Here is a 69,928-nt window from a genome sequence, read left to right as displayed (position 1 = left end):
GAAATTGTTTTTAGTTATTCACTGTATCATTGTAACTCCTGATCACCATTTCATTACACTTATCATTTTGCCTACATTGTAACTTCTGTGCAAAACCCATTTTAAAATGCTTACTCCATTTTGTCGAAGGCTTGTGCTGCAGCCTCCATTTTTGCAAGCCATATAGTAATTTTATTAGTCTAGTTGAGATGTGTGAATGAGGTATGTATGGGTGACAGAATCAACCTCCAGCACCAGCCTGTCCTGATGAGATAAAGTTCAAATACCAACGGCTGAAGAACTAGACAACAGCCCTAACTCAAGCAAGAAGCATCCACCCTAAAAGAAAAAAACAACAGAAGGAAGATCAAAGCCAGGTCCCAGGCTGACAGTCACGCCTGCAATTGACGGGTGATCAAGCATCAAACCCAGAGGCCGCGTGACACAGCGAGACCTAGAGACTTTGAATCTGAACTAAAAGCCTATAAAAAAGGAAGGGTGAGATGAGAGACTTTGGGTAACGTTCTGCTATCAACATCAAGGAGCATCGGTGTGCGCCCGACAGAGACCCGGCTCCTCCTCGTGCTCAGCTTTCCTGGCCAGTTAGCTGCCACGAGCTACGATCCCAAGCTGCAAACTCAAGCTACAATCAGGACCGGTAACTATCCAGCAGCTGCAGAACATTTTGGGGTGTGTGTGAGTGTATGTGTATAAGCATTGAGGTATTTTCTAATAAGTTACAGATCAATAATAAATGTGGCATCTTTGTCTTGACCCCTAAAACGATCCTGTATGAGTTTGTCCGTACAACACTTGCTGAGACAGAGGACTCAGGTTTTTCCATCAGGCTGCTTAGTTGCAAATGCAGCCACCCAAAGAAGTGAAGAATAGAAGTGAAAGAGCAAAGCTGGACCATCCGCTGAGCTGCTGCAATCGAGTGAGCAGAGCCTGGGAGAGAAGAGGGAAAGCTTGAAGGTGGCTGGTGGCTGTAGGGAGCCCGGGGAAGAGAAATAAATAGTTAATGAGGAATCCTAGGGGCTTTGTCTTGTGTGGTGAAGGGTTTAAAATGGGTCTATTTACTATCACATTAAACTTTAAAATAGCTGGTGTGACAGAGCCAGGCCAGTGGGGTACAGGAGTCTGGTCCTATTTGGCAGCCAGGAAGTGGGCGGGCGAAGCCCGCCCACTGCTAAAGGACCTCCCCCCAGCCTAAGGGGAGGATCCACAGGTCCGGGACACTAACTAATTACGTGGGACAACCAATGAAAAAAACAGGAGCGGGAGTGAGGTCATAGGTCTAAACGAAGGGAACCAGATGGGGACACCGAGCAGAGAACCCCGGACAACGCCCACTGTTCCTCGAAGGCGTCAAGGGAGCCAGGCGACGCCGCCCAGAGGAACTCCGCCCGGATGCATGAACGGACGGAGGAGCGGAAATAGGCCCCACAGTCGCAGGAAATCCCGTCGGCCAACCTCCTCTCCCTGGTTTTATAGATGGCCAGTTTGGCCAGGGCCAAGAGGAGGTTGACAAGGAGATCTCGCGACTTCGCGGGGCCACGGATGGGGAGTGCATAGATAAACAGGTGAGGGGAAAAGTGCAACCAAAAACGCAATAGGAGATCCAAGAGGAGCCGGAACAGGGGCTGCAACCTGGCACACTCTAAATAAACATGTGCCAGGGTCTCCTTCACGCCGCAAAAGGGGCAGGTGTTGGGGACAGGGGTAAACCGCGCCAAGTACACGCCCGTGCTCACGGCCCCGTGAAGGAGCCGCCAACTGACATCCCCGGCGGGCCTCGGGACTAGGGCAGAATACAGGCTGGCCCACCGGGGCTCCTCACCCTTGAGAGGTGGCAGGAGGTCCCGCCATTTCGTATCGGTGCGGGATGCGAGGGTGAGGTAGTGAAGTGTGTGGAGCACGAGCGCGTACAGATGTTTTCTTGGCGCGGTCTGGAACAGAACCGACTGCAGATCGGGCAGCTGGCTCGCAGTGAAAGGGCAAGGGGGGTGATTGGGTCCATGGGGCAGGGGCCCGATAAAAAGGTCCACAGGGCCCGGGGTGGAAGGTGGGCGGGGCGTGCCCTCTCGCAGGACCCGGTCGAGGTAAACTCGAGCAGCGGGCAGTAAAGCGGCCTTCACCTCCTGAAGTACGCGCCGGGGGGTACGAGGGCTGGAGAGCCCCATGCGCTGAGCGAGCGTCAGGGGATCCAGCCAGTCTCCCCGGTCGTAGTCCAGGAGGTCTCCGACCCTGGTGACTCCTGCCAAGACCAGCCTCTGGCGCACCGCGGGGGACTCCGCCACCTGCACACGGAGCTGGGGGTTGTGTAGCAGGGGCTCCGCGAGGAGATCGACCCCCACGGTGGCCGCCACGGACCTGGTCATTGAAAAGAGCTTCCAGGTCCGGAGGAGGTCTTGGTAGAAGACCGGCAGCCCGGAGAGGTCTCGCGGAAGGCCCCTCGGATCGAGATAAAGGAGCTGCCGGTCGTATCGGAGCCCTCGGAAGCGGCGGAGGAAGGCGTGCGCCAATACGCTCCACGCCGGACTACCCGCACCATAGAGGAGTCTCTGCAGGGCCTGGAGGCGGAAGACGCGGACCTGAGTGCGCAGGCACTTCAGGCCCTGCCCCCCCTCCTCCAGGGGCAGGTGAAGGACCCCTGCAGAGACCCAGTGCGTTCCTGGCCAGAAGAACTCCAGAACCGCCGTCCGGAGGTTGGCCAGGAAATCTGGGGCCGGGACCAGGGTGTTGAGCCGGTACCAGAGCATGGACAGGACTAATTGATTCAGCACCAGCGCCCTCCCCCGGAGAGAGAGGCACCGGAGTAGTCCTGTCCATTTCCGGAGCCGCGCCCTCACCCCGCCCTCTAAACCATGCCAGTTCTCCGGCGGAGACGGATGCGTGGCAGAAAGGTAAACGCCAAGATAGAGCAGCGGACCCGCGCTCCACCAGATGGCCTGAAGCGCGGGTGGGAGGGAGCTCGCCTGCCACCCGTCCCTGACCACCAGGCCAGAGCTCTTGACCCAGTTGACCCGGGCGGAGGAGGACGCCGAATAAATGGCCTGGCAAGCCTCCACCCGCACCAAGTCGCCCGGGTCCTGGACCACGAGGAGCACATCGTCGGCGTACGCCGACAGGACCAGCCGCAGCTCCGGCTCCCGGAGCACCAACCCCGTCAGCCTCCGACGGAGGAGACAGAGGAAGGGCTCGATCGCCAGAGCGTACAGCTGACCCGAGAGGGGACACCCCTGCCGTACTCCTCGCCCGAAGCTGACCGGCTCGGTCAGGGTCCAGTTGAGCCTGACCAGACACTCCGCGGAAGCGTACAGCACCTGGAGAAAACCCACAAACTGGGGTCCGAAGCCGAACGCTTGCAGAGTGCCCAGGAGATACCCGTGGTCCACCCTGTCGAACGCCTTCTCCTGATCCAGGGACAAGAGGGCGAACGACAGACCATCCCTACACCCTAATTCCAGAAGGTCCCGGACCAGATACAAGTTATCAAAGATTGTGCGGCCCGGGACGGTGTAGGTCTGGTCTGGGTGGACCACGTCCGCCAGCACGGACCCTAGCCGCATCGAGATGGCCTTCACAACGATTTTGTAGTCCGTGCTGAGGAGCGAGATGGGACGCCAGTTCCGTAAATCGCGGAGGTCCCCCCTCTTCGGCAATAAGGCGAGCACGGCTCGCCTGCACGAGAGAGGGAGGACCCCGCCCCGCAAAGACTCGGCCCAGACGGTGACTAGGTCTGGGCCGAGGACGTCCCAGAACACACGGTAGAACATAACGGTCAGCCCGTCCATGCCCGGAGATTTATTGGTGGGCATGCGACGGAGGGCTTCCGAGAACTCGGCCAGAGTGAGAGGCAGCTCTAGCTGGTCCCGGTCGCCCGCGCTGACCGTCGGGAGTCCGTCCCAGAGCACTTTGCAAGTGGCAGGATCGGTCGGATCTGGGGAGAAAAGAGCCGCGTAGAAGGCCCTGGCCCTCCCGCATATCTCCGCCGGATCCGTGAGGGGGGTGCCGTCCTCCGCCAGGAGGCAGGTGACGTGCTTTTTGGCCCCCCTCCTTTTCTCCAGGGCGTAGAAGAAGCGGGAGCCGCGATCCATCTCCCGAAGGAGGCGGATGCGGGATCGAACAAAGGCACCCCGGGCTCGATGATCCTCGAGGGCCCGGAGCTCCTCCCGCTTCTCCCGGCACGCCCCGCAGAGGGATGGATCCTCGGGGCTGGCGGCCAGACGCCTCTCCAGCTCCAAGACCTCCCGTTCCAACTGCTCTATCGCCGCATCCCTCCGTCGGCTGGTGCCCCGGGTGTAGTCGCGGCAGAAGAGCCGGGCGCGCACCTTCCCCAGGTCCCACCATCGCCGCGCCGAGGGAAAGGCGTGCCTCTGCCCTCGCCAGGCCAGCCAGAACTCCCGGAAGGATGCTACGAAGCCCACGTCCTCCAGCAAACTATTATTAAAGTGCCAATAGGCCGGCCCCGGGCTCTCCGCGCAGAGAGAGGCCGTCACGGTGGCAAGGTGGTGATCCGAAAAGGGGGCCGGCCGAACGCTGGAGGAGAGGGCTCGGGAAAGGTGGAAACGTGACAGGTAAATGCGGTCCAGCCGGGAGTGGCGTGACCGATGGGCCTCCACCCGGACGAAGGTGAACGTCGAGACGTCGTCCGGGTGGTGGTCGCGCCAGACGTCCACCAGGAAGTGCCGTTCGACGATCTCCTGGAGGACGTCCGCCGCGGCCGGGCACTGCTCGGTCCCCGAGCGGTCCCGTTCCTCGAGGGTGGTGTTAAAGTCCCCGCCCAGGACCAGGCATTCATGAGGATCCAGGGAGCCGAGGAAGGCGGATGCCTGCTGGTAAAAACGCAACCACTCCGGGCCCAATGTCGGGGCGTAGACGTTGATGAGATTAACCACAAGCCCCTCCATACGGACCCGGAGGTGCAGCAGGCGGCCCGGCACAGCCTCGGCGACCCCTAGTACCTCGGGCCGTAGGTCGGGAGAGAACAGGGTCGCCACTCCTGCTGAGCGAACTGAGAGGTGGCTAAAGTAGATCCCGTCCCCCCACTCCAGCCGCCAGCTAGCTTCAGCGGCCGGATCCGTATGGGTCTCCTGCAGGAAAACCACAGAGTACCCCCCGTCCCGAAGGAAGGAGAGCACCTGGCTCCTGCGGAGACCCATCCTACAGCCCCGGGCATTCAAAGTGGCAAAGACGATCGGCGCCATGAGGAGTGTTGGGGGGGATCCTCGCCAGCAGACACGCCCACGGCCACCGTCGGGCCGCGCAGCAATCCGTGACCAAACCCGTAGGTGAGCAGAGAGTCACGGAAGAAGCAGACCCGCCGGTAGGCCGCGGCGGCCTGCTTCCCGGTCCCCTTACCCTCCCCCATGAGGGCCTTCGCGGCCCGGAGGATCAGGTGGAAATCCCCCCACCGCTGGAGCGCAAGATGGACTTTGTTACGGGAGCCACGGACGTCCTCAAGGAACTCCCGCAGCTCCTCCCTCAGCACATGGGGGGGCGGGGTAACGGATCGATGACCGTCCCCCAGCGGGGCCCCCGTCACAGCCCCGTGGGCCACCGAGGCGGGCAGGCAGGGGGCAGACCCTCGACGTGGCGTCTGATGGGCCAACGTCACGCGGCCCGCCCCGCTCCCCAGTTCAACAGGGTGCGGCGGAAGGAGAACAGCAGCCCCTGATGGGTCAGGGCAGGGAAAAACAACTAAGGCCGCGCCCTGGGGAGTATCCCCAGGGGCAGCAATGGCATCACGGGAGGGGACAAGGGTGGGGCCAGGGGTCGGTTGGCCCACACCCAAGAGGGACACCCCCTGGGAATCGGGTCCGGGTAGCGGGGCACCAGCCGTCGCCTCAATGGGCTCGGCGGCCGTCAGTGAGGTGCCACCTGCAGACGGGCTGATGGAAGACCCCAGGGGACCCTCGGAGGCGGGAGCAGAAGCATCAGTCAGGGGTAGGGAACCCGGGGACAGGGGGACCGAGGTGAGGTTGCTCAGATCGAGTCCCGCTAGCAAAGGGTCGTCCTCCCCCTGCGTAACTGGGGTCAGACCCAGGGCCTCGATCTCCTCATAGATGGAGGGGAGATCGCCGTCCGCCACCCCGGGGCCCTCTCCGCGAACACCCGAAGCGACGCCCACCTCAGCGCTCGCGGGGGCTTCGGATGGCAAGGGGGCAAGAGGGGCTTCCTTGGGGGCTCCCTCGGGAAGGGACCCCGGAGGAGGGGCAGCGTCACCGTCCGGTGCTGCCACGTCGTCCCCAGCCAGCACCACAAAACGGGCGTCGTCAGGGGGCAAGGCGGAAGGCTCGTCATCGGTGTCCCCCTTCCTGCTCTTCCGGGGGGTCTCCGAATCCGAAGAACGTAATGGGGCCTGAGCCTTCCGCTTGCCCCGCTTCCCCTGTACTAAGGACCAGCCCTCCATGGCATCATCCGGGGGCTGGCCAACAGGGGTCAGGTCTGGGGGCAAGGGCGATGGCTCAGAGACTCGGGGAAGCAATGGAGGGGCAACAGGAACAAGGGAGGTGTCTCCCTGGGGCGGGCCCTCTCCCACGCCCGGCGTTATCTCCGCCGCACCCTCTTCCACAGCGGTGGACTGAGAAGCAGGAGGGGCAGCTCCAGGTGCCGGGCAGCCAGGGGCACTGGCGGTGACAGGGCCGGCGCTTTGCCGGGGCTCCAGGGTCCCGGACGCTCCTCCGTGCCGGGCCAAGGGGCAGTCCCTCCGGACGTGCCCCATCGCCCGGCAGAGGTAGCACCGGGCCTCCCCCGTTGAATAACGCACCCGGTAGCGGGCTCCCTGGTAGGGGACCACAAAGGACCCCTCGAGCGCCTCTCCGTCACGCGCCGCCGGCGGCAGTTGAAGCTGTACTTGCCGGCGGAACGAGAGGACGTGACGGAGGGCGGGGTCCTTGCAGCCCAACGGGAGAGGGCTGATGACGGAGATAGGGCACCCCAGGGCAGAAAGGGCAGGCAGCAGGGCGGCATTGGGCAGGAAGGGAGGGACGGAGGTCAGGATCAAGCGGACCCCCAGGTCTTCCAAGGGCTCAAGGGGCACAAACATGCCCCCCACCGCCAGACCCGTCTCTACCGCCTGCTGGCCGGCGGCCTCCGATGCCAGGAAGAAGACTACCTTCCCGTACATCTTGGAGGCCGCCACGATGGCCGTGGGCCCCACCACCCTCGCCAACGCCCGCACGTAGGCCTCCACGTGGGGCGAGGAGGGCACCAGGAGGCAACGGACGCCGTGCTTCCTGGTCAAGGTGGGGAAGGGGCCCTGGCCGCTATAGACGGTAGAGGAAGCGGCAGTCGGAGAAGCAGCGGCAGGCGGGGGGGCCGTCGCCACCTGGGCATACGCCCTGGGGGCCGGGGGAGGGACACCCGCGGAGCTGGTAGAGGGAACAGTGGGGAGGGATGCCGCGGCTGGTAGCGGGGCCGCAGCAGTTGGGGTAGTCCCCGCCATGGAGGGCTTGGTCTTTTTAGCGGGGCCCTTACCCTTTGTCCCACCCCGACCTTTCCCACCGGCTGGGGGGGCTCCCCCCGAATCGGAAGGGACGAGGGACGTGGCAGCAGCGGACGTCTCCCTGGTACTTGCCGCTGCAGGTGCCCCAGTGGGGGCGGTGACAGATAGACCGGCAGCGGCGGTCGAGGTAGTGGCTCGGGGCTTCTAGAGGAGTGGCAGAGGGAACATCACGAGGGGTCTCCCCCGCCGCGTCCCCCGCCATAACGAGAGCGGGGAGGGGGACAAACAGCGAGGGGAGGGGAAGGAGAGGAGGCAATCACCCCTCCCCGCTAGGCTGCAGGCAGGGGAGGAGGGTGCCAGAAAGGGAAGGCTAAAGGGGTGAGGGGAGCAATCAAGGACCCAGGGGCGGGAGGGTGGCAGGTCACCGACTCAGAGGGGAATTCCGGCTCCTCTAGTTGCACTAGGGGATCAGGGGGGCTAACAGCATAGGGGGTGCAGTGAACAAGGGCAAACTCAAAAGGGGGAAGGGCACAAGCGCGTGGGAGGGGGCATGGGCGCACGAGGGGAGGGACCAATCAGGGCTGGGGGATCACAGGGCTGTGGGGGGGAAGGTCGAGCTAGGAATGGGCAGAGGGACCACGGGGCTAGCTGCAGGGCTGGGGCAAGACAAGCAGGGCCGCAGAGGGAAATGGGTGGGGCAAACAAATGTGGCAAAGGAGAGGGGGCCAGGCCAAAGGGGTGGGGGTGGGGGGTGCGCCCACGGGCACTTGTGCAAAAAGTCAATGGTGGCTGCTGCTGTTGCAGGCCCAAACGGTGGAAGTGGGCGTGGCAAGCCAGGTGAGCAGCTCAGTCCCAGAGGCAGGAGGCCGAAGCAGAAGGAAAACAGCCAGCGGGTGTGGTGGAGGGGGCAACGATGGTGGTGGGGGCGAAGGGGGACACGGATGGACCAGGGGCGGGCTCCACACCACACCCCCGGTGTCCCAACAGACACAGTCCAAACCCCCACCACAAGAGCACAGTCCAAAAAATACTCAGTCCTTTAGTGCCCCCTCCACGGTGGTCTTCAGAGTCTCCACGTGGTCCTCCAGCAGCAGGCGGTCCTCTCCTTCTCTTCCTGCTCCTCCTCGGGGCTCCAGCAGTTCCCCAGTAGCAGACACAGTAGCTCCAGCAGCTCCAGGTGGTGGTCTGGTGGCCAGGCAGGAGGGACCCCACTCAGAAGATGGTGGTGGTGGAGTCCTCAGCAACAAGGGCTGGAGCTGGGGTCCCTCACTCCCCTCCTCCGGGGAGCAGGCCAGCAGCCCCCCCCAGGGGCTGTAGGTGGAGTAACAGCAGCAATTGAGGTGGTGGGGGGGAATCTACTAGCCAGCCAGCAAGCAGATAGCAGAGAAAGGGGGTGGGTGGTGGTGTCCAGCCCAGCCAGGGAAGCAGCCGGAGCAGTAGCAGCAGCAGCAGCAGCAGCAGCGAGGGCCCAGCAGGAACAGCAACAGCAGCCGCAGCCCTCTCCCTCCTACCCTCTACAGCAGAATAGCCCTATTAGTATCCAGGAAGTGGGCGGGCTTTGCCCGCCCACTGCTAAAGGACCTCCCCCCAGCCTAAGGGGAGGATCCACAGGTCCGGGACACTAAGTAATTACGTGGGACAACAAATGAAAAAAACAGGATCGGGAGTGAGGTCATAGGGCTAAACGAAGGGAACCAGATGGGGACACCGAGCAGAGAACCCCGGACAACGCCCACTGCTCCTCGAAGGCGTCAAGGGAGCCAGTGGACGCCGCCCAGAGGAACTCCGCCCGGATGCATGAACGGACGGAGGAGCGGAAATAGGCCCCACAGTCGCAGGAAATCCCGTCGGCCAACCTCCTCTCCCTGGTTTTATAGATGGCCAGTTTGGCCAGGGCCAAGAGGAGGTTGACAAGGAGATCCCGCGACTTTGCGGAGCCACGGATGGGGAGTGCATAGATAAACAGGTGAGGGGAAAAGTGCAACCAAAAACGCAATAGGAGATCCAAGAGGAGCCGGAACAGGGGCTGCAACCTGGCACACTCTAAATAAACATGTGCCAGGGTCTCCTTCACGCCGCAAAAGGGGCAGGTGTTGGGGACAGGGGTAAACCGCGCCAAGTACACGCCCGTGCTCACGGCCCCGTGAAGGAGCCGCCAACTGACATCCCCGGCGGGCCTCGGGACTAGGGCAGAATACAGGCTGGCCCACCGGGGCTCCTCACCCTCGAGAGGTGGCAGGAGGTCCCGCCATTTCGTATCGGGGCGGGATGCGAGGGTGAGGTAGTGAAGCGTGTGGAGCACGAGCGTGTACAGATGTTTTCGTGGCGCGGTCTGGAACAGAACCGGCTGCAGATAGGGCAGCCGGCTCGCTGTGAAAGGGCGAGGGGGGTGATTGGGTCCATGGGGCAGGAGCCCGATAAAAAGGTCCACAGGGCCCGGGGTGGAAGGTGGGCGGGGCGTGCCCTCTCGCAGGACCCGGTCGAGGTAAAGTCGAGCAGCGGGCAGTAAAGCGGCCTTCACCTCCTGAAGTACGCGCCGGGGGGTACGAGGGCTGGAGAGCCCCATGTGCTGAGCGAGCGTCAGGGGATCCAGCCAGTCTCCCCGGTCGTAGTCCAGGAGGTCTCCGACCCTGGTGACTCCTGCCAAGACCAGCCTCTGGCGCACCGCGGGGGACTCCGCCACCTGCACACGGAGCTGGGGGTTGTGTAGCAGGGGCTCCGCGAGGAGATCGACCCCCACGGTGGCCGCCACGGACCTGGTCATTGAAAAGAGCTTCCAGGTCCGGAGGAGGTCTTGGTAGAAGACCGGCAGCCCGGAGAGGTCTCGCGGAAGGCCCCTCGGATCGAGATAAAGGAGCTGCCGGTCGTATCGGAGCCCTCGGAAGCGGCGGAGGAAGACGTGCGCCAATACGCTCCACGCCGGACTACCCGCACCATACAGGAGTCTCTGCAGGGCCTGGAGGCGGAAGACGCGGACCTGAGTGCGCAGGCACTTCAGGCCCTGCCCCCCCTCCTCCAGGGGCAGATGAAGGACCCCTGCAGAGACCCAGTGCGTTCCTGGCCAGAAGAACTCCAGAACCGCCGTCCGGAGGTTGGCCAGGAAATCCGGGGCCGGGACCAGGGTGTTGAGCCGGTACCAGAGCATGGACAGGACTAATTGATTCAGCACCAGCGCCCTCCCCCGGAGAGATAGGCACCGGAGTAGTCCTGTCCATTTCCGGAGCCGCGCCCTCACCCCGCCCTCTAAACCATGCCAGTTCTCCGGCGGAGACGGATGCGTGGCAGAAAGGTAAACGCCGAGATAGAGCAGCGGACCCGCGCTCCACCGGATGGCCTGAAGCGCGGGTGGGAGGGAGCTCGCCTGCCACCCGTCCCCGACCACCAGGCCAGAGCTCTTGACCCAGTTGACCCGGGCGGAGGAGGCCGCCGAATAAATGGCCTGGCAAGCCTCCACCCGCGCCAAGTCGCCCGGGTCCTGGACCACGAGGAGCACATCGTCGGCGTACGCCGACAGGACCAGCCACAGCTCCGGCTCCCGGAGCACCAACCCCGTCAGCCTCCGACGGAGGAGACAGAGGAAGGGCTCGATCGCCAGAGCGTACAGCTGACCCGAGAGGGGACACCCCTGCCGTACTCCTCGCCCGAAGCTGACCGGCTCGGTCAGGGTCCAGTTGAGCCTGACCAGACACTCCGCGGAAGCGTACAGCACCTGGAGAAAACCCACAAACTGGGGTCCGAAGCCGAACGCTTGCAGAGTGCCCAGGAGATACCCGTGGTCCACCCTGTCGAACGCCTTCTCCTGATCCAGGGACAAGAGGGCGAACGACAGACCATCCCTACACCCTAATTCCAGAAGGTCCCGGACCAGATACAAGTTATCAAAGATTGTGCGGCCCGGGACGGTGTAGGTCTGGTCCGGGTGGACCACGTCCGCCAGCACGGACCCTAGCTGCATCGAGATGGCCTTCGCAACGATTTTGTAGTCCGTGCTGAGGAGCGAGATGGGACGCCAGTTCCGTAAATCGCGGAGGTCCCCCCTCTTCGGCAATAAGGCGAGCACGGCTCGCCTGCACGAGAGAGGGAGGACCCCGCCCCGCAAAGACTCGGCCCAGATGGTGACTAGGTCTGGGCCAAGGACGTCCCAGAACACGTGGTAGAACTCCACGGTCAGCCCATCCATGCTCGGAGATTTATTGGTGGGCATGCGACGGAGGGCCTCCGAGAACTCGGCCAGAGTGAGAGGCAGCTCCAGCCGGTCCCGGTCGCCCGCGCTGACCGTCGGGAGTCCGTCCCAGAGCACTCTGCAAGCGGCAGGATCGGTCGGATCCGGGGAGAAAAGAGCCGCGTAGAAGGCCCTGGCCCTCCCGCATATCTCCACCGGATCCGTGAGGGGGGTGCCGTCCTCCGCCAGGAGGCAGGTGACGTGCTTTTTGGCCCCCCTCCTTTTCTCCAGGGCGTAGAAGAAGCGGGAGCCACGATCCATCTCCCGAAGGAGGCGGATGCGGGATCGAACAAAGGCACCCCGGGTTCGATGATCCTCGAGGGCCCGGAGCTCCTCCCGCTTCTCCCGGCACGCCCCGCAGAGGGATGGTTCCCCGGGGCTGGCGGCCAGACGCCACTCCAGCTCCAAGACCTCCCGTTCCAACTGCTCTATCGCCGCATCCCTCCGTCGGCTGGCGCCCCGGGTGTAGTCGCGGCAGAAGAGCCGGGCGCGCACCTTCCCCAGGTCCCACCATCGCCGCGCCGAGGGAAAGGCGCGCCTCTGCCCTCGCCAGGCGAGCCAGAACTCCCGGAAGGATGCTACGAAGCCCACGTCCTCCAGCAAACTATTATTAAAGTGCCAATAGGCCGGCCCCGGGCTCTCCGCGCAGAGAGAGGCCGTCACGGTGGCAAGGTGGTGATCCGAAAAAGGGGCCGGCCGGACGCTGGAGGAGAGGGCTCGTGAAAGGTGGAAACGTGACAGGTAAATGCGGTCCAGCCGGGAGTGGCGCGACCGATGGGCCTCCACCCGGACGAAGGTGAACGTCGAGACGTCGTCCGGGTGGTGGTCGCGCCAGACGTCCACCAGGAAGTGCCGTTCGACGATCTCCTGGAGGACGTCCGCCGCGGCCGGGCACTGCTCGGTCCCCGAGCGGTCCCGTTCCTCGAGGGTGGTGTTAAAGTCCCCGCCCAGGACCAGGCACTCATGAGGATCCAGGGAGCCGAGGAAGGCGGATGCCTGCTGGTAAAAACGCAACCTCTCCGGGCCCGATGTCGGGGCGTAGACATTGACGAGATTAACCACAAGCCCCTCCATGCGGACCCGGAGGTGCAGCAGGCGGCCCGGCACAGCCTCGGCGACCCCCAGCACCTCGGGCCGTAGGTCGGGGGAAAACAGGGTCGCCACACCTGCCGAGCGAACCGAGAGGTGGCTAAAGTAGATCGTGTCCCCCCACTCCAGCCGCCAGCCAGCTTCAGCGGCCGGATCCGTATGGGTCTCCTGCAGGAAAACCACAGAGTACCCCCCGTCCCGAAGGAAGGAGAGCACCTGGCTCCTGCAGAGACCCATCCTACAGCCCCGGGTGTTCAGAGTGGTAAAGATGATCGGCGCCATGAGGAGTGCTGGGGGGGATCCTCGCCGGCAGACACGCCCACGGCCTCCGTCGGGCCGCGCAGCAATCCGTGACCAAACCCGTAGATGAGCAGAGAGTCACGGAAAAAGCAGACCCGCCGGTAGGCCGCGGCAGCCTGCTTCCCGGTCCCCTTACCCTCCCCCATGAGGGCCCTCGCGGCCCGGAGGATCAGGTGGAAATCCCCCCACCGCTGGAGCGCAAGATGGACTTTGTTGCGGGAGCCACGGATGTCCTCAAGGAACTCCCGCAGCTCCTCCTTCAACGCATGGGGGGGTGGGATAATGGATCGACGACCGTCCCCCAGCGGGGCCCCCGTCACAGCCCCGTGGCCCACCGAGGCGGGCAGGCAGGGGGCAGACCCTCGACGTGGCGCCTGATGGGCCGACGCTACGCGGCCCGCCCCGCTCCCCAGTTCAAGAGGGGGCGGCGGAAGGAGAACAGCAGCCCCTGATGGGTCAGGGCAGGGAAAAACAACTAAGGTCATGCCCTGGGGAGTATCCCCAGGGGCGGCAATGGCATCACGGGAGGTGGAGGGGACAAGGGTGGGGCCAGGGGTCGCGTGGTCCACACCCAAGAGGGACACCCCCTGGGAATCGGGTCTGGGTAGCGGGGCACCGGCCGTCTCCTCAGTGGGCACGGCGGCCGTCAGTGAGGTGCCACCTGCAGATGGGCTGATGGAAGACCCCAGGGGACCCTCAGAGGCGGGAGCAGAAGCATCAGTCAGGGGTAGGGAACCCGGGGACAGGGGGACCGAGGTGAGGTCGCTCAGATCGAGGCCCGCTAGCAAAGGGTCGTCCTCCCCCTGCGCAACTGGGGTCAGACCCAGGGCCTCGATCTCCTCATAGATGGAGGGGAGATCGCCGTCCGCCACCCCGGGGCCCTCCCCGCCAACACCCGAAGCGACGCCCACCTCAGCACTCGCGGGGGCTTCGGATGGCAAGCGGGCAAGAGGGGCTCCCTCGGGAAGGGACCCCGGAGGAGGTGTAGCGTCACCGTCCGGTGCTGCCACGTCATGCCCAGCCGGCACCACAAAACGGGCGTCGTCAGGGGGCAAGGCGGAAGGCTCGTCATCAGAGACCCCCTTCCTGCTCTTCCGGGGGGTCTCCGAATCCGAAAGATGTAATGGGGCCTGAGCCTTCCGCTTGCCCCGCTTCCCCTGCACTAAGGACCAGCCCTCCATGGCATCATCCGGGGGCTGGCTAACAGGGGTCGGGTCTGGGGGCAAGGGCGATGGCTCAGAGACTCGGGGAAGCAATGGAGGGGGAACAGGAACAAGGGAGACGTCTCCCTGGGGCGGGCCCGCTCCCATGCCCGGCGGTATCTCCGCCACACCCTCCTCCACAGGTGCCGGGCAGCCAGGGGCACTGGCGGTGACAGGGCCGGTGCTTTTCCGGGGCTCGGGGGTCTCGGACGCTCCTCCGTGCCGGGCCAAGGGGCAGTCCCTCCGGACGTGCCCCATCGCCCGGCAGAGGTAGCACCGGGCCTCCCCCGTTGAATAATGCACCCGGTAGCGGGCTCCCTGGTAGGGGACCACAAAGGACCCCTTGAGCGCCTCTCCGTCACGCGCCGCCGGCGGCAGTTGAAGCTGCACTTGCCGGCGGAACGAGAGGACGTGACGGAGGGCGGGGTCCTTGCAGCCCAACGGGAGAGGGCTGATGACGGAGATAGGGCGCCCCAGGGCAGAAAGGGCGGGCAGCAGGGCGGCATTGGGCAGGAAGGGAGGGACGGAAGTCAGGAGCAAGCGGACTCCCAGGTCTTCCAAGGGCTCAAGGGGCACGAACACGCCCCCCACCACCAGACCCGTCTCTACCGCCTCCTGGGCGGCGGCCTCCGACGCCAGGAAGAAGACTACCTTCCCGTACATCTTGGAGGCCGCCACGATGGCCGTGGGCCCCACCACCCTCGCCAACGCCCGCACGTAGGTCTCCACGTGGGGCGAGGCGGGCACCAGGAGGCAACGGACGCCGTGCTTCCGGGTCAAGGTGGGGAAGGGCCCCGGCCGCTGTGCTTCCGGGTCAAGGTGGGGAAGGGGCCCCGGCCGCTATAGATGGAAGCGGAAGCGGCGGTCGGAGGAGCAGCGGCAGGCGGGGGGGCTGCCGCCACCTGGGCATACGCCCTGGGGGCCGGGGGAGGGACACCCGCGGAGCTGGTTGAGGGAACAGCGGGGAGGGATGCCGCGGCCGGTAGTGGGGCCGTGGCAGCGGGGGTAGTCCCTGCCATGGAGGGCTTGGTCTTTTTAGCAGGGCCCTTACCCTTCTTCCCATCCCGACCTTTCCCACCAGCTCGGGGGGCTCCCCCCGAATCGGAAGGGGCGAAGGACGTGGCAGCAGCGGACGCTTCCCCGGTACTCGCCGTTGCCGGTGCCCCAGCGGGGGCAGTGGCAGGTAGACCGGCAGCGGCGGTCAAGGTAGAGGCTCGGGGAACGGACATGGGGGTTTCCGGAGGAGGGGTGGTGGGAGCATCGCGAGGGGTCTCCCCCGCCGCGTCCCCCGCCATAACGAGAGCGGGGAGGGGGACAAACAGCGAGGGGAGGGGAGGGAAAGGAGGCGACCACCCCTCCCCGCTAGGCTGCAGGCAGGGGAGGAGGGTGCCAGAAAGGGAAGGCTACAGGACCGAGGGGAGCAAGCAAGGACCCAGGGGCGGGAGGGTGGCAGGCCACCGACCCAGAGGGGAATTCCGGCTCCTCTAGTTGCACTAGGGGATCAGGGGGGCTAACAGCATGGGGGGGGTGCAGTGAACAAGGGCAAACTCAAATGGGGGAAGGGCACAAGCGCATGGGAGGGGGCATGGGTGCACGAGGGGAGGGGCCAATCAGGGCTGGGGGATCGCAGGGCTGGGGGGGGAAGTCGAGCTAGGAACAGGGCAGAAGGACCACGGGGCTAGCTGCAGGGCTGGGGCAGGACAGTCTGGGCCACAGAGGAAATGGGTGGGGCAGACAAATGCGGCAAAGGAAAGGGGGCCAGGCCAAGGGGTTGGGGGTGGGGGGTGCGCCCACGGGCACTTGTGCAAAAAAAGTCAATGGTGGCTGCTGCTGTTGCAGGCCCAAATGATGGAAGTGGGCGTGGCAAGCCAAGTGAGCAGCTCAGTCCCAGAGGCAGGAGGCCGAAGCAGAAGGAAAACAGCCAGCGGGGGTGGTGGAGGGGGCAACGATGGTGGTGGGGGCGAAGGGGGACACGGATGGACCTGGGGCAGGCTCCACGCCACACCCCCGGCGTCCCAACAGACACAGTCCAAACCCCCACCACAAGAGCACAGTCTGAAAAATACTCAGTCTTTTAGTGCCCCCTCCACGGTGGCCTGCAGAGTCTCCATGAGGTCCTCCAGCAGCAGGCGGTCCTCTCCTTCTCCTCCTCCTCCTCAGGCTCCAGCAGCTCCCTAGTAGCAAACACAGCAGCTCCAGCAGCTCCAGGCGGTGGTCTGGTGGCCAGGCAGGAGGGACCCCGCTCAGAAGATGGTGGTGGTGGAGCCCTCAGCAACAAGGGCTGTAGCTGGGGTCCCTCACTCCCCTCCTCCGGGGAGCAGGCCAGCAGCCCCCCCCCCCCCAGGGGCTGTAGGTGGAGTAACAGCAGCAACTGGGTGGTGGTGGGGGGAATCTACTAGCCAGCCAGGAAGCAGATAGCAGAGAAAGGGGGTGGGTGGTGGTGTCCAGCCCAGCCAGGGAAGCAGCCGGAGCAGCAGCAGCAGCAGCAGCAGCGAGGGCCCAGCAGGAACAGCAACAGCAGCAGCAGCAGCCCTCTCCCTCCTACCCTCTACAGCAGAATAGCTGAAGGGAGGTCTTCTGGCCACTGGAGAAAGAGCTTTCTGTTCCCTGAGTGACCAGAGCAGGGGCTGCAGTAGAGTAATCAGGAACCTGCTAGAACCAGTTAAGGCAGACAGGCTGATTAGAACACCTGCAGCCAATCAAGGCAGGCTAATCAGGGCACCAGTCAGGCATGGGGGAGCCAGAGGAGAGGAAGTGCATGTGAGGAGCTGGGAGCAAGAGGCACAAGGGTGTGCTGTGCTGCTGGAGGACTAAGGAGCACAAGCGTTATCAGACACCAGGAGGAAGATCCTGTGGTGAGGATAAAGAGGAGGCCATGGGGAAGTAGCCCAGGGAGTTGTAGCTGTCATGCAGCTGTTACAGGAGGCACTATAGACAGCTGCAATCCACAGGGCCCTGGGCTAGAACCCGGAGTAGAGGGTGGGCCCGGTTTCCACCCAAACCTCCCAACTCCTAATCGGACACAGGAGGAGTTGACCCAGACTGTGGGGAAGATCACTGAGGTGAGCAAATCTGCCAATAATCACAGGACCCACCAAGGTAGAGGAGGAACTTTGTCACAACGGGTATGACTGAAGGGCAGCAGGAGCGCTGCCAGCTTTTTTGGTGCCCTAGGTGATGGAAGCTTCCACCCCACAAATGGCGCCCCTGACAAAGGCAGTGGAAGGTCCCACCTTCAAAATACTGCTGACCACTGGGGCAGCCAAAGATCCCGCTGCTGTGGTCGCCATGCCCCCCAAATTTTAGTGCCCTAGGTTCTGTGTCTGCCCCCACAGTGGAAGAACAAGATCTCGCTGCAGAACCTGTCCATGGTTCTGTGGCAGCTGAGAGCGCAGAGCAGCATGCCCAGAATGCCATGGACAGCCTCCAGCAGGCCAAGCTGGCTGTCCAGATGGACATGCGGGACAGCTACTTGTGGTGTGAGTGACAGCCCCTTTCCCTTCCCTAGGCAACACTCCCGCCCACTCCCTGCCCCAAGGGACTCTGGGACCCCACGTGGTGCCACCTGGGAGGGGCTCAGGCTTCCCAGCATGCTCTGCAACTTCTGGCCCTTCACCTGGGTCTGGGGGGAGGCAGACACGGAGCCAGGGTCAGCACCTCAGCCTGACCTTCTGCCTCCCCACCCACACCTCTTCTGCCCTCAGTTCAGGCACAGGGTTCCCCAGAAAGGCAGACGTGGAGTTCTGAGTAAGGAAACTGCCGGCTGCTGTTTGTTTGTACTGTGTTCAGGGCACAGGAATGTCTGGACATTGTTTGTAACTAATACAGATTGCACCAGAGAAATACCTGACTCCTATAATCCATTTCTCCTGCCAATGGAAGAACCTAGCCAGGCCCCAAACCCTGGCTAACTGCTGAGGTCAAAGGAGCAATGGTACAACCCGAGTCAGAATCTAGACCTGTGGAGGCAAATGCGTTGGTGGGAAACATTTGCGAGGAGATCCAGCAGCAAAGATCCTGTGCAGAGGAGCAATTGCTGCTAACTGTGGACTTCAGCATGTCCAGCTTTGTGTGCCGAGCAGTCCCCATTGTCCCTTCTCTCAGGCCTGACACTCCTCTGCTCAGAGTCAGACAAAGCCCAAACTGGCTCATATTTCCCCCCAGCAGAACCGGTCCACACAGTGATTACAGGGTCAGTATTGGGCCAAGGAGATAGACCACATCAAAGACTGGTGACATCACCATTATCACCCAAAACTGCACAGACTGGCCTAGTGCCTATGGGGAGGGTCAGTGAGATGATTATCAGACAAACTGTGTCTGTGCGTGTCCATCCATCTCCTTATCCTCTTCTCCCAGGTTCTGGCTGCAGAGGGAAAGGTTTGCCCCATAGTTAAGGTGCTAAGTTAGCCTGCACAGATCCAGGTTTTGCTCCATGTGAAGTCAGGTAAGTCACTTATTCTGTCTGAGCCTGAATTTCCCCTCTTCTAAAATGCAGGCAACAGCCCTTCCCCATCTCACAGCAGAAGAAGCACTGTGGGGGGCGGGGAGGCACATGGGGTCATGTGTCCCCCAGATTTAATGTTTGGCTTGTAGTGACCATGTTCACACAGACTGAACATGTTTAGTAACATCAGCTGAAGGTGCAGCCCTCACTCTGTGCCCCCCCACTCCACACACCATCGGCAGGACTGGGTCGTCTCTGCACAGCAGTATGACTGAGGCTAAGCCCATTGGCGTTTGTGACATGCTCAGACAGTGCAGGGACTGGGGCCAGATAAGGACCTGCAATCGCTAGAAGTCCAGCTGTTTCCTGTCACATCAACTCCCAAAAACATCACATTGGGGTTGTCACAAACTTTCCTGATTTCACACTGACCCTTTCACTAGCTGGTGTTTCTCTTAACACCCCAGCTCCTGGAATCCTGTGATTAACTGACAATCTCAGCTCTCACTTTAACAAAGGTCAGTTTCTTGCTCTCAGGGCTGAGAAGAAAAAGCTGAGAACATGGCAGCTCAGAAACAAACAATCACTCCAGAATGTAATTTTTTAGAAGAAAACCCTCGTGTTTCCTTCAGCCAAACTCAAGATTTTGGATGACGTGGTGCTGACTGTACTGCCTTGGCAGTGATCAGTTTGTTTTCAGGCCTCTTGTCTCCAGCAAAGTCTCTAAGGACCTAAACATAAAAATGAACATTCTAATTTATCTCTTCACTTCGCCTCCAATCCAGCGGGGCCTGTGCTCATTTGCTGCTTGGGCCCACAGCCCGGCTCCATGCGCATTCCCACACTTTGCCCTCTCTGTTACTTCCCTTTCTATTAACTCTTCTGTTTTAGATAAATGATGGCACTAAATTAGGGGGGTCTCCAGGGGTAGCAGATAGAGATTTACGGACTGAGTTCTCAGTAGCACAGGACTGCCAACCCCAAACTTTTGAAAATCATGAGTCGAGACCCCCAGAATGACACAACTGCCTGTTATGAGACATAAAAATGATAAATGTTGAGTTCTTTCGATTTGCCTTCTGGCTTCTCAGCCCTTTAGGCTGCACTTAGATCACCTTTTTATAGCTTTTCTCTGTAACCAAGAAACTTCCTTTGTTTAGGAAACACAAGCCAAAAGTCTCACCTCGTCACATGCTTCCAGGACCTGGGGCTTTAACAAACACACCAAATATCAGGTAAAACCATGCTCTGAAGTGTCCCTAGCCTCTGTTTGCCAGAAGCTGGGAATGGGCGGCAGGGCATGGATCACTTGATGATTCCCTGTTCCGTTCATTCCCTCTGAAACACCTGGCATTGGCCACTGTCAGAAGAGAGTCCATCTAGCCCAGTATCCTATCGGTCTGACCCAGTATGGCCGTTCTTATGTTCATGAGACTCATTCTAAAATCCTGAATGGTGGCAACGCTTTTGACACTGCATCTCCTTTACACTGAGGCAGAGCTGCCTTAGCGTATGTCACAATCAGGCCTTTGAAACATTGATTCCAGTTTAACCAAGTTTTTGGCCTGTGAATTGAATATCCCTAGACTCAGAAGGATTAGATTTTATTGGTAGATGTCAGTAAATATTGATTTCACTGTATACACACAAACCATGGAAAAATATTTCCATTGATAAGTGAAATTTTCAAATAGGCACAGTAAGAAAAATGCTGCTTGAGAACTTACTAGAGTTTGATTTAAGGAGATTTACTTAGTATATTTTGACATGTGATGTTGACAATTTGTGTTTTAACAGTTACACTTTTTAACTTTTTGACTCTCTGTGTCGACTGTCATAAACTAATTTATTGTCTGACTAAAATATTGTCTGAATGCCCCTACCCCAGTTTCCCACAACTGTGAACAATAATATGGATAAAAACTGAAATTCTGAAAGTTTAAATAGATAAATACAAAAAAGTCTTACAAATAAATATTATTCTTTATCTGTCAAAACTACATATTAAATCAAATTGTTATATCCTTGGGGCAGCTGGTGTAGGAAGAAATCACTTGAGGCCAGAGAGCAGACAGCTAACCAAAACCTCCATTTTATTTACAGAGACAGAGAGCTTCCCCCAGCCGGTTGAAACCGGCTGAGCTATCCCTTAATAGTCTAACTCAGTTGCCATAGTAACAAAACCCATGACAACCAAATACACAACATATTCCTCCCCCCCTAATAAGAACATCCCCTAAATAAAACACACACTAGACTAGAGAAGGAGGGTAGACTGCCTCCATTCCCGGCTAAACCCTGGGGATTATTTTGCCCCATAACCGTGGGTTCGCCCGAGCTAAAGATCCAGCCGATGAGGAGGCCTTCTGTCTCTAGGTGGATTACGGCGAACTACTGGTGTTATTGCACCCGAAAGCACTAGGGGCTCAGGGTCCGCAGCACGAATAGGTGAGGAGGTGGTATCAGCTCGTGCTGGGCAAAGGGGTATCTCAGCTGCCGGCAGTAATGGAGGAGAACAGTCAGGAACAGGTGACTCATGATTCGGTGTCTCACCAGGAGGGGTGAAGTCAGACCCCCTCAACTGCAGATGGGTCCTGTAGACTGGCATGACATACAAGCTTTTGCCTTCTCTTCAATAGCACTGTCCAATCTAGGCCACCAAAAATAGCTTCGTGCAATTTCCTTCATGTGCACTATTCCACAGTGACCGGAATGTAGCTGTTCTAACATCTGTGATCTCAGTGGTGGTGGAATAATGACACGCCTCCCCCACAACAAACAACCAGATTGGACCGATAACTCCGTCCGCCTGGACATGTAGGGAACAAGGTCGGGTGAGACCGAAGAGGTTTGTCGAGATTTTCCATGCATCACCAGGTCCATAACTTGGGATAATACTGGGTCAACGCGGGTTGCCTTCTTTATCTGAGTAGCAGTGATGGGTGTATTCTCTACCTGTTCAAAGTAGAAGATTTCCTTTTGGGCACTATCTTGATGTTTGACCGGTAAAGGCAACCTTGAGAGGCCATCTGCATTGCCGTGCAGAGTGGACTTCCGATATTTGATTTCATATGTGTGTGCAGAAAGTATCAATGCCCAACGTTGCATACGACTAGCAGCTAATGGGGGAATGCCTGTGTAGGGTCCAAAAATTGATGTCAGAGGTCGATGGTCTGTAAGAAGAGTAAACTTTCGCCCAAATAGGTACTGATGAAACTTCCTAATTCCAAAAACAATTCCTAATGCCTCACGTTCGATTTGGGCGTAGTTAGTTTCTGCTTTGCTTAGAGTGCGTGAAGCAAAAGCAATAGGTCTTTCTTCTCCCGAAGGCATAATGTGTGACACGACCGCTCCCACTCCATAAGGGGAAGCATCGCAGGCCAATTGCAGGGGTAAGGACGGATCAAAGTGCGTTAGAACTTCAGAATTTAACAATGCATCCTTAGCTTTGTTAAATGCAACATCACAGGCTTCAGTCCACTTCCAGGCCTTGTTCTGCCCAAGGAGCTCATGAAGTGGTTTTAGCAGTGTGGCTAACTGTGAGATGAACTTCCCATAATAGTTCACTAGTCCTAGAAATGAGCGTAGCTGGCTTACATTTCGAGGTGGGGGAGCCTCCACAATAGCTTTAACTTTTGCAGGGGCCTTATGAAGACCTGCAGAATCGATGACGTGTCCCAAATATTCAACAGAGGGCTTGAAGAATTCACACTTGTCTTTGCGAACTCGTAGGCCATACTCTTCCAGTCTTTGTAGGGTAGCCTCTAAATTCTTTAAGTGATCCTCTTCATTTCTTCCAGTGACCAGGATATCATCCAGATAGCACTCAACTCCTGACAAGCCACACAAGATCTGGTCCATAGCCCTCTGGAACAGGGCGGGAGCCGATGTGATTCCGAAGGGTAGGCGACAGTATCGATAAAGCCCCTTATGAGTCACAATAGTCAACAGCTCTTGGGACTTTTCATCGACGTGCATCTGTAAATATGCTTGACTCAGATCAATCTTACTGAACTTTTGTCCCCCAGCCAGGCCTGCGAAGAGGTCATCGATGCGGGGAAGCGGGTATTGCTCTGCACACAACACTGGGTTGACAGTGACTTTAAAATCACCGCAAATCCGGAGAGAGCCATCTTTCTTTACTATTGGAACGATAGGAGTGGCCCATGAGCTATGGGTAACTGGTATTAGGACTCCATTGGTGACCAGGCGCTCCAGGTCTGCTTCAACTTTTGGCCTGATGGCATATGGCACAGTTCGGGCTTTCAGATATTTTGGTGGACTGCCAGGTTTAATGTTCAATGTCACAGTGATTCCCTTCATACTTCCCAAATCATCTCCAAAAACAGCAGCATGTTTCCTTAGTATAGGGGTTAGACTGGTTTCTTCTTTAGTCATCCGGTGCACTTCTGCCCAGTTCAGCTGAATCTTCCCAAGCCAAGACCTACCCATTAAGGCTGGGTAGTCACCTCTCACCACAAACAGTGGCAATTTAGCCGCCTGTCCATTGAGCTCCACCTTAACATCAATAGTGCCCAACATGGGCACAGCTTCACCTGTATATGTCTTCAGAACAGTTTTTGTTGCCTTAAGCAGAAGATGCTGTAGCTTTTCCTTATACACAGTCTCAGGAACCAGCGAGACAGCTGCACCGGTGTCTAGTTCCATGCGTATAGGTTTGCCCTCCAATAAGGGGGTTACCCAGTATTCATGTGAGCCTGCTGCCAAAGACAAAGCATGCAGTGGCACTTCCTCTTGTGAGGAGGTGTCCTCTTGATCATCCTGGGTCTGCTCTAGGATATGCAAGGTTCCTCTTTTTCTCGGCCAGACCACAGGCCTCTTTTTCTTTTGTTTACAGGCATACTCGATGTGTCCCTTTTTGCCACAGTGTCGACACACCAGGTCCTTACACCAGCATTCTGATGCCTGGTGACCCAGCTTACCACAGCGGTAACATTCTTGACTCTGCACCGTTTTGTGGGTCAGTTCTTGTGACACTTTTTTCACCCTAGGGGATGCACCGATGTATTGTGCCTCCCTTGTAGCCAGTTCCATGGAGACAGCAATATCAACAGCCTTCTGTAATGTAAGCTGAGCCTCTGTCAGTAGGCGCTTCCGTATAGCTTCACTGCAGAGGCCACACACTAACCTGTCACGCAGGGCATCATTTAACATCTCTTTAAATTCACAGTGTTCTGCTAGCTTTTTTTAAATGGCTACAAATTGTACAACTGTTTCATCTTCCTTTTGGTCTCTTTTGTGGAACCTATATCTTTCAGCAATTACCAGTGGTTTTGGGGAGAAATGAGACCCCAGGATTTCCACAATGTCACTGTAAGATTGAGTCTCAGGCTTAACAGGGTGCAGTAAGCTGTGTAGCAGGGAGTAGGTTTTAGCCCCTACAACAGTTAAGAATATTGGCACCTTCTTCGCGTCTGTAATGTCATTTGCAATAACAAAAAGCTCAAAACGCTCAGTATACACATGCCACTGCTCTGTATTCTCATCAAAAGGCTCCAGGGGCCTGGTCAGAGTAGCCATGATTTTTAGTTTCACTTTCACAGTCAGTGCAAACAAGCAGCTTTTTTTCTTTGTTTGGTCTTTACCTTGACTTCTACTTCCTTCTGTTACTGGAGCAGCACCAGGATCCCATCCTCGTCGCCAGTGTTATATCCTTGGGGCAGCTGGTGTAGGAAGAAATCACTTGAGGCCAGAGAGCAGACAGCTAACCAAAACCTCCATTTTATTTACAGAGACAGAGAGCTTCCCCCAGCCGGTTGAAACCGGCTGAGCTATCCCTTAATAGTCTAACTCAGTTGCCATAGTAACAAAACCCATGACAACCAAATACACAACACAAATGAATTCTGCCAAGCCTAAATATCACTCCTTAGACACGCAGTTCTGTCAGCTCAGCAGGACAAGGGGAAGCTGATGTCTATGTGAAGCCCCAGTCACTCCCCCCCCCCACACCAGCAGAGGGGGCTGATTGCAGGATCAGAGCCTTGTTGGGACATTTCTCACCAAAGCCCCCAGGGCTGGAACATTACCGGTGATCTGGCTCCAGCTCAGCAAACAGCCTGAGTCAGTTCCAGGAAGGGAAACACCCAATTGCTGCTGCTGCAGGTGGGGCATATTTCTGAGCTCAGGAAAGTGAAACTAACCCTGTGTCACTGTCCAGAGGGAGCCATGGCCACAGACAACCCCGTGGAAAGTCTCCAGGAGGAAGCTACGTGCCCCATCTGTCTGGAGTATTTTAAGGACCCGGTGATTATAGACTGTGGGCACAATTTCTGCCAAGCCTGCATCGCCCAGTGCTGGGAGGGATCGAATACAGACGTCTCCTGCCCTCAGTGCAGAGAAACTGTGCAACAGGGAAACCTCAGGCCCAACAGGCAGCTGGCAAATGTTGTAGAAATGGTCAAACGGCTGAGTTTACAGGCACCAAAGGGAGCAGGAGAGGAGAGGGTGTGTGGGGAACACCAGGAGACTCTGAAACTGTTCTGTGAAGAGGATCAAACTTCTGTCTGTGTGGTTTGCCATCTGTCCCGGGCTCACAGAGATCACAGGGTGGTTCCCATAAAGGAGGCTGCCCAGGAGTACAAGGTAGGGAATTGCTGTCAAGTTTAATGGGTAATAACTTTGGATTTTAATTGTAGGCTGATTTCACTGAAAGTTGCCTATCAGGGTGTGATGCATCATTCAGCTCTGTAAAGCCTTCATTGTACGGGAGATGCTATAACAAAATGAATGATCTGGCAGTGTGGTGACGGAATCTAAATACCAAGTCTTAAAAGATACCTGATGTGGGAAACTTTCCTCTGAGATTCTGAATGTTTTTCACACTCAGCTTCCACTGCTGAAAAAAGGAGACTTTTTACACCACGGACGGTGTTAACGATCAGTGAGGTTTAAATCACACGAGCTGCAGGCCAGTCTAGGTGAGTGTGTTACCTTCAGACTGGAGAACTGATCATTTAAATATCAACACTGTTAATTATTTTGTTCCCCTGTGAGAGCGGAGAGGGAGAATTACAGCTGGGCACCATTTATTGCCAGTGACGCCTCCTTCCAGTGCCACAAGCGGGTGATGTTTGGGAGATGCCACCTCTTATTTCCCCCCAGTAAAGAAGGACCAGGCCCAGAGAGCCCAGCAGAGTCCAGGGGTACATTCCAGCCCCATGAGGGGAGTCCGGCCCCTGGAGCCCCTTGGAGCCAATCAGCAACTCCATCCTGTTTTGAACAATGCACCATTTGAACAGATCATGTGCCTCCTTTTAGTGACTCACATGGGCGGAGCTTATTTTGTGGGTGGAGCTTCAAAGAATCCAGCCACCTTTGCCCCTCCCCCATTCTGATCCTGGCTCATCGATGAGGCTGTTTTGCTGGATGCAGAGGCTGCTTTTCCGCCTCCTGTCTCTCACTAGCCCCTGCTGGCTCCCACCCTCCCTCACTGCTTCCCTGCAGCAGCACTGCAGGGGTGTCACCGAACAGCTCCCCAGGAGCTCGCAGCAGCAGCCTGGACCCTTGGTCAGAGGGCAGGAGAGAACTCGAGGGCTCAGAGAAAAGAGAAAAAGTGAAACGGGGAGATCTCAGCAGGCGGCTCTGAGGTGCTGCCAGGGGTGTTGCACAGAGTGGGCCTGATGGGGCAGGAGCACGTTGCTGTGCTGTGTGAATGAATCACACGCTGTCAAAGGGGAAGAGAGCCCTGGGGTATTCCAGCTCTGGAGCAGTTATAATTATGGGTGGCACATTCTCCCCAGACCGAGTGTTCCCTGGTCCTCCCTGACCTCCAGCCACATCACAGCTTCACCCTGTGCAGTTAATGGGACTGCGCTGGCTCAGGTGCTCGGCTGCTCCCTGGGGGAGGCCACATGGGAGCCTGGACAGAGGAGAGCACCATGGGGTCTTGTTCCTGGCCTGGGTCTGGGTACAGTGCAGCGAGGTGCTGCCCCAACCTCTTCACTGGCACCGGCAGGAGGGATTGTTCAGAACCTTCCCAGCTGTTTCCCCTCTGGCCTGTGCTCAGTGATGTGAAGCTTTAGCTCAGACACAGGCTCTGAGAAGTCCTGAGTGTCTGCAGGGAGCAGAGCCCCTGCTCTGAGACTGGCGTCTCTGCTCCCATGAGGCCTTTGGGGCCGGCAGAGCCAAGTCTGCTGCCTCCTTCCAGGGTATTTACTGCTCGTGTGTGAAATGCCAATATGGACAGTACTGTCCACCCATCGGACAGGCAGACTAATGGCTGTTTATCACACGCGATGTCCCTGCAGGTGAAACTCCAGGGAGCCCTGGGCCCTCTGAGAAAGGAGCTGGAAGAGGCCCTGGCTCTGATGTCTGCAGAGGAGGAGAAAACCACAGAGTGGCAGGTGGGTATCTGGGTTTATTCCTCCCTGAGCCCTTCCCCCTGCAGCGTTCCCAGGAATGACGGGGCCGTAAAGCTCCAGGATGAGGTTATGAACCTGCTCTGGTTGTTTGCTCCATTGCACAGGATTGGTGCCAGCTATGGGCCGGAACCTCCCCTGTGCCCGGATCATCGCCCTGCCCACTGCTCCACCCCCATTAGGCCTCCTCTCCCCGAGGCACCACCCACACTCCCCTCCTGCTCTGCCCCAGGCCCCACTCCCACTCAGCCCCATCCCCAGCCGCAGCTGGCATCCCTCACCCCTTCCCCGGCGCTGAGGCCAAAGCCTCTGCCTCCTTCTCCCGGGGAGGGGGGATTTGGGGAGGGATCCAACAGGGGAAGGAGGGGGCGGAGTCAGGGTGGGGGCACGAGCCCCCTCCGGGCTCTGCCTGTGGAGGCAAAATAACTGCCTATTCGCATCCTGACCGAACATCGGTCGGGATGCAGCACAATGAAGTAAATATCAGGACAGTCCCGATAAAATCGGAACGTCTGGTCACCCTAATCCCATGCCACCTGCAATAACAGACTACGTCTTTACAAAGCACCCCAGACAACCCCGCTATGGAACTGGCCATATGGACTCTGAACTAAAACAAACCCATTATGGTACGTTTCCCAAAGAAGTAAATCTCCTTACAAACCTGATACTGATCTAATCCCCCGCTTCATGGACAGAGGCCCAGTCTGTGTAACTCAGCATCTGGCTCACGTTTTCTCTGTGCCTTTCCTATTCTTCTATTTCAAGGGGAAAGTGAAGAATAGGAGAGAGATGATTGCAGGTGAATTTAACAAACTGCACACACTGCTGAGAGAGGAGGAGCAGCTGCTTCTGCAGAGCCTGGAGGAGGAAGAGAGGGAGACTCTGCAGAGACTAAGGGAAAATGTAACCAAACTCTCCCAGCAAAGCTCCTATCTGCAGCAGCTGATCACAGAGATCGAGGAGAAGTGTCAGCAACCAGTTGTGGAGCTGCTAAAGGTGAGACGGCATCAAAATTCTCCACCCATCCAGAATGACTCAGATCCCTGGGTCTGGATTCCAACAATTAGAGTAAATGTGTTCTGCGGTTTACTGACAAACAGAACATCCGGCTAAGGGCTCCATCAGTTCCAAAATATCCCAGTTTATATTAGAGGGGAATTCTCCTCATGGAGACCCAGTGAGGCCATGGGAGATTAAACGGATGATACAAGAATGATACTGAGCTGAACCCATCCCTGCTCTGACTCCAGAACATTGGACCCAACACAGGCGATAAACACAGATACTGATGGATTGGGTCCCTAGAAGGGAGAATCCTTTAGCTAAATTCCTGTCTCACCTACATAAATGAAAGAAGTGTTAATGCACAATAGTGTACGAGATTTTACAACAAAACAGTGAAGGCTGGGAGGGTTGATCTATTTTCTAGATGAAAGTTTGATGCCCAGAGTGAAACTCACAGTTTTATGCACATTGTGTTAATACAGAACATTGATTCTCCTTTTTTCCTTTCAGGATGTGAAAAGCACATTGAGCAGGTGTGTTTCCTATGTTCATTGCTCTTATATTCTTGGTGGTGGTTCTGGGATGATGTGTGTACAGAGCAGCTGAGTGATGATGGGACGTTTTCTTCATAGGAGTGAGAATGTGAAACTCCAGGAACCAGAAGCTGTTTCTACTGACCTGAAGAATGTGTATAAAATTTCCCTTGACATGAGGGAAGCGCTGCAGAGATTCGGAGGTGAGTGGATTCTTCTGGGACATTCAGCTGTGTTGTGCTGGGGAATTGGACAGAGCCTGGGACCCCAGAACACGCATGCACCCAGCTGACAGGCTTGGAGCTGTGATAGCTGGATGCTGATGCGCTGAGTGCTGGGCAGTTTGCCTGCTACTTTACGGCCACCTGCTGGTACTTGCCCAGGTGTCTGACCAGGCCCGGTCACTCTGACATCCTGACCCCTCCATGGCTGAGTTACCACATTCAGTCATTCCAGGGTGTCTTGGCAAGGTTCCTGCCTCAGTTTATCCTCTTCAGCACTCCTTATATTATGCCTCACAGTCTAAAAGATCATGTCCTGTGGTCCACTCTGAGTCCCAGTAACGCCCAAAATAAAATGTGTTCCCTCACTCTGCTCCAGCCTCCAGCTCTCACTCCAGCTCTCACTGTCCTCAAGTCAGGAGCCCTCAGTCCTTCCCAGAGCTGGGTTTGGATTAGTTTCCATCATGGAATCGGACGACTCCAGCCCTCCCTCCTGGAGCTGGGTCATTTCAGACTGTGCCTTTATTCTCTGCATCCACTTTTTCCAGCCGGGGGCAGCTCTCCAGGGTTCTGTCCTGCTCCAGCTGCTGCTGTCATTGTCATCTCTGGCAGCTCCTCCCCCTTAGGGGAGCTCCTCTGTCTAGGACAGTGGTCCCCAAATATTTTTGGTCATGTCCTTCCTTACCTGGTTTGCGCCCCCACCCTGGGAGCTGCTGTCAGGAACTGGGCCAGGAACGGGGCTCCAGTTGGGGCCAGAAGCTGGGGGCCATGGCTGGGAGTGAACCCGCAGTTGGGGCCGGGAGCTGGGGGCTTTGGCCGGGGGCGGAACCATGTTTGGGGCTGGGGCTGCAGCTGGGTTCTCAGCCTGGAGCAGGGCCGGGAGTGGGTGGCTGAAGTCGGGGCCGGAGATGCAGCTGGGGCTGAGGGTGGGGCCGGAGTGGAGCTAGGGGCAGAGCAGGGCTGGGTGCCGTTCCCTTCCCGCCACCCATGGGAGCTGGTCCAGGCCCTGTCAGGCCCCCCAAATGTTCCTCCACACCCTCTAGGGGGGCACAACCCACAGTTTGGGGAGCACTGCTCTAGGAGCCCCTTCCAGGCTCCTTGCTCTGGTGAGCTCTCCTGGGAGCTCCTCTCCTCAGCAACTTCCTGTCCCTGGGATCCCTTCAGCTGAGCCCTGGTTACCCTTTATCAGCCTCATTAGCTGTTTCGCTGCCAACTAGCCACCTAGGGATTTAATTACTTCCAGGTTGGTCTGGGTTGTCTCATTCTCCCTTACAGGGGCCTGTCACAGGTAGTCTGGTCCCTGACTCCCCTAAAAGGGCCAGCCCTCTTGATACATTTCCCCCCACCGCCAGAGCCAACCTGTATTCAAAGGGAGGCTTGACCATGGCTGACACTTGGTTATGTTCTGCTAGAAAAGTTTCAAACTCCAGGGAAGTAAATTGGTGGCCACTTCCAGGAGCTGCACAGACCTAGGGAGGCAGGGAGCCTGCCTTAGCCCCGGGCCCCCGCTGCGCCACTGACCAGACTTTTAATGTCCCAGTCGGTGGTGCCAACCGGAGCTGCCAGGGTCCCTTTTTGACCAGGCGTTCCAATAAAAACACAGACGCCTGGTGACCCTATGGACAGGTGCCAGCCCTAGGTCCTGTCCACATGGCTCAGTAACACCCTGCTGAGCCAGGTACAGGCAGCCACATGCCAGCCCAGGCCCCTGGCAGGGAGGCTGAGCTGCCAGCTGCCATGGTCGCTAACAGTGTTAACTCTGTCACCTGCCACTCACCAGGCTTAGAGCCCCCTGGGCCCAGTCCCAGTACTGCTGTAACCTAGAACCAGAGCAATGCAGGGCTGGAAGGGCCCTCGAGAGGTCACCTAGTCCAGCCCCCCACGCTAGGTCAGGGACTAGACTATCCCTGGCAGGGATTTGTCCAACCTGTTTTTACAAACCTCCAGTGACAGGGATCCCACAACCTCCCCTGGAGCCTGGTCCAGAGCTTCACGGCCCTGAGAATTAGAAAGTGTTTCCTCATCTCCAGCCTCAACCTCCCTTGCTGCAGATTGTGCCCATTGCTCCTTGGACAGGCCCTCGCCCTGCCCGCTGGGGCACTGGCTGTGTCACCAAGCCTGAGCGTTGCTGTTATTGCACTGAATGGCTGGTAGCGCTGGGCTGGCTCAGGGGGGCAGTGAGGGCAGCTGGGGCCTTTCACTCCCCAGTCACCGATCTCAGCCCAGGCTCAGAGTCCAGTTCCCAGCGGACAGGAGCTCACATCGTAACTCACTTTAACGGCAGCCTCACCAGCCACCTCCGCAGGGAGGCCAAGGCCTGAACGGGCCGCAGAGATGATTCCTCCCCAGGGAGAGGCTCCGACAGATGTCAGGGCTGAGCCACGTTGGCAGGACAGTGGGGAGCTGACACGGCCTCAGTCTCCTTATACCCTCAATACACAGAGCTCCAGCAGCCGGCGTGTAAAACCCAATTCGTATCCCCAGCACCGAACTCACTGACACTGCCCCAAGGGTCCTCTCCTCCCGGGGCTGGGGAGTGAGTAAGGGGCACTGGAAGAGAGGGGCCAGGGGACCATGACCCCATCACTTTTACCAATGGGAGGGCTATTTCCTCCCAGTTTTACCAGCTGTAAGGGTGAGCGACGCTGGGTGAGGGGGCCGAGAGGAGAGACCAGGGGGTCAGAGTGTGGGGAAGAGGTGGTGTGAAGGCAGGGGCTCAGGAAGAAGGGGCAGTTTGAGAGCGAGGGTTCAGGGGTGCGGGGACAGGAGCTCAGGGAGAAGGGCTGGCACGAGTGGGTGACCCCTCGACTTTTAGGGAGCTTCCATCACTCCTGGGGAGAGCACCATCCCGGATCCTGATCCACGGGCACATCTGTGTATTTGCCGGGTGCGCAGAGCTTTCAGGGTGGAGACACTTTCACGCTCACCCTGGAACCTGTGCTGGGAGGCCCCACTGCCCGGGAGGCCGAGGGCTCTCACTCCCCTGCCCTGGGGGTGAAGGGAGGGGCCCTGGGGCTGCTGTTCCCCATCCCAGGAAGGGGGTGAAGGGGATGTGGACACAGACAATGTCCCCTCTTGCACTGTGAGAGGCAGACCTGGCTCCACCCTGGGCTTCAGAGCCTGAGCTCCAGCCAGAACCTGAAAATCTATGCGGCTATTTTTAATTCCAAATAGGGAGCCCCGCCAGCCTGAATCTGTCCACCCTGTTCCAAGACTCGCTGCTGCAGGCTGTGTAGAAGGACCCAAAGTGTCTCCAGAGTCTGGGTGTGAAAGTTCCCAGCGGGTCTGAACCAGGGCTGGTTAATGGGAGCGAGGGGGGTGGCTGGCCCAGTCATTAGATGGAGACACCTGAGCCCCTGGGGCTCTGAGATGGTCTCTGTGACTGTTATCCGCTCTGGGAGATGCCCAGGTGCAGCTGCAGAAGGTCTGTGCCGCTAACAGCATCCATGGGGCAAATGGCTCTGGGCAGAGAGTTCAGGCTGGAGCCGAGTCTCCATTTTCAGCCTGATTTGTGGGGGTGAGATCAGGGGCCCAGGGGGCATTTGTCTGCAAAGGGCAAATTAAACAGCAGCTCTGGAGTGTTTCATAGCTGATGTCCTGAGCCTGGCCTGCCTGTAACTGCGTTTCTGGGGATGTTGACAGTCTCTCACTGCAAGTCACTGGGATTGGGGCTCCTAAGTTGCTCAGACAGGTTTGCAGTGGAGCTGGGTGAAATGTTTTCGACAAATAGTTTATTTCCTGCAAAATTATATTTTGGGTCAAGAGAAACTGTTCGTGAATCCATGTCGGGTTTGCTGACTAGTTTCAATTAACAGAAAAAGGTGCCGCCGCTTCCTTTCTAGCCTGTAGCCCAGTGGCTGGGCCCTCAGCTGGGAGCCCCAGGTTCAATCCCTCCGTGTGATGCCATTAGAGCTTGAACCGCTGGGCTCCAGGTGTCTGATGACGCCCCCTGTGTGTAAACACTGCCATGGGCACTGGGCCAGAGCGTGGGGGTGAGAATGACTCTGCAGCCCAGTGTGTTGGGCCCCCACCTGGGAGCCCAGAGTCCAGCTCCCCTGCTCCAGTGACCCTGTAATTATTGATCCATAACCCCAGTGAGGGGAGGGGTTACGGCCCCTGGCACAGCAGTGTCTCAGCCATGTCTGCCGGGGTTTCCTTGCACTGATGTAGCTGCACCGGTGCAAACCCCTAGTGCAGACGCGCTGTGCAGGTGTGAACTGGGACTGGTCCCCGGTGCAGCTTCTCCCAGATGGAGGGGGGCAGTAAGTGGGGAAATGCCCCCTCCCCTCCCCACTGCCCTGGCCTCATTAGCAACAACCCATTAGTGCGCATTTATACCCCCTCCTGCAATCTTCCACTGTACTGCCCCCCAAGTGAGCCCAATACTGACAACTGCCCCCGTGGGGGTGGGGCTGGGCCAGGCGAGGGGAGGGTCTGGCTGTGGGGTTTTCCCGGCTGGAAGGTGGGGCCTGTGGGGCCTGCCAGCATGGAGAGTCCCAGCTGCTCCCCCGGGGCAGGGCTACACCCCCAGAGTGTGTGGGGACAGCACCGACCTGCTCTGAGCGAGAAACCAACCACACGTGGCCCCAAAGCAACAGAGATTCCCTGGGGCCTGCCTCTCCCTCCCCCCTCTCTGGCTCCTGCCCCTCACCAACAACCCTCCCTTTCTTCTCACTCCCTTTCTGCTCCCCTGGGCCCCTGCCCCTCTACTCCCACTTTGCCTCCCTGGCACATGCCCCTGCCCTCCACCCATCTCTGCCCCACTGGAACAGCCCATCCCTTCTCCCCCTGCCCTCCTGGCCCCTGCCCCTCTCCCCCAAACATCCTCTGCACCCTGGAGCCCTCCCATCACTTCACACCCCCACTATGTCCTGGCATCCACCTTTCCCTCCTCTGTGCCATGTCTCCCACCCCTCCCCTCACCCTCCTCTGCTGTCCTGACTTTCACCCTTCTCACTCCCCTCAGCCCTCCTGACGCATGCCCCTCTCCCCACCCTCTCTGACCCCTGGCACCCGCCCCTTCCCTCGTTCCCCTGTGCCCACCCCCCTCTAGCCCCACTCTGACCCCTGGCACCTGCCCCTCCCCAATCCCCTCTCCTAACTCCTCCCTCTGCCCACCTGACCTGCCTCTCACCCCTCTCTGCCCCCTGGTGCTTGTCCCTCCCCTCCTCTGCCCTCCCTGTGCCTGCCCTTCTGCTCAACCCCCTCAATCCCCTGGCACCTGCCTTTTCCCTTCCCCCCGCACCCTTCTGCTGCCTGCCCCTTCCCTCCTCCTGCCCCCCAACACCTGACCCTCCCCTTGTCCCCTTCCTTCCTGGTGCCCAGCCCCTCCTCACCCTCTGCCCCACTGACCCTGCTCTCCTCTCGCCCCTCTGCCACCATCACCCATGCCACCTTCTCCTTATTTCTCACCCCTGCCCCTCCCCTCCCCCTCTGGCTCTGTGACACCTGCACCCCTCACCACCCCTCCAATCCCCTGGTGCCAGCTCCTCCTCTGCCCCAAGTCCCAGCTCTACCCTGGCCCCACCTGCTTCCCTGGTGCCTGCTGTTTCCTTTGCCTCCTCTGCCTGCCTCATGCAAGTCCCTTCCCTCACCCCCCTGGTCTCAGCCCTTCCCCTCACCTCAGCATTGGCCCACCCCTCCCCTCCCCCTCTCCTAACCTCTGGGCCCCACCCTCCCTTCATCCTCTCTCTGCCCCCCTGGTGCCCACATCTCCCTGCACACACCTCTGTCCCCTGGGGCCTACCCTTCTCCACACCCCTCTCTCTTCCCCCCTTCTGCTCACCTGCTCCCTCACCCCCCATTCTGCCCCTCTGTCACCAGTGGCTGCCCATTCACTTCCCCCCATTGGATCTCCCCCATTCCCTCACACCCCTCTGCCCCCTGGTGACTGCCCCTTTCCTTGTCCCCCGCAGCCTCCTGGGGTCTGTTCCTTTCTTCTCCCAAGGAGCCCACCCCTCCCCTCACCCCGTGCAGCCCCCTGGAACCTGCTCTTCCCTTCACACCTCTGACCACCCGGTGCCCATCCCTTCCCTTATCACCCCATAGCCCTTGTGCCTGCCCCACCCCATGTCCCTCCCTCCCCACCTCTGCTCCTGTCACCTCCCGCTCCCCTTTCCTCTCTCAGCATCAGTCTGTCCCCTCACCTCCCCCACCTCCCCGACACTCTGTCACCCCTCCCCCGCTCCTCCTGCCCTTTCCCCCCATTGTCTCCTCACAGGCAGAGGGGCCCTGACTCCCCTCAGCCAACAACACCCCCCCCCCCAGTGATTAACGGGGATGCAGGTTAATTCCCCTTTGATCCCAGTGACTAGCCCCTGCCCCCAGCCCTGACTCTGTGACTCTCTCCCCAGTGGACGTGACTCTGGATCCAGACACGGCAAATCCCAACCTCATCCTGTCTGACGATCGGAAACGTGTGAGAGACGGAGACACATGCCAGGATCTGCCCGAGAACCCTGAGAGATTTGATTATTGTTACTGTGTCCTGGGCACTGAGGGGTTCACGGGCGGGAGGCGTTACTGGGAGGTGGAGGTGGGAGACAAGCCTGACTGGGACCTGGGGGTTTGCAGGGAATCTGTGAGCAGGAAGGGGCAGGTCACACTCTCACCTGAGGATGGATACTGGGCCGTGGTGCTGAGGGATGGGGAATACGAGGCCTGCAGCTCCCCCTCGGCCCCCCTCCCCGTGAGCGTCAGGCCCATCCAGGTGGGGATTTTCCTGGACTATGAGGCGGGCGAGGTCTCATTTTACAATGTGACTGACAGGTCCCATCTCTTCACTTTCACTGACACCTTCTCCGGGACGCTCCGCCCTTTCCTCTCTCCCTGTGACAACGCTGAGGGTACAAACGTGGCTCCCCTGATAATCTGCCCGGTCCCAGCTCAGGCCGGAGGGAATCTCTCTCCCTGACAGTGACCCCGCGGCACAGACTGGCCCCTCCCAGCCCTGCTGCTCTTCCCACCCCCAGTGGTGGGGGCCAGTTACTGCAGCAACTGGACTTTCTGTGCTGACTGGACGCTGCCAGTTTCCCTTTTCAACTGGAGGTTCCAGTCGAAAACCAGACACCTGGGAACCCCCAGCCCCCACTTTCCCCATCCCCTGCCCCAGGGGTAGCAGATGGGGATGGATGGGGTCATTCACTCCTGTCAGAATTTTCTACAGTGAGATCTCAATGTAAAATATGAAAGAAAAAAGATTATTTAGAAAATATTATTGTAACAAGGTGTAAATACAAGAATATTTTAATTTACATTTAAACAGTACTTCAAAAACAAGCATGTAAACATTTTTAGAAATGGAATTATTTACATTACATTTATTTTTTGATTCTTCCCTCTAATCTATATTGAAGTTTAACTTCTCTAAATAACGTCATTTGTATTTCAACTGTGGAATACAAGAAATGCAAAATATTTATCTTAAAATAAAGTATTAAATTGTCAGACTGGGTTGTTCAGTTACAATGTACATGTGTTATAAACATCACAACTACACACATGTGCAGCTGTTCTCTGTTTCCCCCTCACCCTCTTTATTATCTTGACTGGTTTTCCCTGGAAGGCAGGGCACATACACCCACCTCCTGCAGTACATCTTTGAAAATTAATAGGTTAAAAATGATATAATTAATTAAGCAATATATTTAACTTAACTCACACATGATTATATAATAGTCTTTGAACTTCTGTCAGCATTAATTCATGTGACTTAACTTTCTAGCTACATATAATTGTTAATCAAGATGTGACCCTTCCTTTCTTTTTCTCACATCAACTAAGAAAACACAAATGCTCTCTTCCTATAGATAGAAATCTCTTCTACAATCCCCCATCAGTTCCTGCAACCCCTGGCTGGCAGACCTCTGTCTGAATGAAGCAGCAGGCAGTCTGCCAGGGCACCTCCACCAAGCGTCTTTATGATTTTTTATGGTGCATCACAACATAGCAGCAGTTACGAGGAGCCCCCTTCCAGCTCCCTGGTTCAGCCTTTTATACTGCTGCTTTCTTCTCAGCGCTGAGCTAGTGACCGCATCAGGCTCCGTACAGGTGCAAGTGATCCCCTCTGCCCTTCCAAACCCAAACTACTCAGTCCCTTCTACTCTAACTGCACCCAGTGGCCAGGGCCATCCTTACCCATATGCAAACTATTCAGCTGCGTAGGGCACCAAATTGCCCCAAATTTCCTGGTTCCCAACTGTCACGGACTTACAGATCGTGCCCACTCATGGCCCTGTGCAGTCCGTGTGTAGGCGGGGGGCGGAGGGATGCCCCTTCCAATGAGACAGCCCTTTTCCTGGGGGTCCACTCTCTCTCAGGGTTGGCCCCTCCACCTCCTGGAGCTGCACCTCTCTGAGCCTTAGCATGTCTGTCTCTGCTGTGGGCCTCCTTGGGGAGTCCACTCGCTCTGGACCCCCCCAGGGCCTCCACCCCTCAAAGGTTATGCTGCAACCCTGTTCTCTAGACCGGAGCGACTCTCAGCCAACATAAAACAGGAGGGTTTATTGAGCATTGAACACAGCACAGGAAACTCTCTGACCCTCTGGCCTGGCCTCCCTCAGCACAGCACATCCCAGTCTCCCCTGCATCCAGGTGGACTCTGCTTGCTCCCCCTCTCCAGCCTGGAGCCCCTCTGCTTCCCAGCTGGGCATCTGATATCACCAGCCCCAGGCCCTGCCTCTGTCCATTGTCTTCTTTCCAGGTAAACAGGTCGTCTGGCCTCTCCTCTCCACCCTCCTCTGGCTGGAACCGTCTGGTTAGGTCATGGGGTCCTCTCTTCGCAGCCCATTGTCCTCCCACTGACCAGAACCGGCTGTGTCGTCAGGTCATCAATCTCTGGGGTGTCCCTCCTCCAGGCCATTGGCTGGGGTCCCAATGTCCCTCTCCAGTCCTCTGCCAAAACAAACTCCCCCTCCCCTCACCTCGTTAAATCAGTAACACCCAGGGGCACTGAGTCCCACTCCCTCTGCATGCAAACCATTGGAAAACCATGAAAATATAAGAAAATCCCCCATTTTGTCACACCTACGCAGCTGCGTGCTGCTCCAGAAGCCAGCCTGATCCCCCGGCCGGCTGAGCCAACCAGGAAAGCTGCCCCTACCCCCACTCTGTCCCCACCCCGCCTCTTCCCCAAAGCCCCTGGCCCCACCCTGCCTCTTCCCACCCCTGCTCCACCCCAGCCCCGCCTTCACTCCACCCCTTCCCCTGAGGGACATCCGGGGCACTGCAGCAGCGGTCAGGCCTGTTGTGACAATGCGGTTCTGGCGGGACCCAACTGAGTGTGCCAATTCAGGACTAATTGCTTAAACAGGGCAGTTACAGCCCTAGGCTGGGGTTTTTCCACATCTAAGGCAAACCAAACCAGCCAGACAGAAAGGACTTCGGTTTCACCCCACTGGCTAACCACAGTCACACACGCAATTTCCGTAGACACTGCAGTCTCCCAGTATCACCACCAGTGTGACTCGTTATGGGGATGAAGGGTTATGAAAACCAACACCCCAGTAAAAGAAAACTGGTTCTCTCGATTCCAGAGAATCAAGCTCCAGACCTAGGTCAATATACACATCAGATCTTACCCACAAATCATGCTGTTGTCAATCCATTAGAATCTAAAAATCTAAAGGTTTATTCATAAAGGGAAAAAGGTAGAGATGAGAGCTAGAATTGGTTAAATGGAATCAATTACACACAGTAATGGCAAAGTTCTTAGTTCAGGCTTGTAGCAGTGATGGAGTAAATTGCAGGTTTAAATCAAGTCTCTGGAGAACATCCCCCGCTGGGGGATCAGTCCTTTGTGCAGAGCTTCAGTTTAAAGCAAAGTTCCTCCAGAGGTAAGAAGCAGGACTGAAGACCAGATGGAGATGAGGCATCAGCCTTTTATAGGCTTTACAGCAAAATGGAGTCTGGAGTCACCTGGGCAAGTCCCTGCATACTTTGATGAGTTACAAGGTGTATCTGCCTTCTCTCCATGGGTCAATTCTGTAGCTGATGGTCCTTAATGGGCCATTAAGCAGGCTAGGCAGAGCTAACACCACCAGAAACACAGCACAAATTTGAAATACAGATAGTACAGAGCTAATACTTACAACTTCAACTACAAAATGATCCATACATATAGACACCATAATCATAACCAGCAACCCATAACCTGGTCTTAGACACCTGACATGATCCCCTTTACATAAGATTTGGTGCCACTACAGGACCTTGTTTGCAACCATGTTCTATATGGTCCCAGATTATATCAATAAGGTCACACCTGTCCTGCACTCAGCAGGTGGCAGGAAGTGGAGTGACCCAGCCTCTGCCAGCTCCCAGCTGCACCGCCAGTGAGTGCTTGGGGGTGGTTCCCCCCAGCCCCCCAAGTCCCAAGGCTGGGAGTCAGGGAAGCAGAGAGGAGGGGTCAGGGGCCAGGTCAATCCACTTCCTGCCGCCCTATGAGTGCAGGGTTGGGCCTGTTCTGCAATCACCAGGCAGTGGGAAGTGGAGCGACCCAGCCCCACTCTGCTCCACTCTGCTGGCTCATGCCGGGGGGCGGTTTCCCCTCTGCCCCCTAAGTTGCTTCTACTCCACAGACATTGGGTACCCCCCCCCGCAGAGGCCTGGGGACACCTCCTGCACGGAGGCCTGGGGTCCCCTTCCCACTGGGGGGTGGGGGCAGCTGCTTAGGGCACCACAATGTCTAGGGACGGCCCTGCGGGTAGCCTGGGTGTTCTCAGTGACCAGGGTGCCAGCTTCCAAAGGGCTCAGTTTGTAGCTGCTAACAGCCTTTGTCACACAGCCATGAGTGTGTAATTGACCATAGAGTGGAAATAACACCAGATGTAAACTGTTACCTCATCATTCAGTTCAGAACCCAGATCTGCCAGTGTCTGCTCTGCACAGCCATGTGGGTATATAATGTTACATGTCTTCTCCTCCCCCTCACGTGCTGTCATCAGGGGCGGCTCTAGGCACCAGCAAAACAAGCTGGTGCCTAGGGCGGCCAAATCTAGGGGGCGGCAAAAGGCTGGGGTCCCAGCCCATCCTGCCGCTGCCGGCCCGTCCCCTGCAGCCGGGGGGGGGGGCGGCAGGCTCGGCCAGCGGACCTGCCGCAGTCATGCCTGCGGGAGGTCCACCGGAGCCCCGGGACGACTGGACCTGCCGCAGGCATGACTGCGGAGGGGGCGCTCGTCCCGCGGCTCGGCTCGACCTCCCGCAGGAATGACTGCGGCAGCTCAAGCGGAGCCTCTGGATCCGCGAACCGTCCGCAGCCGCGGGGGGTCCAGCCGAGCTACGCGGGACCAGCGGTCCCTCTGCAGTCATGCCCGCGGGAGGTCCGCTGCTCCCGCGGCTCCGGGGCGCCTCCCGCGCATGACTGCTTGGGGCGGCCAAAACGGTAGAGCCGCCCCTGGCTGTCATAGTTCTAAGTGGAAATTCTTCTACTTCTTTTGAAAAATCATCTGTAGCTGTCAGTACATACTGGTATCGCATCTGTGGTACTGGATAGAGCCCAATTAAATCTGCTCCCCGCAATCCCCAGGGTTAACAACCTGTGTGCAAGAACACAGGCTAGAGTTCTCATTTGGATCTTTCCTATGACATTTTAATTATAATCCCATCTATAGTAAGCAAAGTAAACGTTATAATGTGGTTTCTATAATAGTTGATGTTTCCACACAGTCAGAATCTAACTTTTGGTGTTTGTCAGACATAAATAAATACAGGCCAAACTTCTGCAACTGAAAACTTGCATAAATACAATAGTAGTAGTTGCTGCACTATGTCATCCATTAGTTCACAGGGGCACTTGTTAGAGCTGATTAGAGGCTTTATTGTGCAGCAATAATAAATACAGATCATGATAAACAATCAGCTTGGCCAATGTTTAAAAACACTTCAGATGTGTTTAACATGGGGAAAGATGCAAAGTGTTTGATTTAACCAGGAGCCATCTGCTCAGGTCCACTTCATTGCAGGGCTTGTAAAGTTAAGTCCAATCCAAGCAGGACATTTGCCTGGCATGAGATCCTGTATGAACTCCTGCAAAGCATATGACAGAGACAGCAGGGTGACCAGAACCTTCTGCAACTCCCTGGGTTCTCTGCTGTCTTTCCAATGAAACCAGAGAACATTACCCAGAGCACTCAATGGTCTTCTTGGAGATCTAAGAGGGACCCAAACCAAGCAGTGGAAACAAACTGCCTGATGGAACCAGTACATGATAACTGAAAGGGCTTCAAATGCCACAGCTCTGGACAGTTTCTTGTCCCTGAAGAAGTCAACCCTATTTTAATCTACAGTCTGTGTTCTAAGAATTGCTGACTTACCCTGCAGGGTGGAAAGAGAACCCAGGTCTCCTGATTCTTAGCCCAGTGCCATAACCATTAAACCAGGGGTAGGCAACCTATGGCACGTGTGCCAAATGCGGGATGTGAGCTGATTTTCAGTGGCACTCACACTGCCTGGGTCCTGGCCACCGGTCCTGAGAGCTCCACTGCTGGCCTGGAGTACCTGCTGCTGGCCCCCTGCCAGCTGGAGTTCCATCCACCAGCCCCGCTCAGCCCGCTGCCGGCCCTGGGTCCCGGCCACCGGTCCAGGGGGCTCTGCTGCCAGCCTGGGGTCCCAGCCACCAGCCCAGGGCTCTGCAGCAACCCCCAGCTGTGGCCCACTGGCCCCAGCCTGGGGCAGTGAGGGGTGCAGACAGGGGCAAGAGGGGGTACAGCTCAGCACCCTCACCTTAAAAATTGTTCCAGCACCACTGTGCTGGGATATTTTTAAGTCCTGATTTGCTGCTTACATCACTATCATGCCGTGTGTAACAGCATCCTGCACTGGACGTTCAGATTAGAATGTACATGCAAGAACTGGAATCAGAATTTTCTGACAGATTTAAAGATTTCCAGCGATCTAGCCCAATGCTTTCTTTTCTAATTAAACCTGGAAAGTTCAACTAAAGCGACTTGGATTTGTCTGTATTTCGGTGGGTGGGCGTTGAAGATTTCGAAATGCGGCTCATTCAGTTAAAAAGCTCAGAATTGTGGGCATCAAAGTTTGGAGATCTGCGGAGTGCACTTGAAGCTACCGAGAGAGATCATGGGGCCTCTATTCTGACCTGCTGGACGTCCCTGCCAGTGAAATTTAACTCTTTGAAGAAAATTGTGTTTGCAATGCTTTCAGCATTTGGATCCACATACCTGTGTGAACAGGTATTTTCACACATGAAATCTGTCCTTTGTCCCTCTCGGAGCCAGTTAACAACTGATCACTCAGAAGCCTGTGTGCAGCTTAAAGTATCCAAATACGTGCCAGACATTGGAAAACTCAGTAAGGAAAAGTCAGGGCAAGGATCACACTAAACTGATAAGATCTGCATTTTAATTTAATTTTAAATGAAGCTTCTTAAATAGTTTTAAAACCCTTATTTACTTTACATGCAACAATAGTTTAGTTATATATTATAGACTTATAGAAAGAGACTTTCTAAAAACGTTAAAATGTATGACTGGCACGTGAAACCTTAAATGAGAGTGAATAAATGAAGACTTGGCACAGCACTTCTGAAAGGTTGCCGACCCCTGCATTAGACCATTCTTACTCCCATCGAAGATGGTTTCTTTACACTCTCCACCATGTCCTTGATGTGTCTGCTACTCTCACCAGATCCCTCCATGACCCTGGGGCCGTCACCCTTTCCACACCACTGTCTCCTGTCTTCATGTCTCCGCATACTTATCATAGGTGATAGTGTTCTTGGGCAAAGAGGCCATCACTGCCATTGCTACATCCCCAGGCACGCAGGTGGCTGACTCCCTGCATGCATTGTATTCATAGCTGAAGGCTGCAGGATCATTGCATGGGAAGTGGAGAGGAGATGCACAGACAAACAACTGCTCTGAAGCTGCCTGGCGGCTGTCTTCACACTCCCCAGCAGGAATGGGGGCTTCCTGCAGTCAGGGAAGGTATTTGAAGTTCCCCAGCCCCTGGTACTCCCAGACAGACCAGGTCTCTCTGGAGGTGAAGTTCCCACCTCCCCACATTTCACATCACCATTTCATCCAAGGGTTTGGCTAAACTTGCAGCTGTACAGCGCTGAGAGTTAAATCTGTCTTGGTGCAGCTGAGTAGGGAAAGCACTGCAGTCTGTCCACACTGACAGCTACCAGCGCACTGTCGTGGCCACATTTGCAGCATCTGCAGCGGCATTGGGAGCGGTGCATTATGGGCAGCTATCCCAGCGTTCAAGTGGCTGCAACGAGCTTTTCAAAAGGTGGGGTGGAGTGGAGTGTGACAAGGAGCGTGGGGGAGAGAGTGAATTTTTGGAGCCGACACTGTGTCAGGAGCTGCCTTGCTAGTTCCAACCCCCTCCCCCACCCTTCTCTCACTCACTGAAAGCAAACTGCCGCTTTTTTTTCCCCACAGACCTGATAAGCAGCTGCTCCGAAATGGACCCCCCCTCCCACCCACCACGCTGCTTCTCTCCTCAAGCCCCCATCCTTCCCCCTCTCCTCAAGCAAACACTAGCCGTGGACGTTCCAAAGGGAGCCCCCTGCCTGCCTCTGCTCATTCACAGCAAACAGGGGGTGTGTTTGGTTTTTTGATAAGCAGCTCCAGAGCCCAGAGTTCACAACAAACCAAAGAGGGGGACCTTCACTTAAAAGGATTATGAGAAGGTTCCGGAGGTCAGTCACTGCGTACTAAGATTATTCCCTGTTTACACTGGCACCCCAGCGCTGCAGCAGCAGCGCTATACTCTTTATTCCTCTCGTGGAGATGGAGTACAAGCAGCGCTGTAGCCAGGGAGATACAGCACCGTATGTGCCTTGCCAGTGTGGACAGGGAGCGAGTTACAGCGCTGTAAAGCCACCAACAGCTGTAACTCTCAAGTGTAGCCAAGGCCCAAGTCCTGGATCCCTAGGGCTTGAGCCCTCTTTGCCAAACCATCACATGGCTCCAAGTTCTCTCTGTATTGTCTTCAGTATCCCAGTAGCACTTTCCCCTGGGAGACAGGAAGTGACTCCCCATCTGGTTTGTTCACACCTGTTTAACTGAGTCTTTTTAAACTAATGTGATTAAACGCCCCCCTAGTGCAGACTAAGTTAAACCTGTACAGAGATGTTTATAGCAGTACAGCTGTTCCCTTATGGGGAGGTGAATAAGCTCTACCAGAAAGAGTCACTTTATACTGATCTCAATGCAGCTGCACTATGGTTTGTAGTGCTAGAACTATTTAGGTAGAAAGTTAAACAGAGCAAATCCCTGTGTGGAGGCTCCTCTTATTTCATTTTAAAAGCAGCTTACTGCAGTTTAGATTAACCTGATTCCTAATTGATTTGAGATGAACTAAAACAGGGCTTAGCTACACTTACAAATTTGCAGCGCTGCAGCAGGGTGTGAAAACACACCCTCTCCAGCGCTGCAAATTGCAGCGCTGCAAAGCGCCAGTGTGGTCAAAGCCCCAGCGCTGGGAGCGCGGCTCCCAGCGCTGTCCGTTATTCCCCACAGGGAGGTGGAGTACGGACAGCGCTGGGAGACCTCTCTCCCAGCGCTGGCGCTTTGACTACACTTAGCGCTTCAAAGCGCTGCCACGGCAGCGCTACCGCGGCAGCGCTTTGAAGTGCTAAGTTGTCTTGTTCAACCCAAACTAAGAGTGTCCACACAGTCTTTCACGCAAGTTAAACTAAACTGGTTGAAAAACTTATTTAAGGCGCATCTCTAGGCAGGCCATTTGTCCAGTTTCAAGTCGGACAGTGCTGTTTTTGGAAAGGTTTGTCCCTGTGTAAACATCCAGTACCCAGTTTGTGACTAAGGATCCAAACATCACTGTGAGAATGGCAAATTTGTAATTAATGAATCCCAGCTGACACAGTAAAATCCATAGATTTACACAAGAGACAACTGCTATAAAGATGGGCAGGAGCCAGGAGACTTTGGGTTCGTTCTGCACCAACAACGTCGGACGCACCTGATCCTCCGAAGGCGCAGCTCCCACTCCTGTTCGGTCTAGCTGGCCACTAGGCTGACTTGAGAAACGATGAAGACTGGTAACTATACCAGCTGCAGAATCTTTGTGGGGGGGGGTGTGCACATGCGTGCGTGTGCATATACTGATTTTAATACTTGTTTAGCATTTTAAATAAACACGGCGTATTGCCTTGTCCCCTGAAAAAGATTCTGTGAGTTTTTATAAGCATTACAGGGGCAGGGCGGCACACTCTGCAAAATGGTGTCCTCTGTACAGCATGACTTGGCACAAATGGAGCCTGTGAAGTCATGATGGCAGGGGCAGGGTTAAGCCAGCGAGGGTGAACCCATCCTGTTCCAGAAATACTGGAATGTCCAGTACTCTGGGGATGTGTCAGTGGCCACCCTACTTGTCTACATGGGGGGGTTTAAACTGGATTAAGTTGAGTTAATTTGATTTAAAAACATATGTGCACATATATCACAATCCTTCCCAGCACACTAATTCTGCATTTATGGTGAACTCTGGAGTCCTCTTGCAAAGCAGATCCCCATGCTGCGAATAGAGTTTGATCCGTCTATTGTTTGTGTGCACACAATCCTGCTGCACACCACTTTGGCAGTCCTCCAATAGCTATCCCACACTGCTTTGCAGGGAACTGTTAATGACCCATTTAGCTGCGTGCCCTCCTCTGCTCTGGTGTCTAGTTCCCAGGTTGACCCATTCCCTGTTTAAAAGTTGGGATGAGGCCAAATTTTGCTCATTCGCTCCTGGGTTCAAGTGTATCACTGTTGATGCAATATGACCCCAGAAGCCCTACGACACTCCTTGAGCAGCCTCTGGGAGCTGCACTGAGACCTGGATCTCAGCGACACTGGGGAAGAAGTGTTGGTTCAGGAAGTTCCTGTAGCCAGTCACTGCACTAGAGATCTGACTTTGGACTTTGCTAAGCTGGTGTCCGTGAGGAGCTGTGACTGGGCTGCTGACCAGGGCCTGATAAAGGAATTTACATCCCTGTTTCTTGCACTTGTCACTGTGTGTGAGACCTTTATCTGCACTGATAGGGCTCCACTCAGCATTATCTGGCAGGGCCCTGCTGTAGGGGCCACTCTGTGCTACAGGCTCAGCTATGTTGGGGAGCTGGTCCCAGTGCGATGGAGGGGTGGGGTGAGCTGGGGAAGGGGATTTGGTGGCTGGGCCAGGGGAAGGGGAGTGACAGCCCAGGCCCAGGGCTGGGTGAGTGATGGGCCCAGGCTGGGTAAATGGGACCCACTCACAGGAAGGAGCCTGGGCAGTTTGTCTCTTGTTCTCGCCACGTGTTCATCTGACCACACGGCTCCTCCCCAACTCCACATCCTTCACCTGGGCACCTTCCTGTACACCCAGACCCCTAACCCCTCCTTGCCCTGCTCTGTACCCAGAAGCTCCTGGCCTCGGTGCCGTCTGTGGCGAGGGAGCTGGTGAGCCTGACAGGGGAGGCTGGAAGCAGTTTGGCTTTGCAGTGTTAAAAGGGTTTCATCGCACACACCTAGTGACACTGCTGATTTCGCAGCCCACACACACTATGGGAGTCACGAGATCCTCACAGACATTCACTTTCCTTTGTGTTTCTCTCTCTGTATCCCCCTGCTATAACACAACCAGACACCAGCACAGCTCCCTTGTGTACTGAGATGCTGATGCTGGGTGTGACATTAACCCCTGTCATTTCACAGACCCAATAGAGATGTCATTGGGATCCATGGTACTTTATTCTTGTTTTACTGGCTTTAATTCCTGGCCTGGCTGCCTGACAATTGTTGCATCGCAAGAGCAGGAACGAAGTCCAAGCAGAGAGAGAGAGTGTGTGTGTATGCATCCATCTTTATTCATTCCCAGCATGCTCTTATATACAACATGATAAGCAATCACAATTGCTAATTAGTTAATTAAACCCACACAGCCGCAGCTGTAACTCATAGGGTAATTATCATTCTACACACCTGTCTACCTATTCACAATTAGCTGGCCAATGAGAACAAGCCCAAAGCCAGCCCTTCACACACAATTCTCAATCCAGAAGCCTTCAGCATCTCACATTCAATCCCACATCTCCCCCCTTTATTTACAATCAAAAGAAAAGGAAAAAGGAAAACAAGATAAAAACATTCACCAAACATTTTCAACTTATAACAGCATAACACCACAATCTATCTTAATCAAATATTATGTTATTCATAAAACATTTGCAACTCATAACAGCATAACATTATAACCTATCATAAACAAAAATTAAAACTTTATAAGATCAACCTATATGACCATTCAATCCTTAACATATAATTTCAAAAACATCAAACGAACAAAACAAAACACAATAAACAAATGATGTAACCTCTGCAGGACCCCCCCCCCCCCTTTTTTTTTTTTTTTTTTTTTTGAATCATCCCTCAGCTGTCAGGTGATCAAACTGACACTGAGGGTGGTGGGGGGTCTTAAGGAAAAAACATCAAACCACATGACAATACAACAACAATTCTGGCCAGAAAACAGACAACACAAAACATAACAAGGAACATAAAACATAAATCTTAGTTCTAAATAATAATTGCATGGTACCACACAGATTTTCTTTCAAACACAAAAAATCATCTCAAGTGAGTAATTCATTCATGGAGGATCAGACAGAAAAAGTCCTGGCAGAGCTAACAAACAGCTCTCCTCCGGGGGCTCTGGTTTCACGACATCTGAGCGCGTCTCGTGAGGCTCCTCCGCATCTGCCTGCCGTCACTCCGGAGGACGCAACCAAGGCCGGACCCACCTCGCTGGCATCCACCTGGGACCCGCATCAGTGGCAACACACACATAACCCCTGCCCCACGTTAGCAAGTCAACTGGTCCTTTCCATATTTGCTGATGATAATCAAACCATTTGACCGAGGGTCGGGGGGCCGCACCCTGCTCTTCCTCAGTCATCCCGCTGACATGTTTAATCGCGGGGGGCACCTGGCTGTTTTTACCAAGATGTAACCAATTAAGCACGTAAAGAGCTTGCAGCAACCGAGCGGCAGGCGTCTTATCCAAGGCGTCTGCCCGCTCACTGCAAATCCCCCCTTTTTGTCTTAAAAGGAGCGCCTTAAAAGAGGCATGAGCACATTCAATAATAGCGTGTAGTTTGTCTACTTCAGCCTGAAGGGTTTGGACAAGCAGTTCTTTGGCTTGTAGCTCCTTCTTAATTTCACTCAGCTCAAGAACAGCAGCTCTATAATGACGACGGTTATGTGCTGCATCTACTTTGGCTGCCGCAACCTGCTTTTGAAGGTTATTAACTTTTGACTTTTCTCTTTCTAAGGCAGTCTGTAAAGCTTGAATATTTAGCACTGCTTGAACCCGGAGATTCAGCTGCACCAGGTCTGCCTCTCTCTCTGCTAGTAGTGTTTTGGGGATGTTGCTGTGCTCTCGCAAAGCAATGTTAGACTGACCAAAACCAGTGAGCTTCCCCCGTTCATGTTCCAGTTCGAGGGCCAATTTCTTGTTTATTTCTTCCAAACGTTTTATCTTTCTCCTGAAACCTCTAGATTCTCGAAGCTCCTGGCTGGTGAGTGAAATTACTTCTTGCAGCTCTTTTTCCGACATCATCTTACTGTGGCTAACAGCCTGCAGCTCTATCTCCAAAGCTTGAATCCGTTCATGGGAAGCCTGGTTATTTCCTCCATCAGCGATTTGTGCATCCTGTTCTTTTTGCACTGACTGGAGGTGGCTTTCTAACTCCACTATCTGCTGGTGAACCTGGGATACTTCCTTCTGAAGTCTTGAGCATTCAACATCAATGGACTGCTTTTCACTTCGAAGTTTCAGTAACTCCCGTTTTAATTCTTTCACTTCCAAATCCAGCCGCTTCTTTGTAGATTTCAATTCACTAATCAGCTGGTCCTGTGAACTTGCATCTCTTTGATAAGCTTCCACCATTAACTTTTGCTGTAAGAACTGCTCCTTTACTTTTTGGGTCTGTTTCTTCAGGCTGGCACTTTCCTGTTGCAGATTTTCCATCTGGCTCAATTGTGCCAAGATTTCTGATACTGCCTCAGTACTTTCACCTAAGAAGTTTGCTCCTTCATCAAGTTCTTCTTTGCTTGCTTTTGCTGCCTGCAGAGCTACCTCTAGGACAATCTTCTCATTCTGCAAATATTGGATCGTGTCATCCTTAGAAATAACATCACCCTGGAATTCCTCTAACCTGGCCACCAGCTCATCATATTGAGTCTGTAGGTCATTTAGGGACTGCTCTTTGGTGTGCAATGATTCTTGGGTTAAGGTGAGCTGCTTCATGAGCACTAGATGCTCTTGCTGTAAAGATTCAAACTGTAGATCTCGCTGATGCAGAATCAATTTAACCTGTTCCAGTTCTCGCTCCAGTGTTACTGCAAAATCAGCCATTTTCTGAAGTTGTCTTCTCTCATCCTCAAACTCCTCCAATCGTCTCTGCGCGGTGAGCCATACTGGACTCAGGGAGAAAACCTCCTTATCGCCCTGAGCCACCGATTTCCAGAGCTCACAGCCCAACCGCTCCCAAACAGTATTATTACTTGATTGAACAGAAAGTCCCCCTCTTCGTCCCCACCGCAACAGGCGGGATAACGCATCAGAGGGGAACTTTTCTCCCCACCGCTCCGTGATGCGTATCAAATCTGCTGACGCAGCAGTTCCCATATTAGCTGCTCACTTCTTGGTTCGAGTGTGCCTCCCTTGTCAGATGCCCTGCGGCTCCCAGCCGCTCGCTCGAACACCCTGCGGCTCCCAGCCACTTGTCAGGTACGCCTCCTTTCTTCGGACGCCCCGCGGCTTCCCAGCCGCTCGTTCGGATTCCCTGCGGCTCCCAGCCGCTTGTCAGGCACGCCTCCTCTCTCGGACGCCCTGCAGCTCTCAGCTGCTCGCTCGGACGCCGTGCAGCTCCCAGCTTTGATGCGTTCCCACTTGGCGCGGCGGTTCTGGAACCAGATCTTGACCTGTACCTCGCTGAGCTTGAGGGTGTGAGCGATCTGCGAGCGCTCCGTCAGGCTCAGGTACTTCTTGCAGTGGAATTCCTTCTCCAGCTCCAGCAGCTGCTCGCTCGTGAAAGCCGTGCGCCTTTTTTTTTTTTTTTTTCCCGGCCGCTCGACGCTGGGACTTCAGGCGCGTCCCTCTTTTTCTTTTTATCAATTCAGGCCACCAACACTATCTTCATTCAAGATTGGCAACAGTGGTACTAGTACTTATCTTGTTTTAGTTCTGTTTGCCTTCTTGATAGTTCATGATTTGTCTTCTAGTGACTTCAGTTATGAGTTTAGTTCTCTTTGCATTTCATTCATTTCCTTTGCCTCAGCCTTCTCATACTTTCCTCTCCTTCTCCTAGTGATAACCAGTACAATAATTCCAGCAACAATTGCTAGTACCACCACTACAATGACTGCAATAACACCAGCAGTCAGACGTTTCATGGAAAACTCTGGGGGCTTTTCATCAACATAATAGATTAGAGCTTGATCAAATTTTAGAGGTTCTTCACTGATGTTTATCTGTAGTGTGAGTCACCTTTGACATCTTTTTCAAAGTAGTAAGCCACGTCAGATATATCCATACTCTTGGCAGACTTCTGGGAAACATTTTGTTTCAGTTCAATAGTGATATAAGGTTTTTCATACACAACATCAGTTATATACTCTGGATTCAGCGAGTAACGCTCCTTAAATTCATTTTTGATGATTTCCTTCAAAAGAGAAGCATCCACAGCTGTACTTCTCTCACTGTGTTTTGTTTCAATGATGATCCAGCTTGTTCTGACTAGTTCACTGCACTGTAAGTCTGTATCACATCGGGGTCACCATTTGTTGCATCGCAAGAGCAGGAACGAAGTCCAAGCAGAGAGAGAGAGAGTGTGTGTGTATGCATCCATCTTTATTCATTCCCAGCATGCTCTTATATACAACATGATAAGCAATCACAATTGCTAATTAGTTAATTAAACCCACACAGCCGCAGCTGTAACTCATAGGGTAATTATCATTCTACACACCTGTCTACCTATTCACAATTAGCTGGCCAATGAGAACAAGCCCAAAGCCAGCCCTTCACACACAATTCTCAATCCAGAAGCCTTCAGCATCTCACATTCAATCCCACAGACAATGAGCAGAATTGGGAATCGGGACCATGCAGAGACAGAGCTGGTTGTGCTGGCTCCTCCCCTGCCATTTCACATGGCCCCAGGGGGAGGCCAGCAGCAGAAAGGTGGGTCCAGACCAGAGACATGTGCTGGGAAGGTGCTATTGAGGGGAAGCCCAGGATGGAGTCAAAGCCATGGAGAGGGCGCGGGGTCCCTGCACTCTCAGAGCTGCTGATCAGGATGTGCCAGGCTGCCGAGGAGCCGCTCCCAGGCTGTAGGACAAACTCCCACAGGAGATGAGAACCCCCACCCCTCAAACATCCCCACACTGGGTTCCCAGAGCCAGGGGATGTGTCAGACCTGCCTCCAGTCACCAGCGCACAGAGCACGGCAGGCACCACATCCACCAACGGATAAACAGAGTGAAAATCTCTGCACTGGGGAGAGAAGGGAGCAGCAGAGAATCCTGGGGATGAATGCGAGGTGGGTGGCTGGTGCCTGGCTAGATTGTGCTGGAATCCTGCGGGGATGAGGAGCTGTAAGGACCGAACAGAACATGGGGGAGCAGCATCATCTGGCTGCTAATGGGCCAGTGGGCTGGACCCTTAAACTCCCAGCTACTCATTAAATATTGATGTAATAGCCTCTGCAGACTTTGCCCCGTTCCCCCAAATTACTTTGATTAACCAAACCCAGCCCCCAACCCCAACCGTCAATCACCTCCCCTTCCTCTGCTGCTGCCCCTCACCCCCAAGTGCCATGGGATCTGCCAGCTCCATCCCCCACCCTGCCCCTGTTAATGCAGCATCACCCAGGGCTCCCTGCTGCCCATGTCAGTGGCAGGGCTGGGGGTGTGTGGGGGGGGGGGAGAGGGGGGATTAAGTTTAGATTTGTGACCACTCTGGGTGCTGCCTGGGGGAGGAAGGATCCAGTCACACACCAATTGACCTTTCCGTGACTCCTTGTGTTTTTCCCCACACTTTTGCAGTGACATTTACTAAAAATTCCCATGGTCCAATCACAGCCTTACTGAGAGTTACAGGGATGGGAGGGAAATCAGAGGGAATTCTAGTATTACTATTGGACTATGGAAAAAAGCATCATAATTCAGGAGATTTAATATGAATATTCAATAATTAAAGGGGAAAACTCAATTCTGAGGGAGCAGCAGCTCGGCCTGAGCTCCTGGGTCACAATGGCAGCTGCAGCAGCATCTGCCCAGGGAAAGGAGCCAGCACAGACTCTCTCCCTGAGCAACAGCCAGAGCCCTTTGGTGGGGGCAGCTGGGGAAACAAACCAGAGACAGACCCAGAAAAACATTGCCCCAGGGAGGGTGTTGTAGGGCCCTGAACGGCAGCAAGGGCAAACGTCCCATCAGCCCTGGTGGGATTGTTTTGGGAATGGCCAAAATAAAGGCCCAGGTCCCTCTAGACACCCCCCTCCTGTGGTGTCCTCATTTCTGTCCCCACCAACTGCATCTGAGGAAGTGGGAGGCCAATGCTAATGGGGCTGTATCCTCCAGACTTTCCAGAGTCCCCCATCCTAATTGGTGGGAGAGTAGGGGAGGGGCTGCATGAGGGGATTTGCCCATCCCAGCTGTGGAGGGACCCATCCAGCCATGCAGGACAGGTCAGAGATATGTCTGAGAAGAGGAGGTCTCATGGGCAGTGTGAGATGTGGATGGAGAACTGGTCCTAGGGTCAGTATTTTCTGTGGCCCTGTGAGGATTCGTGCCCCTCGTTGCAAGGTAGGACGGCCTAGCAGCCAGAGTCCATAGAATTGCCCCGGTCACAAGGCAGCATGGGCCCAGTGGCTGTAGTCCATAGGATTACCCCTGGTTACTGTGCCATAGGGCCTTGACACTGGCTCAGCGGGGAGATCCTACTGAAACACACTGAAGCTTACTGGGGGCAAGATACCAGTCTATCAGCCCCCAAGTAGCTTCCTACCATCCTGAGAGTTGGAGTCTCTCACAAATATCCAGGTTCTCCGGGTCCATCGCCTCCTCGGGCTCCTCCCACAGCAGGGCTTCATGCTGGCCAGGGGAAGCTTCAGATTCCAGCAAGTTCAAGGGTGCTGGCTGATCCCGCAGGGGTTTCTCAGGTAGGTCCTTCCCCTGCAGCCACCAGCCCAAACTGAGCTGAATTCCCTCCTTTTATACTCCCAGAGCACTTGGAGCATGCCCAGTATGAATGGGGCGGGACTTCCTCCATCAGAGCTACTGCTCTGATGCTGGTGGGGCTAGTGTGGGGCGGGGTTGCCCCGCCACAGGCCACCATCTGGAGGGTTCTATTGTTTCTGGTTCTGTTTTGAACATAAAGAATTTAGGGGCAAAAGCATCAGGGGGGATGGGGAGAAATTAACAAAGGGAAAGTGAGGCAGAGTCTCTGGGGAAATACCATCCACCATCACGGCAGGGTGTGTGGAGGCCTCCTGCAAAATCCCTGCCCTGTTCACCAGAACCAAACCGGCTGGGGCAGGGGCTTCCCCACGAGGAGTTATTGTCCCTCCCACTGCTGTAGGTGGCTTCTCAATACACCACAGAGGGGATTAAAGGTCCCGTTACCCCCAACTCTGTCATCAAGGTCCCCCATTTGCCCACCCCACCCAGTGCCAGGGGCCCCAAGTGTCTCCCATTTCCTGCTCCAGATTTCTGACACAATCAGTGCAGTTCTGCCTGCTGATGCCTAGAACATTTGCTGAAGTGTTGGAATTGAACAGATGCCGCATTGAACCATTATTGTGTTACACACAGAGAGGTGAAATGCATTGAGTTGAATATAAGGCCTCTGTACCTCAAAGCAGCACCCTGCAACCCCCATATTCACCTCTGTCAGATCATTATGATATATTTTGTACAAAGTATGTGTTTTGAGGTATCATTTTTAAAGCCTTGATCTGTTGGGTTGTATGTGTTATTGTATGTGATGTGATGAATTGTTGCTATATGTGTTACTGAAATATGTTGTCAGGTTGGGAACACCACAACTAGCCTTTCAGGTACAGCAATGGAGTAGCCAGACAGCTGTTAATGGCTCATCAACACCCATCAAGGAAAGAATCCACTCTCCAGAGACTGTGTACAATGGAGATGGCTTCACCAGTGGGGACTGAGTGACCCCCATGTCACAGCAAAAGATCTTTCCAGCAAGCTGGAAGAAACTATAAAAGAAGGGGGAGCCAGGCTGGAAAAGAGTCCCAGCCTGTGTATTGAGGAACTAGACCATCTGTCAGGGGGAGACACTGCTTGATTCAAATCTTGTTTAGTTTGTAGAACTTAGACTCTGGTTTTATTTTCATTTCTTAGGTAACCAGCTTTGATCTCTACATTTGCTATGTATGACCACTTACAATCGATCTTTCAGTAGCCAATAAATCTGTTTGATATTTAACTAAAACTGTGTGTTTTGGTTGAAGTGCTTGGAACATCTTAGCTCAGTTGACTAAGGCTAGTGCATGTCCTCTCCACATCAAGGGAGGGGAAGCCTGGGTAATGAACTTACATTGGCCAGTCTTCTGACCAGGGCAGGACAATGCAGTTCTGGGGTGCAAGGCTGAGGAGCTTGGGGGGAATTGGCTGGAGCCTCCCTATTGATGGTCCATGAGTGTCTGGGAGATCAGTCACGTAACTCAGTTCGCTGTGTCTCTGCCTGTGGATGTCTGTGTAAGTGCAGCACTTGCCAGAGTTTTGTGGCTTGACATCAGTATCACAGGGTGAGAGGGATGCCCCAGGTTGGTGGGACAGAGGGCTCAGTGATCCCACAGTCCAGGTTGCACCCTGGGGACCCCGTCACAGCCTCTCAAATGTGGCCAAAGATGGAGGAAGGGCTGAACACCCCAAAGAGTCATGTTCCCAAGTCCCTATTTTAGGCACTAAATCCTGGTTTTGGCCCAACCGTGATGCTCAAACCCTCTGTCAAACCTGTAGGTGCCTGAATTCACTTGGCCCCTAAGTTTTTTAATGAAAATGTTCCCTTTGCATCTGTGCTTGAGTCTCTAGGCACCTGCAATGCTGCCTCCCTGTGGGCATCTGGAGGCCTGTCTCCTGCCTAAGTCCCAGAGCGATGCGCAGACCAGTGGACGATAAGCTGACGAACTTCTAAGGGTCTGGCTGCACCGCAACAAAAGACCCGAAGCAAAGCTTGAGTCTACAGACTTGGGCTTGTGCTATGGCACTAAAAATAGCCCTGTCATAGGTTCCACTCAGGCTGGAGCTTGGGCTGTGAGACAAACTCCCTGGCTGGGTTTCAGCACCCAAGTGGGAACATCGACAGCGCTATTTGAGTGCCACAGCGTGAGCCCCGTGTGAGCCTGAGTCTGTAGAGCTGGGCTCGGAGACTCGCTGCTGTGGGTTTTTTTTTTGTTTATTTATTTATGTTGCAGGGCTCACATACCCTAAATGATATGCAGGGCCTGAGTTTATAGGCACGATCAGAGGCTGCCTCCTGGATTGGGTCCCATTCAAAATCCAGGCAGAGGAGCCTAGTGGTTAGAGCACTCAGCTGGATGCGGGAGACCCAGGTTCCAGTCCCCCCTTTCTAGAAGAGGGGGAGGAAGGATTTGAAAAGGGGTCTCTCACCCCTCTCAGAAAGTGAGATTCTGATGTAGGGCTCCCTCAATCTCCCCTGCTGAAGCTGCCCCACTGTGGATCAATAGTGCCAGGGGGGTTGGAGCAGGGGGACTGGACCCAGTGTCTCCCCTCTGGCTGCAGCATCATTCTCTCCCAATCGCTCTCCTGGGCGCTGACAGGGGGAGGGATGGATCTAGAAGGTTCAGTGGCAGCTGGGAGGGGGCAGCAGCTGGGATGGGCAAATTGGGGCTGGGCAGTTTATTAATATTTGGTATTTTGGGATAAACGGGGCAAAGTCTGCAGAGGATTTTCTATCGAGAGTTGATGAGTTAATGAGATAGCAGCCGGGTGGTGCCGCTCTCCCAAGTTCTGTTCTGTTCAGTCCTTACAGCCCCTCATCCCCACAGGGTCCCAGCACCGTCTAGCCGGGCACCAGCCACACGACTCACATTCATCCCCCGGGATTCTCCCCGGTCTCTCCTCAATGGGGAACATGTGTGAGATTTATGTGAGTTGGCAACTCTCCCCCCCCCCCACACACACATCTGGACTAAAAACTCGGGGCACCAGTTTCTCTCCCAAATACAGAGAAGTTGCTGCAGATTGAACTGGTAGGAAACCCCCCACAATCGGCGATTTTGTATTGACCTTTGAATATTAGTAGAGAGAAAATGGGACAAAATCTGAGGGGGGAAACAAACATCAATCATTTGAGGGAAAAGAAAAAGTTTTATTTAAATAAAAAAATTAAGAATTCTCTTTTTTTCCCCCCCCTTTAGCAATATCAGGACAGTTTAGTCACAGCTCCCTTCTTGTTGCTGGGGGCCTGGTTGGGTGATTTCCATGTGTATTGGGAGCTTTGTCAGCTTCTCATTGAAGATGGTGGGTGACTGAATCTTTAACCAGCAGATATTTTCCTTTAAGTGTTAAAGAGAAAAAACAGATGCACCAATATTATTTCCCTCTCAGTCAAGTCGCAGGGGCCCCACAGTGAGAGGTATTGAACAGTTGTAATTCACAGTGACTTCAGCTTCAGAGTGTTGGCACCAGGGTTTAGTCTGCAATTTTACAGAGAAATTACAGACCAGCATTAGGAATCCAGAATTCTGACTGGATACCAAAGAACGGTGCTAGCCTAGAACAAGTTGGAAATGGTGATATTCACTAAACAACATCACAGTCATAATACCTACAAATAAAGACCACTCAGAAGTTATAATGTGAGGCTGTCTCTGGACATGTAAACAGGCAGGACTCTGTAGGGCCACAAGCTGGCCCAATATGAGCAAGACAAACAAGTTAGAATTGGAGACAGAAAGGAGGAAAAGCTATTAGAGTGGCGGATGCAGCAAACGACATTGGTCCTGAATGGTCCAATTCCCTAAAGAAAAGGGAGGGGAAGGTCTGGTACTGACTAAATACCCAGGTTTAGACCCCTAACCCCTCATAAATTACTTTAGGGTGATTCCAGCCAGAATTTGAGTTCCAACTCATCTCTGCAGGGCAAGGACAACTGAAAAGAGAAAGAAATGGCATTAAATATAGTTCACACACTATATTATCACAGGACATTGAGGGAAAACAGCTAAAAATGCAGAAGGAGCTTGAGGAAACTGGCTGACAATATTCTGATGATGTGCTCACATTTAAATGATAAAAAAGTAGATAAAATATAACAGATTTCACCCCCCTGGGGAGTCCCCCTCCAGCAGCTGGTGCCCCCTTCCTTGTGCTGTAGCTTCACCCTCAAAGGAGGATCTACAAACAGCCCTTAATTGCTTCTCTGAAGCTTAAAAAAGCCTTGGATTAACTCTGAGCATCGGCAAAACAAGAGTTCTCCACTAGCTAGCTCCCAGTCAATCATCAGACACATCAAGGAAGATCTACTTTGACAGACAACTGGAAGATGTAGAGTACTTTGCCTGTCTTGGCAGTCATCTCTCAGAGAGAGCAGATATGGACAACAAGATTCAGCACAGAATCCTCTGTGCCAGCCTTGCCTTTAGCAGACTGTCTCGCCAGGAGTTCAACAATCACAACATCAGAACACACAGTAGACTTTTAGTTTATAAAGCTGGTAATCCCAACTCTCCTCTATGGCTGTGAGGCTTAGGAGACCTATAGAAAACACCTGAAAAACCTGAAATGCCAGCACCAGCACTTTCTTCCAAAGATCCACAACATAAAGTGGGAGGATCATCACACTAATGTCACTGTCCTCACAGAAGCCAACATCTTCAATGTTGAGGCCCTGATTATCCAGCACCAGCTGAGGTGGAGTGGGCACTGTGTGTGCATGCCTGACGTATGGTTATCAAAACAACTGCTATATGGCCAACTCACCAAAGGAGAAGGGAAACGGGGAGGTCAAGAGAAACAAAGACATCCTCAAGATAAACATCAAGAGATGTGGCATTGATATCACACACTGGGAGACAGTGGCCCAGGATAGGGATAACTGGTGAAGACTTGTCAGAGAAGGAATGTCCACTTTCGAGGAAAATCACCATGCCCTGGTCACAGAAAAATACCAGGAAAGAAAGGACAGACGACTGTCACACAGCAATCGTGGGCCAACCCTGACTTCCAACACCACCTGCAATGTCTGCCAATGAGCCTGCGACTCAAAGATCAAACTCCTCAGTCACCAAAGGACCCATAAAAATAAACCCTGTGAAAGAGATCATCCTCGAACTTGAGGGAATGCTGATCAGCAGAGGGGAAGACATGGCATTGGAGAAGAGCTACTCCACTTCAGATAGTGGAATATTGGACGGCGGGGAGACAGAAATTCTGTCTGTCAGGTTTTAGAATAATAATAACATTTTTTTAATTCCCCACAGAGAAACAAACAAACATTCTAGTACTTGCCTTCCCTCTGTGCTCTCCAGTCTCACAGCCGCTCTCCCTAACACACGGCTGTTAGAGCCCAGCTTTGGGTAACCCTAGAGAAGAACCCAAGTTACTGAGGGAGTCAGTCTATGGGAGAGGCAGAAGCTATGTAAGAAGGTCTCTGATTGTTACCCGGGGTTTTCAGAACCCACAGCAGGGGTTTAGAACATCCCAAATATTCACCTAACAGCTGGCATGGTATTGAGTAATTAACAGCGAGTTCGCAGTGGCCAGGTGCTCACCTGCCAGGGAGAAAAGGTGTCAAGAAAAACCTCTCTCAAGAGGGCTACAGAGGACTGCTACAAATACATTCTATTCGCTAATTTTTTATAACTAACTTCTACAAAACACGTAGGTCATAGTGACCCCAACTAAATCATCACTTTTCCTAACTTTCTATAAACTACTTATCAACAAGCATTGCTAACAATTTTAATCATAACAATACTTCTATATCGAAGGTGCCCAAACTTGAGGTTTTCATCCACCAAGATTTTCAGTCTCAGTTGTTGACTTTTCTTTCCCCTCCTCCCATTCTGATTAGCAGAAACTGCCAGCTAGTTTTGACCTTGACTCTAAAAGCCTGTTTTTCAAATTAACCCTTAACTGTGCAGTGTTCTATTTTATTAATTCATAAAATGGTTGCATGTAGCATGATCAAAATCTGAAGTACACACACCCCTCAAATCCAGAGTAACATTGTGACCCTATAACTGATCCCACGCTGCCCCACAGCCCAGATCACCTCTGCAGGGTTAGGGTTGTTCTGATCCTTCTTCCTCACAGACTCTCTGGTGACCCCACAGCCCAGGATCCCCACCCCCCACCTCCAACTTCCAGTAATGTCTCCCCGAGTTGAATCCCTCACAGCCCAGCACACAGTGATGTGCATCAAATCTCTCTGGATTGTCAGGCAGGTCTTGCTACACATCTTCTCTTTTCATACTTTTCTTATACTCTAACACAGTGAGGCTGGGATGAGCCGTATCTGGATCCTGCGTCACATTCATGGCAGCACTGCAGGGAAAGCTTTTCCTCAACCCATGAAGAAGGGAGCAGCATAAAGGGAAATATCAGAAAAAGCCCAGCCCAAGGGAACAGGGGGATGCTGGAGAAGAACCATGGGGCAGGATCCGTCACATTACTTGTTCCTCTGGATTTAATATGAAACAGACAGATGAAAGCCTCACAGAACCCCAGGGCAGAGTTAAGTCTGGATGGTGGACAGCGAAAATGTTTCTCTTCCTCGTCAAGACCATGAACTGAGCAATGAGGCTGGTTTCAGGATTGTTTGTGTGGCTTCGGCTTGGAATCTTCTTGGTGTATGATGTATTAGAGGGGTATGTTTGACTTGTTACTTTATCTACATGTTTATTACAATGTTTCCCTTTATCTACATGTTCATTACAATGTTTCCATGGGAATTTTCTCTTCCTATAAAGAAAATGTCCCCCTGGAGTCTCACCATATCTGTGTGATCTGATGGGTTCCTCCTTTTTCTCTTCAGTTCAGATGGTGGGACATCTGGGAGGTGAGAGGGAGGAGGAGGAAGATAAGATTTCATGCTGTCGTGTTTGTAACGACATCCCCACTTTTAATGGACATATGGTCATGGCAAATCCCAAAGGGACGTGGCCTCCTTGCAGACTGAACATCCCCCAAATCAATCTCTAGCTAAGTCCTTAACGTGGCCCAGCTGGATATTCAGTTTGTGTCCATCAGTGGTGATTGTATCCCACCGCCAAAGCTTTTGGCAACCATGTGATCGCTGGCCACGCAGCGGCACTCTGTGGTGAAAGCATGCTTGGAAATTCCTTGGTCTTCCAGCCTACTAATATATCCATATTAATGAAGCCACCAAAGCCAAACCAGTGCTGATAGAGGTGATGTAGTGAGGCGGCCTGGCTCCCAGGCGCACCTGAGAGGGATAAGCCAGATCAGCTGCCTCAGTGGGTGGAGCCACCGCCGCCTGTCCCCGCCCCCCGGAAGTCAAAGGGCGAGACAGGAAGTACAAAAGCCCGGGTCCAGCGCTCAGTTAGACCCCGACCGCGGGAGGAGACAGACGCTGGTGCCCGAGCTCCTGCCGAACCAAGCCTGCCCCGAGCCCGGTACCCAGAGGACGCCTGGTCGAACCTGCCCCTGGCCCAGTACCCAGAGGAGGACTGGCCGAGCCTGCCCCGAACCCGGTACCCAGAGGACAACTGGTCGAGCCTACCCCAAGCTCGGTACCCCGAGGAGGAGTCGAGCCCACCGATACACCCATCTCCGGAGGAGCCCATGCTGGTAGACCCCCCGGCTGAAGCCGCAACGACACAGGTACCAGTGGAGGGGGAGAGTGGAAGTGGCCCGGGGATAGCCGACCCCAGTCTGGCTGCCGCTGACCCTGAGCCTATGTCAGTGTGTTGCGGCCAGGATCCCCACTGACTCCAGCGGATCCACGCCACTGTTAGGGCCCCGGGCTGGGACACAGTGGAGTGGGTGGGCCTGTGTCCCCCCTGCCACCCCACTCACGGGTGGCAGTCTCCCCCTCAAACCAGTGCTCCGGCATAGAGCTTGCACTTGCCTGTTGCTGCTCAGTGCCTGCTGCAAGGATCTGAGCCCCCTGAGCAATTGTTTGCTGCCCTGTCCTGATCGAGGGCTTGGGCTTCTTGACTTGGTTGCTGCTCAGCTCCTACCACAAGGACCTGAGCACTGAACTATTATTGCTGCTCAGCCCTGCCTGAGGGTCTGAGCCCTGCCTCTCGTTGCTGCCCCGCCCTGAGTTAGGGCCTGGGCGTATAGACTGAACGGCTACTCCAGCCTCCTGTAGTGAGGCGGCCTGGATCCCAGGCGCCCGAAGGCGAAGAGCGACCCCTCACCGGAAAAGGGGACCCGCACCCGGACCCTTACAGGTGATTATTGGATTCAGCTCTAAATATCCTTGAATATTTTAACTGATGTGATGTTTTATTTATGAGAGAGAAAAAGACAGAGAGGGAGGGACAGACAGACAGACAGACAGAGATCTTTAATAAGAATCTGTGACTCATATGGGCTGAGATAAGGTGTTTGGGTCCTGGTCGGTGACAATGTTTCTGATTATTTAGTGTCTTTGAGTTTTTGTTCATGTTTCTTTAGTGAAGATGTTTCCATGGGAATTTTCTTTTCATTTAAATATAAACACCCGCTGAAACCTCACCCTTTGTCTGAGATGCCAAAGATCTCCTGCTGTTCTTCTCCACTTCACATGGCAGAGTGGAGGGAATAAAAGGATCACTAAGATTTCATTCTGTGACATTTACAATGGTATCATCACCTTTAACTGTTCTATGTTAATGTTCTAATTATTAGACAGGGATACATGCACTCAGATCTTTCTAAAGAGGCCTGATAAAAATTAATCTGAACCTTGCACTTCTATTTCCTCTTTTGTTTTGGCATCTCAAAGCTGCTGAATCAACAGCCACTAAACCTCACAGCCAACTTAAGAAATACTATCTGTAGGAAAAATTTCCTGTTACCTCATCCATATCCTGACTATCCTCCCTTCCCCTCCCCCCATTTGTTTCTCTCATTTTCCCATTGCAGCTTCTCCTAACCTAGACCCAGATGCTGCCAAGACTCCAGTGCAAAGTAGCTTTAGACATGATGGAAACTTTGACTCTTAGCCGGATCAGGACCCTAAAGTGTGAGCTCTCTAAAGAGGCCAGATACAAATTAATCTGAGCCCTTGCACTTCCATTTCCTCTTTCATTCAGATACCTCAAAGCTGCTGAATCAACAGCCACTAAAGCTCACTGCCATCTTAAGAAAGACTCTGTGTAGGGGAGATTTCCTGTTACCTCGTCCTCCCCTGCCCCTCCACCCCCAGTTTGTTTCTCTGATCCTCCCATTGCAGCTTCTCCTAACCTAGACCCAGATCCTGCCAAGACTCCAGTGCAAAGTAGCTTTACACAAATTGGATCCTTTGACATGACTGAAACTTTGACTCCTGGCAGGATCAGGGCCTTGCACTGTGAGCTCTTTGGGGCTATTTACTCAGTGTCTGTGCAGAGCTCAGCACAACGGGGCCTCGTCCTCCATAGACTGTAACAGGAATAAAAATAAATGTATTTTATAGATGTGGAAACTGAGGCAGGAGCTGGTTTGCTCAATGGGCCAGATTCACTCCTGTGCTGGCAAAGGGATAGAGGAGAGGCAGTTTGTGACTTCCCTGCTCAGTGGCTGCAGGGGCTGGTGCAGACCTCGGCACAGGCTGTGGAAGTCCTGAGATTGAGCCAAAGTTGCTCCCTTGTTTCAGTGGCCCCTGTGCGGCTTTTCATGAGTCAGCCTCTCCCTCGCCCCAAAAGAAATCATGGAATTTGCCCCAACATCATGGTTTGTTTGGTTTTAGGATTATATTGTGTTTTTTGGTAATCTGATGTCTGAACTCCCCCTGCCACCCTCAGTGTGTGTCCTTCACCCCCATTCCCCAGCCTGGATCCTGGAGGGTTGCAGTGTGGTCTCCTCTCCCCCTTCCCAGGCTGGGTGTTGCAGGCAGGGGGTGGAACAGAAGCACTGGGCTGCTGCTCACAGGCAAGTGCACTGGATCAGAATCTGCTTCCCATCAGATTTTGCTACTTCGCTGTTATTGAACATGCTCCAGTGTCCTGAACAGGGAACAGCGTTTCTTGAAAGGCTCAAACGTCCAAGGCTGATATCCCTCACGTTATAAACAATCCAAAGGTGACGTCTAAAATCTACATCTGTAAGGAAAACTTCTCCTGTCTGTAGGATGATTGTGCTGTACAAAAAGCTCAAGGAATTCAACAGGTATAAATGCCCCACCTCTGTGGAAGGGGATTTTTTCCTTAACTCGGGCCACTTTTACACGTCAGTATTTAATTGGGAACAACCTTATACTATCTATAAAAAATTACCTGGTGTTTGTGTTAACTTTTTAATCAGCGCAGGGTCAAGCTGAAGAAAACCCAGCAACTAATGTCGTGCTGGCTCATTATTCAACTTTTTCTTCTTTAACTGATATTTCACAGCTAAAAAAAATAGTGCTCACCAGTTTGGGGGCTCAGGTAGGGGCTTGGGGGAGGGCAGAGAGCAGCAAGCGGTGGGTGGGTGAGTGGCAGCCTTAGGGAGGGGGGCGGAGCATGGCCAGGAAGAGGCAGAATGAGGGCAAGGCCTTGGGGGAGGGGTGGAGTGGGGCAGGAAGAGGGGAAGAGAGGGTGGGGTCTCAGGGGAGGGGATGTAGTGGGAACAGGGCCTCGGGGCAGAGCAGGGATGGAGCACCCCTGTGAGAACTAAAAGTCGGCGTCTATGGATTATACACTGTTTCTACCTCTGAAAATAGGAAATATCTCCTGTGTGATGACTCTGGTCATTTGAGAGGTTTCCTGCCCACGCACTGCTCACTTACACCCTGTAGTAAGGAGAGATCCTGAGACATAAGCCCTTGCATTAGAGACCTGAGATGAGGCAGAAGCTGTTCACAGAATCTGACTAAGAAGTGCTAGTCACAAAGCACTCATGCAAACACATCCGAATATCAAACAGTACCAAAACATTCTGATATCAAGAATGGTACAAAAACATTCCCCAAGGAAAACAGGAACACACTGAGCTCACCTAAAAGATTAGGTCAGGATAACAATATGCAATAAATGTTTCAATTGAACCAAGATGTACAAGATGACGTCAGGGAGCCATACTAACTTGTTTATATCAGGGTATAAAGATGTGTCTCAGAGGGAGCATCTTTGGCCGGCCTAGGAGGCAGTGGAAAGTCCCGCCACTGATTGAGCTACATCCATTGTCACGGACATACAAGTCTTAGTATCTTCGTAGAGTCTTCCAGGTGCTATTACCGCGCTTCGTCAACAATGAACCCAGCCTGGTGCCTTCATCCCTTAACTGATCTTGTGGTCATTGGGCGGTTCGCTCAAGGTCTGCTGTGCTTGCTGTCTGTGCAGGGCTGTGGTGGCACATGGAGGGAACACACACACACAGCAAAACATCTGTCAACATCTCACCACAAGGAGTTCCTTGTAAGAATATGGGACCCCAGGATAGTGGGGTGGTGGGGGCTTGAACATCAAGGCACCAGCAGGAGACAGAATCTAGCAGTGCAGATACAGGCTCTATCTCTCTCCCTTGCTATATGTGGTCTGTCATTGTCCAGGGAGCAGCCCCCACACCCCACGCAAACCCTGAGAGGAATCCTCTGTTATGACTCCATTACTGTCCTAGAGGCTGAGGAGCACCTATGATCACAACTGAACCTTTAAGAATCCAAAGTCTTTTCAAGATTAATGGAATAAAATTCTCTGAATAATAATAAATCATCCCCTGAAACCACTGCTCTCTCTCTGTCCTCATTTGAGACAACAATCTGCTTCCTGCAATAGAAGGGGACTAACACAGGAAAGTGGGAGGGGTGGGATGGGCAGAATTTGTGCAGAGCTAACAGGTGTCCAGAGGAGAGTGAAACGGGGGTGGGGGCAGGAGGGAGGGGAAGGAGACGGGGCAGATGGGCAAAATCGGGGACTGGATGCAGGCACTGGGGTTCAGAAACGGGGAGATGCACGTCCTGTTTTCAGGGTACAAGTTCCCTTGGCACCTGTTTCTGCCTCTGGCCGTGCACAACTCTGCCCCATTCTAGGAGTGTGAGGTGCCTATCTCCCACCTAAGCCCCCAAGTGAGTCATGGACCAGGGGAAGATCGGCATTCAGCTGCTGATTGTGCATGTGGGGCCTGATCCTCCCAGCATGCCTCCCAGATTGGGTCCCATTCAAACAGCTGTTCAATTGAAGAGGTGGTGGTGCCCACCTTATAACTTCTAGCCCAGTGGTTAAAGCACTGAGCTTAGAAATAGTCCATAGGTTATAGTCCAATGTCCATATTCAGGGTGACTCCAGTCAATGACTGGGGATCTCAATCCTTATGGCTTAAGGTTTCCCCCTCTTGAAACCCAAAGCAGATCTGAGATGAAGCAGGATCGTGTTCCAGGGTTTTTATACATTTTCTGCAGCCTTTTGGCCTGAGAAAACAATAGGCTTAACTTTCCTTCTTCTAAACCTCCTGGCAATTAGCACAGGGTAATTTATCCACTAAACAGTTCAGATACAGGTTACCACAACCTTCAAAGAGACACATAGACCATAAAACTATTTCACTCCAGTGTCTTCCTAAATGTTAATATTCCTTTTTTGATCTTTTGAATCAAAGCTGTAGTGATAGACAAGACTTGTTTGCTTACATCACAAGCCCTGAGCAAACATCTACCTTTCTACCTCTAACAATGCAGACTTGCATTTCAAAGCTCTGTTCATTGACATATCTTCCTAACCAGGTTCTACAGTTCGGCCATGGGTCAGGTCAGTCTGTGAGTTAATTAACTCTTTCTGGACCTGTCACCTTTCAATGAGATATTATATTACACTCATTATGTCACAACCTCCTCTCCTCCCCATACTGTGCTGCCCAGTGGAGTAGTCAGAGGCAAAAATAGCATTGGGTACATTAGCTTTTTCCACAGCTGTCACTGGGTGATGGTGATGGTTGGTGCCAATGGGCTGTCGCTGCCTGGGGGTGGTGCTGCTGTTGCCCAGGGCTGAGTGGGGAGCTGGGCTCTGGGTTGTTGGGTGTCCAGCTCGGAGCCAGGGGTCAGGGCTGGGGGGGGATGGGGTCAGGGGGGTGCCTGGCTCAGAGGTGCTGGGGTCAGAGCTGGGGGGTCAGGGCTGTGGGGGGGATAGGGTCAGGGGGATGCTCGGCTCAGTGGGGCTGAGCTTGGAGGTGGGGGTCAGGGCTGTCGGGGGGGTGGTCAGGGCAGAGCCCGGCTCAGAGGGGCTTACCATGCCACTTACCCCTGCCTCTCCCGGAGCCTCAGCGCGCCACATCCAGGAGCGGCCCTGGACGCGCTGCAGCACCGTGGCTCCAGTGGGGCCTGAGCTCCTGCCGCTTGGCTGCAGCTTGCAGCCCTGCCCCCTTACCATGAGCGGCGGGAGCTCAGGTCCTGCCTGAGCCATGCCCCTGCAGCGCTGTCCAGGGCCGCTCCTGGACGTGGCACACTGAGGTGCTGGGGGATGGGGGAAGGTGGAGAGGGGGAGCCTCCGACATTCTCATGGGAGCCCCTGTGGCGCCCGGGACAAATTGCTCCACTTCCGAGCGCCCCCACCCCCACCCCGGTGGCCCTGAGGACAGCGCATTTGATGCCTTCCAATCAGTGGAGTCTCCTTCTCCTCCCTTCCCTCAGATATATCATCTAGTCCACTCACCGCATTAGTACCTGTGGAGAGAACATGAAAAGGTTGCTCACCTGTATCTGTATTGCTGGTACATGGATGCTCCTCTTTCTTCTTCTGGAGGTCACATGCTGCCAATTTTCTTCACTGTCCTTCTGTCCCTGCTGCGCAGGCTGCTCTGATTCTTCAGAACGTTGTGCCTGCAGAAGCATATCCTGACATCTGTCCAGGAAATCTTCATTTTCTCTTATGCAACACAGGGTTGATACTAGGAACATCTGCTGAAGCTTCTGCCCTCACTTGCCATCAGAATCTCCTCCCGGCTGAAGGGCCACAGAAGGGCCCCGTTTGTAGCAGAGGGATGGGATGGGCAGAATCTGTGCAGGGAGAGGGCGCAGGAACCCAAGTTAGGACAGAGGGAGATGTGCTGCCGGATAGGGGTAGAGGGGGAAACCCCGGGATAGTGAGGGGCAGAGATAAAAGTTACCACAATGGGGTGAGCCCTCTGCTGCAATGGATGCTGCAGTCCAAAATAGGACTTGGGTGGCAGGGAGGCTTTTGTTCATTGCTGGGCCATCTTAGCACCTCCTCTCTTGGGTGTGGTGTTAAAGCACATTGCCACGTATGTCTTTGTTACATAAAATAATTCATTGTCACTTGATGTGGGTCTTATCTGCTGTTCCGATTCCCTGAAAATTACTGTTTCCTATAAGCCACTGCAAATGCAATTTCACTCCATTTTACTTATTTATTTTTAATTCTCTTTTAAAAGCAGCGTTTTGGTTACTCCTGTTTTCTTTAGCACACCTTGGTCAGCATGGTGCACATGGATGTCACTGTGCTGCTGAGTGTACAGTTTTAATAATAAATAATCACAGAAAATAGTAATTGATGCTAGTATTTAAACAATCACTTACCGTGTTTGTAGCAGAACATTTCCTATGTTCTTGCCAGGATTTTGTAATTTACAATTGTTATTTCACAATTTCTGTTCCTTTTATGTTTCCTCTAGCACAAGTTTTTTTCTTTATCACATGGCTTCTTAGATATCATAGACCCGTAGGCCTGGAAGGGACCTCAAGAAGCCATCGAGTTCATCTCCCTGTGCTATGGCAGGTTCAGTAGAGACCATCCTTGGCAGATGTTTTTTTCTAACCTGCTCAGATACTTTTGAAAATCCTATAGGGATCTATGTGCATGTTGAAGTGCCTAAATGGTTTTGAAAATTAGTCCTAAAGAATGTAGGCCCTATCCACAGAGTGAGGGACCGTACCCTGGAAAGCCGTGTCTCTGGAAAAGATTTAGGGGGTCCTAATGGACAAGAACTAAACCTAAACTCACAGTGTGATGCTGTGGCAAAAAGGGCTAATGTGATCCTTGGATGTATAAACAGGGGGGTAGTGAGTAGGAGTTGAATTTACGGCACTGGATTTACCTCTCATTGAGCTGAATGTACCTCTGCATCTGGCATTGGTGAGACTGTTACTAGGATACTGTGTAGAGTTCAGGTATCAGTGCACAGTTCAGGAAATGGGAAATTACAAGAGGGCCATAGGAGCAGCGAGAGGGATCACAGTGGGAGAATTTATCGTGTCTTTGATGTCTATACACAAACATAGGCGGCAGGTTATATACACCTGCGGTGCCCGGGCTCCAGGAATATTCAGGGCTGGGTGCCCTGCTCCAGCAATATTTGGAGCTGGGTCTCTCCCCCGGCCCTGCCTGGATCGGGCCCCGGCCCCCGCTGGCCTCCCCCCTCCCGCCGCCCCGCCCCGCCGCATCACTGCCTGGAGCAGGTACCAGCCCCTGCCTGCCACCCCCCCCCCCGCGTGTTCCCCCCGCCCTCCCGCTGCGCCATGTCCCTGCCTGCTGGAGCTGTCAGAGATCGGCTCCGGGCAGAATGGCTGTCTGCTGCCCCAGGGTCCTAGTGCCTGCTCCCCACTAATGGCAAGGCAGGCTGCCCTTACCCTGAGCCTCTCCAACGCCCCAAACCCTTTGCCCCAGCCAGAGCTCTCATCCCCCCGCACCCTAATCCTCATCCCCAGCCCTGAGTGCCCTCATCCCCCCGCACCCTAATCCTCAACCCCAGCCAGAGCCCTCATCCCCCCGCACCTTAATCCTCATCCCCAGCCAGAGCCCTCATCCCCCTGCACCCTAATTCTCATCCCCAGCCGGAGCCCTCGTCCCCCCGCACCCTAATCCTCAGCCCCAGACAGAGCCCTCATCCCCCCGCACCCTAATCCTCAGACCCAGCCAGAGCCCTCATCCCCCCGCACCCTAATCCTCATCCCCAGACAGAGCCCTCATCCCCCCACACCCTAATCCTCATCCCCAGCCAGAGCCCTCATCCCCCCACACCCTAATCCTCAGCCCCAGCCAGAGCCCTCATCCCCCCCCACCCTAATCCTCAGCCCCAGCCAGAGCCCTCATCCTCCCGCACCCTAATCCTCAGCCCCAGCCCTGAGCCCAACCACATCATGAACCCCTCCTCATCCCCCTGCCCCAGCCAGAACCCTCATCCCTTCGCACCTTAATCCTCTGCCACAGCCCTGAGCCCCTCCATGCAACATGAACCCCTCATCCCCCTGCACCCTAATCCTCAGCCCCAGCCCTGAGCGCCCCCACAGCATGAACACCTCATCCTCAGCCCCACAGCCCTCACCCCACACCCCAACCTTCTGCCCTGAGCCCCCTCCTGCATCATGAACACCTCAGCACCAGACAGAGCTGTCATCCCCCCGCTCCCTAATCCTCTGCCCCAGCCCTGAGCCCCCTCCTGCATCATGAATCCCTCATCCTCAGCCCCACAGCCCTCACTCCTGTACTCTCTCCTATCCCTAAATTCCCTCCCTAGAAGGTGCACCCCCTCCCCCTTCCCACACACCCCTTCCCAACCCCAAACTCCGTCCCAAAGCCTGCACCCTTCATCCCCTCCTGCACACCCACCCCCTGCCCCAGCCCAGAGCCTGCACCCAGCACCCAAACTCCATCCCAAAGCCTGCACCCTGCACCTCTCCTGCACCCTAATCCCCAGCCCAGGATCTGCACCCCAGATCTCCCCCGCCGAGCCCCCTCCCAGAGCCTTAGGTAGGTGGGGGCGGAGTTTGGGGGGGCAGAGTTGTGGGGCCAGTTCTGGGCACCACCAAAATTTCTACAAACTTGCCACCCATTTACACAAATGCACAGGGAATGAACTGGAAGAATTAGTACATGAGCCAAACTATGACTTAATTGGCATCCCAGAGACTTGGTGGGGTAACTCTCATGACTGGTATATTGGTATAGAGGGGCATTGCTTGTTCATGAAGGACGGGCGGAGAAAAACGGATGAGGTGTTACATGGGTGGTGGGTATA

The 69,928-nt window shown here is 54.5% G+C and overlaps 2 protein-coding genes and 1 pseudogene across 3 annotated transcripts; 1 reads left to right on the top strand and 2 right to left on the bottom strand.

Moving 5' to 3' along the window:
* The first annotated feature begins 24,624 nt into the window (after window positions 1-24,624).
* On the top strand, window positions 24,625-35,769 carry LOC123346107 (E3 ubiquitin-protein ligase TRIM39-like). Of its 2 annotated transcripts, XM_044983328.1 has the most exons (6): window positions 24,630-25,295; window positions 26,960-27,055; window positions 27,839-28,069; window positions 28,589-28,611; window positions 28,711-28,814; window positions 35,186-35,769. In XM_044983328.1, the coding sequence occupies exons 1-6, from the start codon at window positions 24,879-24,881 to the stop codon at window positions 35,743-35,745; spliced, it is 1,431 nt and encodes a 476-aa protein (XP_044839263.1). In that variant the 5' UTR covers window positions 24,630-24,878; the 3' UTR covers window positions 35,746-35,769. The 2 variants fall into 2 exon arrangements, with proteins under 2 accessions (XP_044839264.1, XP_044839263.1); XM_044983329.1 differs by lacking the exon at window positions 27,839-28,069 and having other exon boundaries at window positions 24,625-25,295.
* Window positions 35,770-42,529: 6,760 nt separating this feature from the next.
* LOC123346655 (homeobox protein abdominal-A homolog) lies at window positions 42,530-49,980 on the bottom strand. Its single transcript, XM_044984132.1, has 4 exons — window positions 49,970-49,980; window positions 49,731-49,922; window positions 47,750-48,018; window positions 42,530-42,654 (listed from the first exon to the last, which is right to left on the bottom strand). The coding sequence occupies exons 1-4, from the start codon at window positions 49,978-49,980 to the stop codon at window positions 42,530-42,532; spliced, it is 597 nt and encodes a 198-aa protein (XP_044840067.1).
* Window positions 49,981-50,071: 91 nt separating this feature from the next.
* On the bottom strand, window positions 50,072-50,607 carry LOC123346123 (annotated as a pseudogene).
* Window positions 50,608-69,928: the final 19,321 nt, after the last annotated feature.

This window comes from Mauremys mutica, chromosome 12 (assembly GCF_020497125.1).
Source record: "Mauremys mutica isolate MM-2020 ecotype Southern chromosome 12, ASM2049712v1, whole genome shotgun sequence".
Taxonomy (NCBI): Eukaryota; Metazoa; Chordata; order Testudines; family Geoemydidae; genus Mauremys; species Mauremys mutica.
This window is presented reverse-complemented; position numbering and strand designations above follow the sequence as displayed.

Coding starts and splice junctions, on each gene's coding strand:
- LOC123346655 (XM_044984132.1), bottom strand. Junction 48,019..49,730: donor TTCCAGAACCGCCGCGCCAA/GTGGGAACGCAT, acceptor TCGTCATTATAG/AGCTGCTGTTCTTGAGCTGA. Junction 42,655..47,749: donor CAGCCAGGTGCCCCCCGCGA/TTAAACATGTCA, acceptor ATGATCCTGCAG/CCTTCAGCTATGAATACAAT.
- LOC123346107 (XM_044983328.1), top strand. CDS start 24,879: ATGGCCACAGACAACCCCGTGGAAAGTCTCCAGGAGGAAGCTACGTGC. Junction 25,296..26,959: donor AGGCTGCCCAGGAGTACAAG/GTAGGGAATTGC, acceptor ATGTCCCTGCAG/GTGAAACTCCAGGGAGCCCT. Junction 27,056..27,838: donor AGAAAACCACAGAGTGGCAG/GTGGGTATCTGG, acceptor TTCTATTTCAAG/GGGAAAGTGAAGAATAGGAG.